Here is a 72,089-nt window from a genome sequence, read left to right as displayed (position 1 = left end):
GAATATGGGTGCAAAAATTCTCAATAAGATACTAGCAAATCGAATTCAACAGCATATAAAAATAATTATTCACCATGATCATGTGGGATTCATTCCTGGGATGCAGGGCTGGTTCAACATTTGCAAATCAACCAACGTGATACATCACATTAATAAAAGAAAAGATAAGAACCATATGATCCTGTCAATCGATGCAGAAAAAGCATTTGACAAAATTCAGCAAGGTTTCTTAATAAAAACCCTCGAGAAAGTCGGGATAGAAGGAACGTACTTAAAGATCATAAAAGCCATTTATGAAAAGCCCACAGCTTTTTAACATCATCCTCAATGGAGAAAAACTGAGAGCTTTTTCCCTGAGATCAGGAACATGACAGGGATGTCCACTCTCACCGCTGTTGTTTAACATAGTGTTGGAAGTTCTAGCATCAGCAATCAGACAACAAAAGGAAATCAAAGGCATCAAAATTGGCAAAGGTGAAGTTAAGCTTTCACTTTTTGCAGATGACATGATATTATACATGGAAAATCCGATAGACTCCACCAAAAGTCTGCTAGAACTGATACATGAATTCAGCAAAGTTGCAGGATACAAAATCAATGTACAGAAATCAGTTGCATTCTTATACACTAATAATGAAGCAACAAAAAGACAAATAAAGAAACTTATCCCATTCACAATTGCACCAAGAAGCATAAAATATCTAGGGATAAATCTAACCAAAGATGTACAAGATCTGTATGCTGAAAACTATAGAAAGCTTATGAAGGAAATTGAAGAAGATATAAAGAAATGGAAAAACATTCCGTGCTCATGGATGGGAAGAATAAATATTGTCAAAATGTCAATACTACCCAAAGCTATCTACACACTCAATGCAATCTCAATCAAAATTGCACGAGCATTCTTCTCGAAACTAGAACAAGCAATCCTAAAATTCATATGGAACCACAAAAGGCCCCGAATAGCCAAAGTTATTTTGAAGAAGAAGACCAAAGCAGGAGGCATCACAATCCCAGACTTTAGCCTCTACTACAAAGCTGTAATCATCAAGACAGCATGGTATTGGCACAAAAACAGACACATAGACCAATGGAATGGAATAGAAACCCCAGAACTAGACCCACAAACGTATGGCCCACTAATCTTTGACAAAGCAGGAAAGAACATCCAATGGAAAAAAGACAGTCTCTTTAACAAATGGTGCTGGGAGAACTGGACAGCAACATGCAGAAGATTGAAACTAGACCACTTTCTCACACCATTTACAAAAATAAACTCAAAATGGATAAAGGACCTGAATGTGAGACAGGAAATGATCAAAACCCTAGAGGAAAAAGCAGGAAAAGACCTCTCTGACCTCAGCCCCAGCAATTTCTTACTTGACACATCCCCAAAGGCAAGGGAATTAAAAGCAAAAATGAACTACTGGGACTTTATGAAGATAAAAAGCTTCTGCACAGCAAAGGAAACAACCAACAAAACTAAAAGGCAACCAATGGAATGGGAAAAGATATTTGTAAATGACATATCGGACAAAGGGCTAGTATCCAAAATCTATAAAGAGCTCACCAAACTCCACACCTGAAAAACAAATAACCCAGTGAAGAAATGGGCAGAAAACACGAATAGACACTTCTCTAAAGAAGACATCCAGATGGCCAACAGGCACATGAAAAGATGCTCAACGTTGCTCCTCATCAGGGAAATACAAATCAAAACCACACTGAGATATCACCTCACACCAGTCAGAGTGGCCAAAATGAACAAATCAGGAGACTATAGATGCTGGCGAGGATGTGGAGAAACAGGAACCCTCTTGCACTGTTGGTGGGAATGCACACTGGTACAGTCACTCTGGAAAACAGTGTGGAGGTTCCTCAAAAAATTAAAAATAGACCTACCCTATGACCCAGCAATAGCACTGCTAGGAATTTACCCAAGGGATACAGGAGTGCTGATGCATAGGGGCACTTGTACCCCAATGTTTATAGCAGCACTCTCAACAATAGCCAAGTTATGGAAAGAGCCTAAATGTCCATCAACTGATGAATGGATAAAGAAATTGTGGTTTATATACACAATGGAGTAGTACTACGTGGCAATGAGAGAGAATGAAATCTGGCCCTTTGTAGCAATGTGGATGGAACTGGAGAGTGTTATGCTAAGTGAAATAAGCCATACAGAGAAAGACAGATACCATATGTTTTCACTCTTATGTGGATCCTGAGAAACTTAACAGAAACCCATGGGGGAGGGGAAGGAAAAAAAAAAAGAGGTTAGAGTGGGAGAGAGCCAAAGCATAAGAGACTCTTAAAAACTGAGAACAAACTGAGGGTTGATGGGGGGTGGGAAGGAGGGGAGGGTGGGTGATGGGTATTGAGGAGGGCACCTTTTGGGATGAGCACTGGGTGTTGTATGGAAACCAATTTGACAATAAATTTCATATATTGAAAAAAAATTTTTAAATAAAAAAATAAATAAAAATAGCTAGTATTTATTAGGCATTTACTATACACCTGGCTAAGCCCTTTACATGGTTGAACTCACTTTATTCTTCACAACAATACCATTTAAGAGAGGAGCCAAGAGATACTAAATAATTTGTCCAAATATTCAAAATTATTTTGTGGCTGTATGGGATAAGAACGTACTTCATGGATGTCAGAGTTCATGCTTTTGGCCCAGAAGCTTGCTTTACTGCATCTCATATGGTGCAAGAAAAGGAGCTGAAGACACTCTCAAGTTGGGCTTACATGCCCCAGGCATTTCTCCAATGGCCACGCACTGAGCTTTGTCCCTCGTGTACATCCCTGGCTGGAGCTCGTTTCTGGAGGTGGCCTCATTGAGTAGACCTGTAGTCCCAGAACAGGTTGTCAGCAGATTGTCAGCAGAGTTGTTCAGATCAAATACTGATCGTTCTTGCTTGGGAGGTACAACACCTGGGGTCATCACGGGTCCTTGTGCAGGTCTCCCAGCATCCCATCATTGTGGGCAATTTGGGCATAACAAACAGTTGCTTTGGGGAAGTAGACAAAGGCAATTCTTTTCAGAAAGTTCATGTTTCCCTTTTTTTTTTTTTCCACTTTCCCACCAGGCCTTAAAAGGCGACACCAGACATTCATTGCACATGAAAATTCTTTCAATATCTGTCATTCCTGTTTCCAAGTATGACCTGCTTTTTCCCCTAAGATTTTAGCCTCTGCTAATAAACTCTGTGGACTTATGATATTTGGCAATTCATAGAACATCAAGTCAGTGTTATAAAAAATATAGCAAACTTGGTTTTGGTGTGAGGGCTTCTAGATGGGCTATTTCTCTGTTTTTCTGATTACCATCTAGAAACAGGAGCAGAACATCCCTGATGTCATTGTAACAACATCCCAGCAGCAGACGGGAACTCCTTGTAGGTTGCAATGCTCAAAAGCAGTGGAAATATCAAGAGTAGGGCATAGACACTTCCATCTTAAACACTTTTTTCAGCCTTTTTTCTTGGTCTATTTCTTTATGTTTCATTCAGGAATAAAGCTATTCAGTGATCATCTTTTATTGCAGTTTTCTTTAGAGTAGTGGTTCTCAAAGTTGGTTTGGGAACCCCTGAAGGACACTGAGACCCTTTTAGGGGTTCTGTGAGGTCAAAATTACTTAAAAATATGATTTGCTTTTTATCTATCATTCTCTCAGAAATGCAGAGTTTTCCAGAAGCTACATGATGCATTATATCACAACAGATTGAATGCAGATGAGAATTCAGCTATGTTCTTTTATTAAGCCAGGCATTAAAGAGATTTGCAACAATGCAAAACAATGCCACTCTTCTAAATATTTTCTGAAAATATAACTATTTTCCATCAAAATGTGTTATTTCTATTAATGTACAATGGGTTATACTGTTGTTATTTTTAAATGAATTAATAAGTAAATATTTATAAATGTCTTAGTTTTAATTTCTAGTATAGTAAGTATCAGTTATTCTAATCTGTATAAATAAAAGCTCTTTGAGGTTCTCTATAAATTGTCAGACTATAAAGGGGTCCTGAGACTAAACAGTTTGAGAATGGTGGTTGGAGAATTCACTGTAGACAATTTCTCAATGACTTTTTTAGAGGAGGATGCATGTCCTGATTGACTTGGCATCCCCCTCGTGCTAAAAGAAAGCAAGAGGCAGCAGAAATACACATGTTTACAGCTCCCTGGTCTCCTCGTGTCAAACATGCCATTCGGTACACTTGATCTGTTTCCTTGGTGACTAAACGGTAGCTGCCTTGTGTGGCCTATTAACAACCTCCCTCTGCTGGCTGGATTCCATAGGGTGATGCCTGTCTGGGAATAATTAGGGAACTTGGTAAGGAAGTTTCCTCAGGCAGGAAATTGGTTCCTCTGGAACTTGTTAGACCTGAACTCCACAGCCAAATCATGAAAACATTTACTGAAATTAGTGATAGCGTTCAGGTCCCCTGAGAACATTTACCAAGGGTGAATGGTGTCAGGAATTGGGGACTATGAGTTTATTCTTAAAGGTTTAGGTGTCAGTTTTAAGATGTGATGATGGAGCAATTATGTTAAAAATGATTCCTGCATTTCTAATGAAGCCACACTTTGAAGTCTCTTCCCAGAGTTAAACACTGGTCTAGGGGAGGGATGTGCGGTGTAATTAAAGTCCATTTCAATCCAGATTTCCCCTTCACTGAGCCCCTTTTGTTACCACTGGCAAGTAAAAGTAACAAATGCTTGTTGATCCTGGAGAAGTGGGCCACACTTCAGATAGTCTCAGTCAATCATGAATTTCTAACAACTTGATCAGTTTCAAGTCTGAGTAGAAACCAATAGAGTTTTCCCTAGCTAACTCTTCAAGGCATTAAGTCTTGTCTAACATAAGCATATGAACCTAAGGTAAAAGTGAAACAAATTGATAAGCAAAACACACCTATATTTTTCCTGAAAAAAAAATGCTGAGAATGCAACAGAAGTGAAAAAAAAAAAAAAAGAAAGAAAGAAAAGAAAAGACAAAGAGCAGAGCATAGAGGCCTCTGCCTCAGTGACATATCCTGTCACCCCCCAGAAGGTGTCCATGCTGGGGGCTGCAGCCTGGGGACCCCAGCTCTGAACCCCAGTTCTGGTAGTGCTATCATTTCCTCTTTCTGGGTGCCATTCAAATGCTTTATAGATGGCCTGAAATGGAAGAGTTTTAGGAGCACCTAAAAGATTATCCAATCACATTGAAAAAAGTATGAGTGGACAAGGTGAACATTTCAATCTGAAGATTTTGAACAGTAGAAGAAGAAAAGTAAAGAAGTATGAAAATAACAATAAATAACACTGCTGAGTGCCTACCAGGAGCTGAGCAGGTGCTGAGTGCTTTTGTGCTGTTGCATTTAATGCTCTTAATCAATCCTCTATCCCTACTGTGATGCTCATTTCACTCAGGAGGACACCTAGCTGTGGAGAGCTTACATATGTTGTCCAAGGCTAAGTGGCAAAAGTAGAAACAGAATATCTTTCCCTCTAATTCCAAGTTCCAAGTTTTTGACCACAGCCTCCACTCATCATTCCCTTTTACTTCTTCTACTAATATTTACTCAGGCATCTCTCCACGCCAGACTCTAAAATATGGGGCCAAAGTAGACAGTGTTCCTGCCCACATGGAGCTCATGGTAAATCACAAATGATATAAATCAAATAACCACACAAATTAGCACATCATTGCAAGTTCAAGGTAAGTGTCTGAAGGAATATATAATACAAACCAAGGACTTCACACACACACACACACACACACACACACACACACACACACCCATTTCACCTTGTCTAGAGAGGTCAAGAAAGATATCTCTAAGAAAGCGATACTGGCATTAATATCTGAAGTTTAAGTAGGAATTCACAAAAAATTTTGTGGAGGGTAGGTGGTAGAAAGAGTGTTGTGAGCAGAAACAACAAAGGGTCTGTGGCAGCAAGAAGCAAATCCCAGGAAAAGAACCCAAAGAGGTGCAGTGTGTGATTTATGATTGGAGAGGTAGCAGGAATTGGGCACGTAGGAACCTAATAGCTGTGTTAAAGAAGTTTTGAAAAAGTTCCGTTGCTATGTTTTCATTTGGAGTTTTGTTTGGTTTGAAATTTCTTTGGCTGTGTTTTCTTCTGTGAGAAATAGTTCATGTATGCAGGACAAAGAAGAATGTAAGGACTATTCATGTAACCAGTACCAAATTAAACAAAGCATTATACTTAGAGGATGCTTTTGAATAATATGGCCTCAATTATCATTGAAATCTCTTGTATACCCAATGACATTGAAAAATTTTAAGCCAACGGCACACATGAACAGATTGGCATTTTGAAAATGTCTGTGTGTAGTTGTGGAGAATGAATTAAAAGGGAACAAGCATGGATGTGGAGAGTCCAGCCAGCTGATGAATGAGGCTGTCCTAGTGAATGGGGTGCTGGTAGAAGGGACAGTAAGAACAGACAGCCTGGGGAGGGATCAAGATAAAACTGGTGAGGCTTCATTGATTGATTGGTGAAGAGGAGTAAGGTGGTAGAATGTGGCTGAAGAGAACTTCTGAAATACTCTCTCATGAAATAAAGTAATGTTTCTAGGGGGGAAAGTATCTATCCTTAATGATGATCACCAGAATTAAGAAAAAAAGTACAGCCAAATTAAAATAGAAACAGAACAAATAAAGTGGTTGTTGAAAGTGTACAGTTAGATTATGTGTATGTTCGATTTTTCTAGATTATGGTAAACTGTATTCTAGAATGGTTGTACTAATTTGCATCCCAAGGTAAATTGGTGTTAAGTTTTTTTTTTTTTTTTTAATTTTTTTTTCAACGTTTATTTATTTTTGGGACAGAGAGAGACAGAGCATGAACGGGGGAGGGGCAGAGAGAGAGGGAGACACAGAATCGGAAACAGGCTCCAGGCTCTGAGCCATCAGCCCAGAGCCCGACGCGGGGCTCGAACTCACGGACCGCAAGATCGTGACCTGGCTGAAGTCGGACGCTCAACTGACTGCGCCACCCAGGCGCCCCTGGTGTTAAGTTTTTGAATGAGTTCAATTCTGAAAAATTCCAACTTATATTTTAGATTAACACATTGTTCACAATATCTCTGTCTACTATATCCTTCTCCTTCAGTAAGATTAAAACCATAGAATACTCTTACTTCCTTCTTCCCCAAACCCACTCTCTTACCCTGCACTATTACCTGTCATGTGGAGATTGTTTCCAGCAGTGATCACTTGGATTTACTTATATGATTTACTTATTTTTTACTTCATCACGTTGGGGTGTGTGGGGATAGGGGAGAGAGAAAGAATGAGAGGGAGGGAGGGAGGGAGGAAGGGAGGGAAAGAGGGAGAAGGAGAGAGAGGGAGAGGGAGAGAGAGAGACATCTTCCCTTAATCTGATATACCTGGAGTATATCTTTGAGTAGTCCTTTCAGGAAGATTCTGAGAACAATAAATTTTCTAAGTTATGTTTGAAAATGCTTTATTTATATGCTAGTTTAGGTATAGGATTTTAGGTTCAAAATCAACTTTCCTCAGATTTTTGATGTACTACTTTGTCGCATTCTTGAAAAAAATGTGTTGCTGAAGAGAAACGTGGATTTTTTTTTTATTTCTTGAGAGTCAAATTATATTTTCTCTCAGGAAAAATTTATAGCATTCCCCTTTATTCTTGGTATTCTGAATTTTACTGGATTTGATCCTCTATGACATTTTTTGGATTTGATTCTCTGTGACATTCCTCAGGCTCACCATCCAATGGGACTTTTTAACCTGAAGACTTTGTTTCTTCAGCTTGTATGGAATTTTCTTAAAGTTTGACTATTTCATCTCTTCCATTTTCTTTATTTGCTTTTCTGGGAACTCCTCCCAAACAGGGCTTGAGTTTCTGGATATATCTTTCATATATCATCTTTTCTCTCTGTATTGCTTTTGAGGGAGAATAACTCAATTTACTTGTCTAGCCCACTCATCCTTTCCTCAACATTATTCATTTGCCTATTCAGCCCATTCTCCTTCCTGTCTAGTAAGTTCTCCAGTATTTTTTCAACGGTCATAAAGTATATCCCATGTAATGGAGGTATTGTTTTATAACACATGTGTGATTATATTAACTGAAATAATTTTTATGTCTTTTTGTTTTGTGATTTTATTAGGTATTATCTCTTCTGTTTATAAAATTGAGTTCCTCTTTTTTAAAAAAATGTTTATTTATTTTGAGAGAGACAGAGAGAGTGTTACACAAGAGCAGAGGAGGGGCAGGGGGAAAGGGAGAGAGAGAATCCCAAGCAGGCTCTGTGCTGTTAGCGCAGAGCCTGATGCAGGGCTCGATCCCACGACCGTGATCATGACCTAAGCCTAAATCAAGAGTGGGACGGTTAACCAACTGAGCCACCAAGGTGCTTCTGGGTTCCTCTTTTTCAAAGCAAAGGGTTTCCTCGAATGCTTGGCATTTTTTGATTTTCATTCACCTTTAGATTGAAATTACCAATTTATTTAGCTATGGCTCTGGTTTCTGATGAACCTCCTTTCATTGTTTGGAGGAACAGAACACGTTGCCATCTGGAGTATGTCAATGGTTTTAAAATTTGTTTTCTTAGTGCCTCCATCCATCATGGTTTCCCCATCCTACCTGGAAAACTATCCTGTGTCTCTGTTCCCACTATCTAGACTCACTGCTTTAGTTTCACAGAAAACGAGATTTTGGCCTGCTGCTCAGCATAAGCAGAGGAGAAGGGATTGAACAACCATTGGTAATTTCTCATTAATCATTCCAATAATTAGCTCTAATGTCTCTTCTTCCTGCTTGCATCTATGGATTCTGAACTTAGAATTCCCCTGGACAACTCCTAACTCTTCTGCTTCTGTTTTTTTCTCAGAGTGTTTCCATGTTTTTCTCCATCAATTTAAGTAGATAATAGTATGTGGAAAAAATGACAATTTTGGTCATTTTCTTTCCTTCTTTTGCCATTTTCTTCCTCTTCAGCTCCCTTTACCCTCACCTTGGCACATTGCATTGACTAGGACTTCTAGAATATAGTCTCCCACCAGCTGACCATAAATACAGATGTGCTGGGATGGCCAGAACAGATAATCAACTGTTTGTCTGTTGTGTCCAGGCACAGATAAAATCTCTTTTACAGCATTATGACACACACGTTATCATTTTTAAAATATGCTATAATGTGAAAAAGATTGGAAACTACTGCTCTAAAACAGTGTGGAAAATAATCCCCTTCATTTATATGTTTTTATTATGTCACAAAATAGCATCATATTGAACCTACCAAATTCTTTTTATCTGTGGTGATATATTTTTTCCTCATTCTAATTTTGTGTTCTCTTCTCTCTTTTCCTGTATCTCTTTCTTTTCTTTTTAAAAAAATCTTCCTCAGGCTGACTTGCCCAGGAGGTGCCAATAGGTCATTTCAAAGAAGGAGGTATTTTTCCCCTTTAAACCAAGAATACGCATTTCCTGAAATTTATCTAATTGGTACTTTTATATGTATCAGTTTGCTCTCTTAAAATTTTTTTAATGTTTACTTATTTTCAATAGAGAGAGAGAAAGACAGAGAGAGAGAGAGCATGAGTAGGGGAGGGGCAGAGAGAGAGAGGGAGACACAGAACCCAAAGCAGGCTCCAGGCTCTGAGCTGTCAGCACATACCCTGACATGGGGCTTGAACCCACGAACCGTGAGATCATGACCTGAGCCGAAGTCGGATGCTTCATCGACTGAGCCACCCAGACACCCCTGTTCTTTTTTACTATATTAGCACTAGTATTTTTCTCACACTGACTGAATATTTCTTTTTTTTCTTTTAAAATTTTTATTTAAATTCTAGTGAACATACAGTGCAATATTGGTTTCATAAGTAGAATTCAGTGATTCATCACTTATATACAACACACAGTGCTCATCACAAGTACCCTCCTTAGTACCCATCACCCATCTAGCCCATCTCCCACCCACCTCCCTCCGTCAACCCACAGTTTGTTCTCTAACATTAAGAATCTCCTGTGTCTTATTTCCCTCTCTATTTTTTCTTTTCTTTTTTTCTCCTTCTCATATGTTGATCTCTTTTATTTCTTAAATTCCATTTATGAGTGAAATCATATGGTATTTGTCTTTCTCTGACTGACTTATTTTGCTTAGCATAATACATTTAGTGAATGTTTCATTTTATACATAATTCTCATTTTTAAATAGTGCTAGGGCTACAAGTTATCTCCAGTGTACCATTTTGGACACACAGTGATATGCATTGCTTTCTTTTAATGACAATGGTTCATTTCTAATTATGCCATAAAATGGAAGCTGTTTAAAAACTCAAGTCATTTATAAGAGAGGCATTTATTTCCAAGGGCTTAGAAACCTTTTTTTTTCTATTTTCCACTATCAATTTTCAGCTTTCATTTATTTTGGTAAAACACTGTACCATATGATTTCTAGCTCTTGAGATTTATTTAGATCTTCTTTGCAGCCTCATATGTGATTAATTTATGTAAGTGTATTACTGGCATTTGAAAAGCATATGCGTTCGCATTGGGATCTCACGTTAAGTACACACATTCACACACATGCATTCACAGGTACATCTCATGTTTCCTGCTCCATCATCACCCATCAGTGCACTTGATCATTTGCCTGCAGCCACCTGCTGGCCGGGCAGGAGCTCAAATGCCTTTGTGCTGCTGCTGACCTCCAGGCAGCCTGGTAGTCTTAGCTGCCTGCAGTGCCTCATCCAGAGTCACTGCCATTGTAGAGACGTCTCAACTGCTGCTGGAACCTGGATAGTCTCGGAAGTCCAAAACAAAAATGGAGTCTGGTGGAGAGATTCAAGTAATGTTCACTGGAATCGCTAAAACCAGTATTTTATAGGTCATGAGACATTAGAAAGAGGGAAGAATCAATAATGATATATGATTTATGACCATTATGGAACCAGACAGCCAAATATGGGAAAAGCACCCCTACCCAAAAGCAGCTGGAGGGAAAGTGGAAAATTGGAAACAGCCACAGAGACTAAACTAAAAAGGGAGAAAGGAGAGGGTTTAAATTCCATTAAGACTGTAAAAAAGGGGAGCACAAAGGCTGCAACTCCACAGCTCGATACCTGGCGGTGCTCTGGTGAGAAGGGCAAATCCCCAGGAACAGAGTGGGGTCCGGGAGGTTCTCGGGCCACGTGGGGAAAATCAGTTCCACTGCTGGAAGGACATTTGGTAGAGACTACTGAAGCCACTTGGTCCCAGCAGACCCCAGAGGGTGGCCACATTCACTGGTACTGGGGCAAGGTCGTTAAGGGTAAAGCCTGGTGCTAGATGTGTGTTGTGATTTTCCATAATCCCTGAAGTGCTGCTGCTACACTGTCTCGCGAACACTTTCTGGGGTGGGCTAGCACCTGGCCACAGTCTCAGGGCACTGGCAACAACAGGGCCCAGCGGGCATTCCTGGATGCAGTCGATATTCAGCCATTGACCATTCAGCCATTGCTCGGTGAGACCCTCCTGCAGAGGGGAGGAACAGGTCAAAGCTGTAGTCCTTTGGAAGTAAGGGACCGGGGAAAACTTGGGACAAAACTTGAGACAAAACTTGGGAGAGAGGTACTGCCTGGGGCGTGGTCATGGAGAGTGAAGAAGTGGGGAGTGGACGAAAGCTGAAGACAGAGGATGGGTGTGCAATTGCTGATCCGGGAGAACAGACTGGGTAGCTGGGTGGTGCCATTTTCACCGCTCCCGCGCATGTGCACATGCACCTACGAGCCTGGCAACAATCCACCCCAGTAGGCTAGCAGCGCCATCTAGTGGAGAGTGGAGAGCGCCATCTAGTGGAGAACCCTGCCCAACTGGGCCAACCTCGCTCTTCAAGAACACAAGTCTCACCAATGGCTTAGTTTATGGACTATAAAGTGCTACATAGACTGACTTCTAGGGGAAATGAAGTAATTTCAGTCCTACTTCAATCTGTTAGCAGGTCCATCTATTCAATTTTCTTTCTTTTTTCTTTTTCTCTTTTACAATTCTCATCTTTTTCTAGAATACAGAGACAAAATTCATTTTTATTTTCAATTTTTATTAAAAATATCTTTCTTTAATTTTTATTACTATATTTTTTAATTTTGTATAATTTTTTTCAAATTCTACTTTACTTCCATAATTTATTTTAGCCTACTTCAGTGTATTCACCTTTTCAAATTTTCAAACAATTTCCTTTTTTTTCTTTTCTTTCTTTTTCTTTTTTTCTCTTTATCATTTTTTTCTTGAATGCAGAAAGAGAAAAACTTCATTTTTATTTTCAATTTCTATTAAAAATATTCTTATTTAATTTTCATTACTATATTTTTTGATTTTATGTAAATTTTTCAAATTCTATTTTACTTCCATCATTTTATTTTAGTCTACTACAGTGTATTAAATTTTTCAAATTTTCAAACAATTTACTTTTTAAAATTTTTTTAATCTTTTTTCTCTTTTTTGTTTCTTTTCTTTTTTCTTTAATACAGAAAAAGAAAAAATTCATTTTTATTTTTAATTTTTATTAAAAATATTTTTAATTTTTTTCTACTATATTCTTTACTTTTGGGTATATTTTTTCAAATTCTATTTTATCCCCATCATCTCATTTTAGTCTACTTCAGTGTATGCATTTTTTCAAATTCTCAAACGATTTCCTTTTTTTTCTTCCCCCCCTTTTCCTTTCTCCAATCTGTCAAACCACTTTCAACACCCAGACCAAAACACACCTAGGACCTAGGATAATTTATTCGATTTGTGTGTGTGTGTGTGTTTAATTTTTAATTTTAATATTTTTTTAATTTTAATTTTTTTTAATTTCAGTTTTTCTACCTCATTAATTCCTTTTCTCCCTTCAAAATGACAAAGCAAAGTAATTAACCCCAAAAGAAAGAGCACGAAGAAAGGACAGCCAGGGATTTAACCAACACAGATACAAGCAAGATGTCTGAACCGGAATTTAGAATCACGATAATAAGAATACTAGCTGGAGTTGAAAATAGATTAGAATCCCTTTCTGCAGAGATAAAAGAAGTAAAAAATAGCCAGAATGAAATTAAAAATGCTATAACTGAGCTGCAATCACGGATCAATGCAGTGGCGGCAAAGATGGACGAGGCAGAACAGAGAATCAGGGATATAGAGGACAAACTTATACAGAATAATGAAGCAGGAAAAATAGAGGGAGATTAAGGCAAAAGAGCACAATTTAAGAATTAGAAAATCAGTGAGTCATTAAAAAGGAACAACATCAGAATCATAGGGGTCCCAGAAGAGGAAGAGAGAGAAATAGGGATAGAAGGGTTATGGGAGCAAATTATAGCAGAGAACTTTCCTAACCTGGGGAAAGACACAGACATCAAAATCTAGGAAGCACAGAGGACTCCCATTTGATTCAACAAAAACTGACCATCAACAAGGCATATCATAGTCAAATTCACAAAATACTCAGGCAAGGAGAGAATCATGAAAGCAGCAAGGGAAAAAAAGTCCCTAACCTACAAGGGAAGACAGATCAGGTTTGCAGCAGACCTATCCACAGAAGTTTGGCAGGCCAGAAAGGAGTGGCAGGATATATTCAGTGTGCTGAATCAGAAAAATATGCAGCCAAGAATTCTTTATTCAGCAAGGCTGTCATTCAAAATAGAAGGAGAGATAAAAAGTTTCCCAGACAAATAAAAATTAAAGGAGTTTGTGACCACTATACCAGCCCTGCAAGAAATTTTAAGGGGGACTCTCTGAGGGGAGAAAAGACGAAAAAAATTACATATATATATTATATATAATATATATGTAATATATATGTAATATATATATGTATACAGATATATGTATATGTATATATGTAATATATATGTAATATATATATGCATACATATATATGTATATATGTAATATATATAAATATATATGTGTATATATGTAATATATATGTATGCATATATATGCATATGTATATATATGTAATATATATAAATATATATGTGTGTGTATATATATGTATGCACATACATATATATTACATATATATACACATATATATATTTATATAACCAAAAGCAACAAAGATTAGAAAAGACCAGCAAACATCACCAGAAACTCTAACTCTACAAGCATCATAATGGCAATAAATTCGTATCTTTCAGTACTCTCTAAATGCCAATGGATTCAATGCTCCAATCAAGAGACATAGGGTAATAGAATGGATAAGAAAACAAGATCCATCTATATGCTGTTTACAAGAGACCCACTTTAAACCTAAAGATACCTTCAGATTGAAAATAAGGGGATGGAGAACCATCTATCATGCTAATGGTCAACAAAAGAAATCTGGAGTAGCCATACTTACATCAGACAATCTAGACTTTAAAATAAAGACTGTATCAAGAGATGCAGAAGGGCATTATGTCATAATCAGGGGTCTATCCACCAAGAAGACCTAACAATTGTAAACATTTATGCACCAAATGTGAAGCACCCAAATATATTAATCAATTAATCACAAACATAAAGAAACTCATTGGTAGTAATACCATAATAGTAGGAGACTTCAATACCCCACTCACAACAATGGACAGATCATCTAATCAAAAAAATCAACAAGGAAACAATGGCTTTAAATGACACACTGGACCAGGTGGATTTAACAGATATATTCAGAACATTTCATCCTAAAGCAGCAGAATATACATTCTTCTCCAGTGCACATGGAACGTTCTTCAGAATAGACCATATACTGGGACACAAATCAGCCCTAAGTAAGTACAAAAAGATCGAGATCATACCGTGCATATTTTCAGACCACAATGCTATGAAACTCGAAATCAACCACAAGAAAAAATTTGGAAAGGTAACAAATACTTGGAGACTGAAGAACATCCTGCTAAAGAATGAATGGGCAAACCAAGCAGTTAAAGAGGAAATTAAAAAGTATATGGAAGTCAATGAAAATGATAACACCACAACCCAAAACCTCTGGGATGCAGCAAAGGCAGTCATAAGAGGAAAGTATATCCAGGCCTTCCTAAAGAAGGAAGAAAGTTCTCAGATACACAACCTAACCTTATGCCTTAAGGATCTGGAAAAAGAACAGCAAATAAAACCCAAAACCAGCAGAAGACAGGAAATAATAAAGATTAGAGCAGAAATTAATGCTATTGAAACCAAAAAAAAAAAAACAGTAGAACAGATCAATGAACCAGAAGCTGGTTCTTTGAAAGAATTAGCAAAATTTATAAACCACTAGCCAGTTTGATCAAGAAGAAAAAGGAAAGGACCCAAATAAATAAAATCAAGAATGAAAGAGGAGAGATCACAACCAACACAACAGAAATAAAAATAATAATAAGAGAACATTATGAGCAATTACATGCCAATAAAATGGGTAATCTGGAAGAATTGGACAAATTCCTAGAAACATATACACTACCAAAACTCAAACAGGAAGAAATAGAAAATTTGAACAGACCCATAACCAGTAAGGAAATTGAATTAGTAATCAAAAATCTGCCAAAAAACAAGAGTCCAGGGCCAGATGGCTTTCCAAGGGAATTCTACCAAACATTTAAGGAAGAGTTAACACTTATTCTCTTGAAACTGTTCCAAAAAATTGAAATAGAAGGAAAACTTCCAAACTCTTTCTATGAAGCCAACATTACCTTGATTCCAAAACCAGACAGAGACCACACTAAAAAGGAGAACTATAGACCAATTTCCCTGATGAACATGGATGCAAAAATCCTCAACAAGATATTAGCCAACCAGATCCAACAATACATTAAAAAAATTATTCACCACGCCCAAGCGGGATTTATACCTGGGATGCAGGGCTGGTTCAATATCCACAAAACAATTAACATGATTCGTCACATCAATAAAAGAAAGGACAAGAATCATATGATCCTCTCAATAGATGCAGAGAAAGCATTTGACAAAATACAGCATCCTTTCTTGATAAAAACCCTCAAGAAAGTAGGGATAGAAGGATCATACCTCGAGATCATAAAAGCCATGTATGAACGACCCAACACTAGTATCATCCTCAATGGGGAAAAACTGAGAGCTTTCCCCCTAAGGTCAGGAACAAGACAGTGATGTCCACTCTCGCCACTGTTATTCAACATAGTATTGGAAGTCTTAGCCTCTGCAATCAGACAACACAAAGAAACAAAAGGCATCCAAATCAGCCAGGAGGAGGTCAAAGTTTCACTCTTCGCAGATGACATGATACTGCATATGGAAAACCCCAAAGATTCCACCAAAAAACTGCTAGAATTGATTCATGAATTCAGCAAAGTTGCAGGATATAAAATCAATGCACAAAAATCAGTTCCATTCCTATACACCAACAATGAAGCGACAGAAAGAGAAATCAAGGAATCGATCCCATTTACAGTTGCACCAAAAACCATAAAATAACTAGGAGTAGATCTAACCAAAGAGGTGAAAAATCTATACGCTGAAAACTATAGAAAGCTTGTGAAAGAAATTGAAGAAGCCACAAAAAAATGGAAAAAGATTCCATGCTCCTGGTTAGGAAGAACAACTATTGTTAAAATGTCGATACTACCCAAAGCAATCTACATATTCAATGCAATCCCTATCCAAGTAACACCAGCATTCTTCACAGAGCTAGAACAAATAATCCTAAAATTTGTATGGAACCAGAAAAGACCCCGAATAGCCAAAGCAATCTTGAAAAAGAAAACCAAAGCAGGAGGCATCACAATCCCGGACGTCAATCTATACTACAAAGCTGTAATCATCAAGACAGTATGGTACTGGCACAAGAACAGACACTCAGATCAATGGAACAGAATAGAGAACCCAGAAATGGACCCACAAACATATGGCCAACTAATCTTTGACAAAGCAGGAAAGAATATCCAATGGAATAAAGACAGTCTCTGCAGCAAGTGGTGCTGGGAAAATTGGACAGCGACACGCAGAAGAACGAACCTGGACCACTTTCTTACACCATACACAAAAATAAACTCAAAATGGATGAAAGACCTCAATGTAAGACAGGAAGCCATCCAAATCCTCAAGGAGAAAGCAGGCAAAAACCTCTTTGATCTTGCCTGCAGCAATTTCTTACTCAACCTGTCTCTGGAGGCAAGGGAAACAAAAGCAAAAATGAACTACTGGGACCTCATCAAAATACAAAGCTTCTGCACAGCAAAGGAAACAATCAGCAAAACTAAAAGGCAGCTGGCAGAATGGGAGAAGATATTTGCAAAGACATATCAGATAAAGGGTTAGTATCCAAAATCTATAAAGAACTTATCAAACTCAACACCCAAAAAACAAATAATCCAGTGAAGAAATGGGCAAAAGACATGAATAGACACTTCTCCAAGGAAGACATCCAGATGGCCAACCGACACATGAAAAAATGCTCAACATCATTCATCATCAGGGAAATACAAATCAAAACCACAATGAGATACCACCTTACACCTGTCTGAACGGCTAACATTAACAACTCAGGCAACAACAGATGTTGGTGAGGATGCAGAGAAAGAGGATCTCTTTTGCATTGTTGGTGGGAATGCAAGCTGGTGCAGCCACTCTGGAAAACAGTATGGAGGTTCCTCAAAAAACTAAAAATAGAACTACCCTACGACCCAGCAATTGCACTACTAGGTGTTTATCCATGGGATACAGGTGTGCTGTTTCAAAGAGACACATGCACCCCCATGTTTATAGCAGCACTATCAACAATAGCCAAAGTATGGAAAGAGCCCAAATGTCCATCGATGGATGAATGGATAAAGAAGATGTATATCTTATACACACACACACACACACACACACACACACACACACACAATGGAGTATTACTCGGCAATCAAAAAGAATGAAATCTTGCCATTTGCAACTACGTGGATGGAAATGGCGGGTATTATGCCAAGTGAAATTAGTCAGAGAGAGACAAAAATCATATGAGTTCACTCATATGAGGACTTTAAGAGACAAAACAGATGAACATAAGGGAAGGGAAACAAAAATAACATAAAAGCAGGGAGGGGGACAAAACAGAAAAGACTCATAAATATGGAGAACAAACCGAGGGTTCCTGGAGGGGTTGTGGGAGGGGGGACGGGCTAAATGGGTAAGGGGTATTAAGGAATCTACTCCTGAAATCATTGTTTCACTATATGCTAACTAATTTGGATGTAAATTTAAAAAAATAAAAAATTAAATTAAAAAAATTCATGTTATTGACACACTGTAAGAAAAAATGGAAAGAATTATTCAATATTTGATATTATTACAATGCTCATTCTGGGCAGATGAGATTATAGGTCATTTATATCATTTAAAATACTTTCTGATATTTTCAAGTATTTTCCAGCAAACACAGGTAACTATTCCAATATGAAGTAGAACTTCAAGCAATACAGACAAGAAAGGGATGCAGAGTAACTGAGGGCCATGGGTGTGGTGAAGTCTGAGGCATTTCTAGAGCCCCACTGACCATACAGCTCTTTCCCTGTCACTTTTAGCTCCTCTCAGAATATGTTTGGGTCCATTTCTCCCCTTTCCTCTCTGTCTTGATATTTCCCTCTGGCTCTTTGATTTCCTTTTTCTTTGATTCTTTTTTCTTTTTGTTTTTCACTTACACCATTGTCCTTTCCTTCATGCCAGTCCCCCCGACCTTTCCTTTCATTTTCTTTTGTTTTAAAGCTTATTTGTTTGAGAGAGAGAGAAAGCATGAGCAGGGGAGGGGCAGAGAGAAGGAGGAGAAAGAATCTCAAGCAGACTCTGCACTATTAGTGCAGAGCCCAATGTAGGGCTCGAACCCACAAACTGCGAGATCATGACCTGAGCCAAAGTGGGACGCTTAACCAACCCACTGAGCGACCCAGTGGGTGATAAGGCAAGAAGGCTATGCATTAAGTAGCTTTATCTTGTGTTCTGTAATCTGCAAGACTACAGAGGCCAGCAGCCACCCTTCTGTGTAAAGTGGGCACTTACTGAGGGCTTACCATGTGCCAGGTTCTTCTGTGCTTTACACATGTTCTCTCATTTAATCCCCAGGACACCTATGCAGTTGGTACTATTGTTGGCCTCATTTTATGAAGCTGAAACACAGAGATTACATGACTGGTGGACCCCAAATTCAAACTCAGGCCGTCTGACTCTAGAACCTTTAACCACTACGTAATTCCAGTAATACCATCCCTAATTCCGGCCAATGGGCTGCTGACTCCTGGCCCCACGCCTGGCCAAATGTTGTGGCATTATTCCTCATTACGGAAAAGAATTCTACATTCTTACTTTTCTGGGTCCTCCATTCACGTAATAAAAAAATGTGCTCCAAGATTTAAAGGCATTTAGAGACTCCAGAAGTGTATTTACTATACATAAACCCTCTAAATGCTTTCTGAGGTTATTTGAAACATTCATATTCTATCAGTCTTGTAAAACCATTATTTGATCAATAAAAGTGAACCTCAAGGTTTCCTGGTATTTTCAGTGGCTCCCTATGTTTTCTTTAGTTAGTGCCTCCTCCTGATTGCCTTCTAATGAATCTTGTCCTATTCCTGGAGGGTGTTTATGGGAAACACACCTTTCTCCCAAAATGTAGATGGCTCCTCTCCTACACCCAGATAGAACGAATGGTTTTCTTTTGCTCCCATGGTGCCCATACAGTCTTCTACCATAGCACACAGGACATATTTCTTCCACTTTTCACTTGTGAGACTCTTGCGGTGTGGGATCATGTCCAATCCAGCCTATCCACTCAGCACTGAGCCTGGGGCTGAGGACATATGAGAGAGAATGGTTTTGGAGGTAGGCATGTTATCCAAAAGGGGCCAACTTGTGAATGCACTATCATCCTTGCATAGGAACTCTCCCTTTGTCCCAGAGTTGATCTGATTTGTGGATTCTGAGTCACTCTAATAAAGCTCACAAAAGGCTTATGGATATATGGTCAGATGCCACTTTACTTAATTACAAGAAGGAAAATTTGAAATCTAAGTTCAAGTAACCTGGAAACCTTCCTCTCCCCTAAGGCTGGAATCAGAGTAGGGGAGTTCTGCTATGATGTAGCCATTAAATGGCTAGAGGTCCTGGTGTCTTGATGCATCCATTCTCTAAATCAGGAGGACCAGATATTAGGGTTGGATCCACAGGGCTCCTCTCCCATAGATGTTTGATGTGTTGTTGTTGTTGTTGTTGTTGTTGTTGTTGTTTTGTTTTGTTTGTTTGGAGAGAGAGAAAGCAAGCAGGGGAGATGGGTAGAGGTGGGGGGAGAGAGGGGCAGGGGGAGGGGGAGAGGGAGAAGGAGAGGGAATTTCAAGCAGGGTCCACACTGATTCTGAGATCATGACCCAAGCCAAAATCAAGAGTCAGACACTCAACTGACTGGGCCATGGATAATTTTTAGATGGTACTACTATTGGTGGCTCTAAAAACCTTTTTTCTTCCTTTGCCGATACATTCTCCTTTTAAATGGCACACTGTTCTGAAGTATGAACAATCCTGTGTGCTATTCATTAAGGACCAGGACCATAGGATATGAATGGAGGATGATGTAAACATCAACAAAAATGAGAGAAACTGAGCATCCACATGAGATTATGATGCATTTCCTGTCCTCAAGGAGCTCACAGTCTGGTGGGAGCCACAGGCATGTCAATGACCATTGCAACGTAAGTGGTGGGTGCAGTGGGGGAAGCCTGTGGAGGAGAGAGTGGACAGTTTTCTTCTGGCCTGCTCAATCTTTTGTTTTTGTATTATCTCTACTGGGTTCTTTTAGACTGTTACTGCTTTTATAACTAAGAAAGGCATACAAATAAAACCAGTTACCAAAAGCAGAAATAACATGTGACTTGATGTAGAGTTTACAAAGGCTACAAAGACCAGGGGCGCCTGGGTGGCTCAGTTGGCTAAACAAAGGCTACAAAGACCAGCTCCTTTTCAAGAGGGTCCAAGTGCTGTAACTTTCCTAATAATATCCTCATAATTTTCTCAATAGCAGGATTAGTATTAAATCCCGGGGGAAAGTTGCAAGAACCCGTTTTCTCAAGTTATTTAAAACTCAGACTTGACAGATTCCCCCCATTTATACCACAGTATGAACCTGGAGACCAGACATTCAAGGTAGCAAGGACATGCATGTACATGGCTGCTAGCTGCAATGCCTCAGATCTTTTTTGAAAAGTGAATTTAAAATTATACAGCCCATAGGCATTATATCTGGCTTAAAGAAGATTAAAAAGTTAGATTTGAATTCATCAGAAGGAATGTGTAATATATCTGACAGTTAAGCTCAACTTGAATTTTAAATCAATATTTTAAAATATTTTTATTACAATATGCTTGAATTCTGCAAAGTTTTTAAGTTATCATAACTTGGAACATTTTTTAAACAATGCTTTAAAGGCTCTTAATTAAAATGTTTCTTCTTAGTTATGGGTTGTTTTTTTTTTTTTTTTTGCAGGGGCTTATGAATTATGTGTTGCTGCTCTACTAATCAAGCAAAGGTTTGTAAGGTTTTAGAGGCTGTTCCTTTCTTTTCTTTTATTCTTAGTCCAGAATGTTAGCAATTGTTAGGTGCTCATATATCACATCTCAAAATTTGATTTTCATTACAAAACTGGGAGGTTTAAATGGGATTTAAATTGTCAAAAAAATTGGGTCCACTTTCATGCTTTTTGAATCATGCCGGTAATTTGATCCTGTAGCTTAAGAATATTGAGAAAATGAGAGTATAAAGAAATATAGGGCTCAGACATCTCCTCTGAGGCCAATGATTTACCAGAATGGCCCATAAGAGGAGACCCACCTCTTACCATAAGGAGCCTGAAGTGAGTGTTCTTTGGAAGAGAGGAGGTAAAGCCTTCAAAAAGCCTGCAGAATATAATAACTCCTTATTATATTTTGGTCCCTGAGAACATTTGGGACAAAAGAACACTTCTGGAGCAGAGGGCGGACTGTGTATGGAAAGCTATGCTGTGCTAGGGTAACCACCAAGAACAGTCTCTGGCCAGGCCAGCCGGGCCTCAGCTTTCCTGTGTTCTCAGCACTAGGCTCTCCCACCTGAGCCATGGGGAAGCAGGTCAGTCCCACCAGGCAGGAACAATATGTCACAGCCCACTACCACGCTCCCGGAAAGCAGTATGGGGTCCAAAACCAGCACCACCCTTTACTTTTGGGTTATACCCAACCAGCATTCCAATAACATGCCTGCCATACTGCTAGATTTCTTCTCCCCACATTGGAATCTGACCTCCATCAAATGCATGCTCTGTGATCCAGGATGTGTCACTTAGCTTCTCTAAGTTCGCTTAAGTTACATCTGCCTTGTGATGATGAAGGGAGACAGACCCTTGCAAGCAGAGTGCTCAGCGCTGCCTGAGAGCCCAAAGCAAGGTAAGTGCAGGGGGTTAGACCCCTGAGAAGGGCCCACCTCTTTGAGGCTGATACCCTGGGCATTCTGAGCAGACTTCTTGGTGCATTCTATATGTTAGTTAAGTCCAGCACACAATAAGGAAATGAAATATGCCAGTGACAAGTCCAGATGAGAAGGGCAGAGATTTGTGCTTTCCTAGGCACCAGCTGAATTCTGACAACTAGACAAGTGAGAACAGGAGGACTGGACTTCCTTCTTTTTCTTGAACCTGGAAGTCAGGGAAGACCTCTCTGGAAAAGTGGCATTGCAGTCCCAGGGCAGAACCCCCAGACAGAAGAAAGGCTGAGGTGACTGGGTAAAAGAGATCCGATTCCGATTGCAATGTTTTCTTTATTGTTTTGAACTGCCTTGATCAGTCTCTTCTTGGAATCGCCAGAGAATATTGCCAATAGAGTACTGATACATCAAACTATAATAAGGATCATATGGAACCACGTTCATACATTAAAGAAACATTCAATCACCACTATGTTCAAGGTTCTGTGTTAAGTGTCTAAATACCCAGCATCTTCCAGCTAAACCATCTTCTCTTTTGGCCAAGGGCCTCCCTGTCAGACAGATCTGAAACTCCAGCATCATCTTTAACTCCTCCTTGTCTAATTTCCCCCTTTTCCTGCTATCCTTACTCACTATATATCTAGACTGCGGTAGCATCCTTTAACCTGGCTCCCTGACTCTGGGCTTGAAATTGGGTATTAGAAAGGTAATTTGGAGTTAAAAATGTAGGATAGAATCTTGGCTAAGGGTTTAAGACTATATCTGAATTCTTATTTTTTTTATTTCTAAACAGCCAGTAAAAAGAACCTGGAAATGACCAATACCAACCACTGCTAGCAATTTGTATATCTCTATATATTTCACATAATTTTTAAAAATAAATGACATCATGTGCATAAGTGTAAATCCTTTATACATAAACCATGAGCATTTTCATGAAAATAAACTATAGCCACATTTTTAATGGGTACATTATTATATATACTATTGTATCACTATTCCTTAATTTATTTAGCAAATCCTTCATTGATTTACCTTTATATTGCTACTGATGTTTTACTGTTATAAACATTATTATAGCAACTTACAAAATGCATAGATATTTGTACATTTCTTGGTGTATTTTCATCAAATAAAATCTCATATAGGAAGTTGCTGGATCAAAGAGGTATTTAAGGCTTTTGGTAAATAATGTCAAATGGCCCTCTGGAAATTTTATACCAATTTACACTCCCAAAAGTAGACTAGAAACATGGCTCTTTCCTATACTATCACCCAGTTATTAATATTCTTTAATATCTTTGCCAATCTGACAGGTGACAAGTGATCTCATTATTGTGTTAATTTTATATTTCCTTGAATACTAATGAGATTGAGCAATTTTTGCATATTTTAGGCTATTTATATTTCTTGTTTTTTGAGTTGTCTGCTCATATCCTCTCATTATGCTGTATTGATTTACCTGATTTGTCTATATTAATTCTGCTATGTATATATTAAATATTCTCCCACTTGATGTTTGTGTTTACCAATTATTGGAATAGAAATTTAAAATTTTGATTTCACCAAAACTGTCACACCTTTTATTTACAATTTGTGACCTTAGTTTTTTTTTTTTTTTTAGAAAGGCTTTTCCTATTTCCAGACTAGCAAATATTCATCTATTGTTTTATTCCAGTATTTTCAAAGTTACATTTACTACATTAAAATCATATTGATATTGGATTTATTTTGATATAAGGCATAAGACAAAAAAGTATATGTATGGCATCATTTGTTCTAATTTATTGATAAATCCATCATTTCCCCGCTGGTCTGAAATGCTGATATTATCACTGACTATACTCACGCATCTGTGAATCTGCTGAGGATCTTTGAGGTGGGCAATTAGAAGCAAAGACACAGGGAGGTTCAGATATGAAGTTATGATAAGGGCGGTAATAGGAATGAAAGAATGGGGATTATGAATGAAAGGATAGATTAATAATGGATAAATCTTATCTTCTCTTTGAAATGTGAAGATAATAAGGAGAGCTAAAGAGTAACAATAGCTTTTTTTGAACCAGGAAAGTGTCATGCATAAAACTGTGAAAAGCAGGAGTTGGTTGTGAAATAGAAGATGATGATTATTTGATCATTAAGATTTTGAGCTTGTGGACTCCATGGAGCATCTATGTGATGATGATGATGATGATGATGATGAGAGAGAGAGAGAGAGAGAGGAGAGGGCCAGGGAGAGAGTGAGGGAGAGAAAGTAAATTAAACTAAGATTCAGATGAATTTTATTGAGCATCTCCTGTATTTCATAGGTAGTGCTGCAATTTCCTGGATGGTTCATTGGCACTTGAAAGATTTTGCTTTCTTCCTCAGAGAAGTAAAGCAATAGCCAGGGGCACCATGGAGTCTGAGAAATGGCACATCAGCTACTCCCTAGTCCTCCCTCATCCTCCTCCCTCCCCTCCTGCCCAGCCTTAGAGCCTCACATCTCATGTCCCTAGTCACCCTCCTCCTGGTGTGAGAGGAGGTGGAAATCCCATCCTGGAAGCCCACATGGAAGGTAGAAAACACTGGAGAGGAGATGGGAGGGGAAGAGGACTGGCACTCTGGGGTTATCTCCCCTAAACTTCCTCCAAGTCTACGGCCAGGGCAAGCAGGGGTTGAGGAAAAGGAGCAGGAGAAAATGAGCGAGAGCCCCAACACTGCTCCACCACACAGTCTGGCCTCCACCCCACAGCTCACTCTTAGTTGCTCTTTCACAGGCTGGGGTGCAGCCAGAGAAGCTCAGGGCAGCCACATTCGTGGGCATGAGAACGCTGCCTTCCACAACAGTAGGTGTAACAAGTAGAAGTGGAGTTCCCAGTGGCCTGATTTGGAACGTCAGACCTTTGTTCTATGGGAACATGTGAGCTGAGTCGTTCAGGGTCAAAGAAATGTCTGTGGAGATTTATATGAATGAAGAAGACTTTCATGGTCTGCTCCCACACGCAACTGTGTTTCCATGGACAGTGTGTCCATGTTCCAAGTCACTGACTTGTGAACAGACATTAGGACTGAGGCTCCTGGAAGTTGGAAATGGGCTGTACTAAGTTTCCCAAACAAGCAGATGAAATATAGAAAATCAATGATTGGAGACATACGCAAACTTCCATACTTCATAGAAACATTACAGGCAAGGATTTTCCAAATTCTTGCTTCAAATCAGAGATCCTTGAAGTTGAACACTAGTCAGAAGTAGTAGAATCTGGTTATTAAAAATAAATGCTTTATACTTTTAAAATGTTTTTATTTTTATTTTTGAGACACAGAGAGACAGAGAATGAGCAGCAGAGGGGCAGAGAGAGAGGGAGACACAGCATCCAAAGCAGGCTCCAGGCTCTATGCTGCCGACGTGGGGCTCGAACTCACAGACTGTGAGATCATGACCTGAGCTGAAGTCGGATGCTTAACCGTCTGAGCCACCCAGGTGCCCCTAAATGCTTTATACTTTTAAACATTTCAAATATACTTTAGCATACCTCTACTATTTTAACCCATGATGACCCTGCAAGAGATGATTTCCCCATTTTCTAGATGAAAGCTGAGACTAGGATGGACCAACGCACTTGACTGATACCATGGTTCAGAGCAGAACTAGGACTCATGAGGACCTTGTGTTCTATCCCCACTCTCTATTACCCCACCAACAAGCTGCCATCCTTGAAACTCTGCCTTTTGAGGCCACTTTTTTTTTTCAATAGCAAATCTTCACCTCCCAGACCATACATTTTTTTCAGGCCTCAGCATGGTTTATTTTGCTTGTTTGGCATGCAGGCATCCGTTACATATCCCAAATGTGAATTTACAGATATGATCCGAAGTCTGTTATAAATTTAGCGAAGTGGTCACACAGACAGAGCCTCCTTTTGATAAATGTAACAATTTAATGTCCTGGGAACATGAATAGGCCAGGATATAAAAGCTTAGCAGATCATGTTTTACTACCTAATCAATGAAAGCAAAGAACGTTGTACTCTTAGATAAATGCGTATAGTGTTCTTCTGTGCCTATGGACACTTTAGGACATACTTGTGATTTGTGGTAAATATAAGAAGGAAAGATAGCCCAACGTTTGTGAAAGATACTTTAACATTTTTTGTAAAAATCACTCCTCTCAATATAAATAGCATTAATCAGAATTTCTTTTCAAGTTGCTCCTCTATGGCTATATTAATTTTACCATTAATTTAAACTCCACTTACGAAAGACTTTTTAGGCAGGCTTCTCCCTAGTTTTGGTGAGCAGATGATAAGGAAAACATACTATTTATGATATCAGCCTTCAGATGAAATAGGAAATGATATGATAAGGAGAGTTAAAAATGAGTCTACTAGGAAAGACACTAAGAATGGAATAAAAACCTATGGGAAATCCAGAGATTAATGTAGGAGTCCTCCCTAGTCTTGCCCAAGTATGAGAAGCCTGTGTTCATGCAGAGTTGAGTCAGACATGGGCTGGAGAGTGCAAGCCTGGCTGGCCCCTTGCCCTATCCCTTCTCCTCATACCATGTCCCATGTGGTCAGAAACAGGACTTCCTGTAAAGAGGGGAAGATGCCGCAAGTTGTTAGGTGTCCAGGTGCCAGAGTGGTCAACACACCCAAGCAAAGAAAGTGATCTTGTAAGCATAAAACATTCTCTTTCAGGACACAGAATAAAACCATCTGGGAAGTGTCTGTTAGGACAGGTAAGCTGTTGCAATGGTGAAAGAGATAATTATTTGACTTTTATTTAATTTTTAAAAGTTTACTTATTTATTTATGCGAGAGAGAACATAAGAATGAGCAGGGGAGGAGCAGAGAGAGAGAGAGAGACAGACAGACAGACAGACAGAGAGAATCCCAAGCAGCCTCTGTGCTGTCAGTGCAGAGCCCAACGCGGGGCTGGAACTCACTAACTGTGAGATCATGACCTGAGCGGAAACCGAGAGTCAGAGGCTTAACTGGTTGAGCCACCCAGGTGCCCTGAGATAATTATTCGATTTTTAAAACAAACGATTATCATTTCCTCACTGCAATTTGCATTGTATCACCAGAGATGGAAGTTCTAGTTATTTTTAGAACATTTGTATTTTTACAGCAAGAAAAGAGCTTGGAGGAATAGGCTAAATCTGTCACCTTCCCAGGAGCCTAAAGTCCCCAAGTTCTGACATTAGTGGTTCCCTATCTCTCTGGTGGATGTGCCACTTAATTGTAGGCAGAAGCCACTCTGAAGCACTGAATTAACATTTTCCTGTCTCACCTTGCTCTCCAAAGAATGCTGGAATTGCACATCCAGGGCAGAGTTGAAGATTTGGGGGCACACATTTGAGATTTTAAAATTCTAAGTTTTTGAAATACTTACTATACATCAAATAATACAAAAGAAAATGAATAGTATTTGCCTTCTCCTATTTCCTCTTTCATGATCAACATCATAAAAACATCCTCTTGGTATGTTTCTAAGTATGACACATTACTAGTGTAGTAAATGAGGATAAATAAGACATCTAAAATTAAGCTGATTAAAAATTCAGCATTCATATGCGAATCAGTATAAATTTATAGACACATATGTAGGTGTCCAATGTTTCGGTAACATATTACAATTATTAATGGAAGTTGTCTATATGGTAAACGTTGGCAACCAATACGTTTTTAGGATTACCATGAGGAAAACAGATTTCCATTTTATTTGTGTGTGAGAGAAGTTTTATTTTCGCTTTTAATGAAATGTTGGACTCTGAAAATCCAATGAAGATAAAACATTTTTATTTTGGCAACATTACATATTGAGTTATTTATTTTGGGCTGAAAAATTAGTAAAATTATTATGAGTATTGATTGAAATAGGTTCACTTTATAAGTGAAAAGATCGTATTGGTTTCCTATATGGCTTAAATATTGTCATGTTAATACTACACATGTGTATAATGTGCTATATATATTTTTTAATGTCACTAATTGATTAGAGAATTCTGCATCTGAGACTTTTCTTACCATAAGGCCCAAATCAGGGAGATAAACTTTTAAGAGTAAGGAGCCCCAATGAGAAAGGAAATAGAAAATAGTATCTCAAATTCAGCTGACTCAGACCCTTCTTCATAATCAACTCTTTGCTTTATAGGTCTTCAGGAAATTTGTGAAAACATAGATTCATATCCTTCATAACTTATGAATATATTATTATTAAAATTTTTTTTAATGTTTACTTTTGAGAGACAGACAGACAGACAGACTGTGAGCAGGGGAGGGGCAGAAAGAGAGGGAGACACAGGATCCAAAGCAGGCTCCAGGGTCTAAGCTGTCAGCACAGAGCCTGATGCAGGGCTCAAACTCACAAACTGCAAGATCACGACTTGAGCCAAAGTTGGATGCTTAACTGAACGAGCCACCTAGGTGCCCCACTATGAATATATTATTATTAATTTTCTACTTTGTTTTACAGAAAATCAAGGAAGCACTTTGAACAAAGTCCAGAAATTCAACAGCTGGGAAGGCATTATGGAGAAAGCAATTTTGATGGGTTTTCTTCAATTTTCTCTAAAAAGAGCCAAAGAACTGATGAAATTTACTCTTAGACCAAATATTCCTTTAAAAACATGAGTACAATACATTCCCCAAGAGACATGTGTTAAAACATGATATCAACTTACTATTTTTTTGGTTTCTAAACTAAACTGACATGAAACTAGTTCTAAAAATATTTAAGAAATGGGTATGATTTTTTATAGGAAACATAATTTTCTCATTTGAGTGTTGGTACCTGCTCATTTTCTTTACCTAAAAGCAACCTCTTCCTATTGTAACGGTCCCTTGCCTGTCACTGTCCATTGTCAGCTCTAGCTATTGCCATCTTCCCAACAGACCAACTTCCTGGATGCATCTTTTTCACTGGCCACGATGTGTTGCATTCACACATCTTTCTGCCTTAAAGATGTAGCCTCCTTGGGGGGACATTAAAAAACAGTGTTCCTGTCATGACTGCTGTAACTTCCTTTTCTCTGTTGCTTCCCAACCACAGGGCCATTACTGGGCACCATGTCCTCCCATCCACCAGAATCAGGAATAAGTATGGAAGAGTTCATTTCAGTAGAGCAAACAGATATGGTGTTTCTGTTCTGCGCCAGGAACTGTGGTAGGTGTTGGGGTGCAAAGTGAAGAAATAATGTTTAGTCTCAAGGAGCTTATGGTTCAATAATCTGTCTCAAATTGTCCTTCAGTGTGATCCTATCCACTTTGCTTGCTCCTTTCTTGTTCATTACCTGTGCAAGCTCTCCTGGGCTTGTTTCATATCTTTCCTCCCTTTGTTCTTTAATCCTGTAATATCTTTCTTTTTAACCCCATTCCCAAGTGTTCAGGAATACAGCTTGCAATGGAGGTCTCAGAAAGGCTTTCTGAGCTAAATAAAAGAAGCTATAAACATTTAACTGTTTTTTTTTTCTCTAAATTACCAGATCAAAAGCAGCAATAAAGCAAAAGATCACATCACATTATCTGAAGTGTTAATCTGGGGACAATGGGAACCTCTTAGTTTCTTGATTAATTTAAAATTTCTATGTAACTGATTGACAATATATGATCTTAGCTACTTAAAAAAATTTTTTTAATGTTTATTTTTATTTTTGATATAGAGACAGAGCACGAGCAGGGGAGGGGCAGAAAGAGAGGGAGACACAGAATCTGAATCCGAAACAGTCTCCAGACTCTGAGCTGACAGCACAGAGTCCAACGTGGGGCTAGATGTGGGGCTGGATGCAGGGCTCGACACAGGGCTCAAACCCACAAACTCAGATCATGACCTGAGCCAAAGTCGAACGCTTAACCAACTGAGCCACCCAGGCGCCCCTGGTCTTAGCTACTTTTTAAAAAATCAAAACAATAATCACATTTGAAAACAATTTAGGGAGAAAATCTAATGCTTTATGGAAGATTTGTACATCTTAAGAATTATTTTGAATGAAATATTAAAACTGAGACTTGAGGGGCGCCTGGGTGGCGCAGTCGGTTAAGCGTCCGACTTCAGCCAGGTCACGATCTCGCGGTCCGTGAGTTCGAGCCCCGCGTCAGGCTCTGGGCTGATGGCTCAGAGCCTGGAGCCTGCTTCTGATTCTGTGTCTCCCTCTCTCTCTGTCCCTCCCCCGTTCATGCTCTGTCTCTCTCTGTCCCAAAAATAAATAAACGTTGAAAAAAAAATTAAAAAAAAAATAAAACTGAGACTTGGAAAAACCAGAGAATGCTCATATCCTTGCTTAAATTAAAAAAAAAAAAATTAAAAGAGATTTTTCTTGTGCCTATCCCCAACAACAGCAAGAACCTGTAGATTTATAGTTTCAACTCTAAGGAACTAAGGAAATTGGACTGTCAGATCTGCAAAAACAGAAATAAAGAACATGGAAAATGTTGCAAAACTAAAGTATTTCTCTAGATTATTCAAAATATTTAAGACTATAATTTTATTTCTCAGAAACATGCATACTCTGGCCTGGTACCTTAGGAGACTCTCTCTCTTTCCCTTTCTTGAACTCAGGTAGGACTCCCTCCTCTGCCCTGTAAAATCACTGTAGCTGTGGTTTCCAGAGACTAGAAAAATTAAGCCCTAGATGTTGAATAAATGACCACTTATAGCATCTCTGAAAGTAGCCTAAACCTTATCTCTTCTTTTTTTTTTTTCCAAGTTTATCTATCTTTGAGAGAGAGAGAGAGTGTGTAAGTGCACATATTCTAGCATAAGCGGCAGGGGGTCGGGTGGGGGGTGGGCAGACAGAGAAGGAGACAGAGGATCCATAGTAGGCTCTGGGAAGTCAGCACAGAGCCTGATGCAGGGCTCTAACTCACACACCATGAGATCATGACCTGAGCTGAAGCCTGACGCTTAATGACTGAGCCACCCAGATGCCCCAAACCTTATCTCTTCTAATTAAACAATTTCACTGATTTCCCCATATTCCCCCAGTTCCCCCATATTTCACTGATTCATGGTTTTTCTGTTCTCCTCTCCACTTATTCTTACTATAATACTATTATTTCTATTGTTCATTGTAAGCATGTAGTATTTCAACTACATTTAGAATAAATAAGCTTCTTGCAACCTGGTCTTGAAACTTAACCACGATCTATAGTAATACATTATGAAGAAACATATTTAAGACCAACAAGTGATTTGCTACAAAACAGTGTTTTCAGCTGGAAAATATTTCTAACACTATAGTATTCATGTATGGATTTTGTACTTAGGTTCATTAATTTATAGTTTTACCCAGAATATTGCTTCTTAGGATCCTTTAAATTTTAGAACTCATATTATTATGTAATTGGTAATAAGTCACTTCACATTCAACATACAAAAGAAGTAGCTGTTAACAGTATAGCTTGTAAATCAATTCTGATTAGTCCATGATAATTGGTTGGATTCAATATTACTACATCAAGCAAGTGGCCCAGTACATTTGCTCTTAAAAACATGCAAATTGGATTGACCGAATGGGAATGGGCTGCTAAATTTCCATCATGTTGGTTATACTATGTCAGAGTATCACACTTGCCCAATGCTACCTTATGACAACTCACTCACTATGGCTCTTTGCCTTCTAGCATCTTTTTCAGGGTGTCCTTTACTTCTGTGTTCCTCAGGGTATAGATCAGGGGGTTGAGCAGGGGAATGACAAGACTATAAAACACAGAGACCACTTTGTTGTACTTCCATGAATTCCCTGCTTTGGGTTGCTGCATGTACATGAAAAACAGCGTTCCATAGAAGACGATGACCACAGTGAGGTGGGAGGCACAGGTGGAAAAGGCTTTGCACTTGCCTTCAGAAGACTGAATTTTTATAATGGAAAGGAGGATGCAAATGTAGGAGATGAGGACAGTCAGGAAGGATCCACTGAGATTCACTGCAGAGAAGATCAAGAGCTGCTTCTCTTTGGTGCGGGTGTCAGAGCAGGAGAGGGCAAGGAGAGGAGGGTCAGCGCAGTAGAAATGGTGGATGATATTGGAGTCGCAGAAAGACAACTGAAAAGTCAGAACTGTTTGTATTACAGAGTTTAGGAAGCCGTAGGTATAGACGCCTATCACCAACTCCTTGCAGACCCGCTGAGTCATAACGGCTGGGTAAATCAGGGGGTTGCAGATAGCCATGTAGCGGTCATAGGCCATTGTGGCCAAGAGGAAGCATTCAGTAGTGGCAAAAGCACTGGAGAAGTACAGCTGGGCAAAACAGCCTGAAAAGGAGATGGTTTTTTTCTTTGCCAATAAATTTTGCAGCATCTTGGGCCCAATGGAAGATGAGTAGCAAACATCGATGAAAGCCAGGTGGCTGAGGAAATAGTACATGGGGGTGTGGAGCCTTGGATCCACCTTGATGAGTAGGATCATGCCAAGGTTTCCTACTAGGGTGATGAGATAAATTACCAGGAATACCACAAAAAGGGGAAGCTGCAGCTCAGGACACTCTGTGAATCCCATAAGGACAAATTCTGTCACTGTGGTACGGTTGCCTCTTGCCATTTTGTTCTCTCTCTTGTTGGAAACAAAAAAAAAAAGAAATATGGCTTCAAAATGATTAGACTAAACAAAAAGGTTCTTACCTCTTTGTTCCAGTACCAGATGACAAAAATTTGGCTTCACAATTCCAGTGGCTAAAGGCTGTCATTAGTCATGGGGCTTTACTCTGCTCACTCAGAGGGTTGGAATTCATTCACTTTCTTTTTTGATGGAAATTGACCAATTGACCTCCACATAAGTTGCACCAAGTTACACTCCCAAAAATGTTGTACAAGAATGCCGATTTTCCCACCAACCCAAAATCTTATCAAATTTTAAACCTTTGCCCCCATGATGGTGAATACTGGGCAACTCAGGTCCTCTTGATTTTTAAAAATGATGAGTAGGGATTAGCATTTTCTCAAACAATTATTTGCATGCGTATTTCTTTTTCATGACCGGTCAGTTCAGTTCCTTTGCTAATTTTACAATTAGGTTCTAGATCATCTAAGCATTTTATTTACAGGGCCTCTTTGTTTATTAAGGAGATTAGCCATTTGTTTGCTACATGTATTGCAAATTAATTCTTAGTTTGTCACTTAACATTGGTATGGTATTTTTTTTTCTTTCTGCTATGCAGTAAATTTTAAAGGGTTTTTGTCAACTTTATCGATCTGCTTTTTGAATTCTGATCTTTGTGACATAGTTAGATACATTTTTCTCTATTTAAACTTATTTTAAAAAATGATCTCTTGCTCTATTCTAGGGCTTTACGGATTTCATTTTTACATCATTATCTTTGCTTTATCCAGAGTTTAAGTTTGATATAAAGAATGAGGTAGTCAACTCATTTTACTTATTTCCCCAAATAGCTGGCTGGGTGTCTGTCCTAAGGCCGTTCGTTAGTGAAACAATTTTCTGGTTGATTCTGCTTATTTAAAACTCCAGCCTTAATGTACAGTAAAACATTCATAAGTACTTGGGTCAATTTCTGATTCTTTTTCTTTGTCCTCTCTTCTAGAACAAGGACCAAACATTTAAATCCGAAGCTATAAATTTAATTTTAATATCTGGTAATACAATTTCTGGCTATTTTCACACGTATATTTTCAAGATGAGCTTTGGCATTATTTTATCAAGTTCCAAAAAAAAAAAAAATCCTGTTTTCACTTAGAGTGCTATTGCATTGAATCGATATGTTAATTTGCTGAGAATTGACAGCTTTACAATCAAAACTTCTATAACTAAGGAATGTATGTATTTATTAATGATGTCCCTAAATAGTCTTTCCTTAGAGTTTTCTTTAAACTTTCCAGATAAATATCTTATATTGTTCTTTAAAGTCTATTCACGAATGTTTTATTTTATTAACTATTGTAAATGAAGCTTTTTTTTTCATTTTGTGGTTTATTTAAGTACTGTTTACATATGGAAAAACTACCAATTTTTGAAAAATTGATTTTATAACTATCTTCTTTACCATAGTTTCCTATCATTTAAAAATAGTTCTTAGTTGATTCTTTTGGGTTTTCAAATATAGATTCATATAATATGAAAAGGATATGAACTTCTTCCCTCATTTCTGTAGAGCATCTCTCATTTTTTTCACTTTTCAACTTGTATTGGGTAGTACTTCCAGAGTATTACCTTTCAACCTTTTAAAGCATGCTCTAAAAGTGCAAGGAGACCCTCAGGTATATAGACATACAGCATAGCCTATGTAATATAACTGATGTTTGAGAAAGACAAGGCTTTAAAGAACTGCGCATATTTGGTGTGGTTAAAAAACTGACTCCCCAGGAGCAAGCCCACCTTTGACACTGGCAGAGCCCAGGGCAAGAATAACAAATGGGGGCTCACATATCTACGACTTAATAAGAAAAAGTTAAAAATGAAAATAGCAAATTAATAAGATATGTTCTAGATTTCCTCCTCAACAAATATACCCTCATAATAACCTGGATGATGGAATCCTCAGAATTCCATGCTGGAATGAGGTGGTGGGAGAACTTGTCTCCAGCTCACATGTGCACAGCCACACGTGTGTGCATCTGTTCACACCCCTGCAAATAGCCATCCCTTGGTTACCCCTAAGGCCTAAGCATGTGAATATCAGCACTGTGGTTTACCCTTACAAGGGTGATCTTGGAAAGTGACTCTTGTAGACTCCGGAAATAAGTTGAGGGCCATCTGGGCAAGGAATTTTAGGGTCCTGTTACCTGGAAGATGGTCTAGAAGGGGTGGATAGGATGAATGCTGTGTGGGCACATCCCTTTGGCCTTGTCCACTGGAGTGTAGTACAGTAGGAAGAGGCCCAGAATTTCCCTAAAGAATGTGACCAAGGCAGTGTCTCTTTTCTTTGGCTCTAAGGGTAACCAAACTGATAGGTTTGCCTATAAGTAAACGCATGTCTGGGCTAGATAATTGAGGGTCTCACTCATTTTAAGGAGTTTGGTCTGTATCCTATAGGGAGTGGGAAGCCTTGAAATGAACTGAGATGGTGACTGGAAAATGGAAAGAACCTCAAAAGATGAAAGATAGATTCAAGGAGAGCATTTTAGGAGGGGGGTTGAGTCAGAGCAGCTCAGAGCATGTTTGGGAGACTGCGCATCCCTTCTGTTAAGAAAAGTACATCTGAAAGAGAGTAGTGAGAAACAAACTGGAGGGGGGTAGGGGGTGCCATATTGTTCAGAGCTTCCCATGTCAGGGAGATTTTAATGACGAGATCAGTAGTGAATGTGGACACAGTGAACATCTGAGCAGTAGAATGACTTGGCCAGTGTTCAACTTTTAGGGAGTTACTGTGGGAGCATGTGCAGGATGGGTTGAAGGGAGAGAATAGTCAGAGGGATACCAGCTAGGATGTTAGGAAGGAGAGATAGCCCAAAGGCAGAGTCTGTGTCACTTGGCAATTAACTGGGATTCAAGTTTTAAGTCTGAAAGACCAGGATAATGGTAACCTGATAATTGGTAGTTTAATTAAATTTTATCTTTTATCTAAGGTGATCTGACACAATTTAAATACACACACACACACACATGCACCAATAATATTGAGAACATATTAAGGGAAGATAAAAAGATTTCCCACTGTATTTATAACAAGTCACTGTGAGGTGGTGCTTTTAGTAGGAACAGAAAGTCTGGGCTAGGAGTGGAGTAGGAGGGAAGGAGGTTGAATTCAAATTGAGAGGATTGTGGATGGCTATCACACAGACACAGCTGGTGACATTGATTTGGGAGTCATCAATGGACAGAGGATGGTAAAAGCTAGGGAATCAACGAGATGGTTCAGGGATAGGGAAAAAGGTAACAGAAGGTTCAAAGACAGACCTTTGGGAAAATTGTATCTTTAAGGTTTGGGGAAAGGAGCAGCAGTCTTAGATGCCTGAAGATGTTCAGGTTAGCTCATATCAGGAAATAGTAAGGGGTCTTTTAATATGGCCTTTCTAGCACTCCTGGTGTATTTATGGTAGACAGGGCCTGTTTGGTTGTGGTTTTGCTTCTCTCATTAAGAGCTTAAAGCAAAACCAGACATGGAGATCTTCAGGAGTTACACATAAGCAATTTTTAAAAAATATGATTTATTGTCAAGTTAGCTAAAATACAGTGTATACAGTGTGTCCTTGGTTTCAGGGGTAGATTCCTGTGATTCATTGCTTACATACAATACCCAGCACTCATCCCAACAAGTGCCCTCCTCAATGCCCATTACTCTTTCCCCCCCTCCCCATCAACCCTCAGTTTGTTCTCTGTATTTAAGAGTTTCTTATGGGTTTGCCTCCCTCTCTGTTTCAAACTGTTTTTTCCCCTTCCCTTGTAGTCTTCTGTCAAGTTTCTCAAGTTCCACATATGAGTGAAAACATGATATCTGTCTTTCTCTGACTGACTTATTTCACTTAGCATTATACCCTCCAGTTCCATCCACGTTGTTGCCCATAAGCAATCTTGCTCAGTAAAATGTTTGTTCTTCTGGATTCCGTGCCATCTAAAGGCAGGAAGACATTCTTGCAGATTTCTAGAATCAGTCAAGACTTTCCGCCTCCATTTAAAGTGTGACCGTTCTCACTTCAGCTGTGATGCAAAGCAGTTTAGTAAGTCTGGAAGAACCCAAAGAGCCAGTAGATCGACTCTGGCTTTATTTAACAGCTCTTGTGTGATAGAATATTTTTCCCATGTTAGCTATCATTGATATAATTGCACATTTGCCTATGAAGTTTCTAAAACATGGTTCATGCATTCTAATTTCTAGATTTAAAAATTTTTCTTTTTGAATAGCCATATATTTATTCATCATTTATCCTATGGAAATTTTTTTTTTTGCATCCAAAAGACCTCTAATTGAATGCTTTTTTTTTTTTTTTTTTTTTTTTTTTTTTTTTTTAACAGTTTTCAACCCAGTACATACTCTGACTTTGTTCCTGGACAATTAAGTTTGAGGCTTGCTGATAACATCATTGTTTAGCCTATTAGTTCTTATAATATAACTAGACCTTATGATAAATTCAGGGAAAAACAAAATAATAAATTTCTCATAAAAAATATTTGACCTGTAATTTTCTACCTAAGAGAAAACGTATGGTCCCTTTAAGAAATAAAATACTAATGGAGCACCTGGGTGGCTCAGTCCGTTAAGCGTCTGACATGGGCTCAGGTCATAATCTCATGGTTCATGAGTTCAAGCTCTGTGTTGGGCTCTGTGCTGATGGCTCAGAACCTGTAGCCTGCTTCGGATTCTATGTCTCCCTCTCTCTCTACCCCTCCCCCACTCATACTCTGTCTCTCTCAAAAATAAAACATCAAAATCAAAAAATAAATATAGGGGCGCCTGGGTGGCGCAGTCGGTTAAGCGTCCGACTTCAGCCAGGTCATGATCTCGCGGTCTGTGAGTTCGAGCCCCGCGTCGGGCTCTGGGCTGATGGCTCAGAGCCTGGAGCCTGTTTCCCATTCTGTGTCTCCCTCTCTCTCTGCCCCTCCCCCGTTCATGCTCTGTCTCTCTCTGTCCCAAAAATATAAAAAACGTTGAAAAAAAATTAAAAAAAAATATAATAAAATACTGAGGATTCTGATTTAACTGCTCTCAAATTTGGTGAAAATAACCAGTGATTAAATACTTTTTCATGTGCCAAGAATCATTCAATTTTACACATTATTTTATTAAATATGTCATTATCATTTCCCCATTTTCCTAATGAGGAAACTGAGACACAGAAATATTCATTAGTTTTTTCCAAATTCACAAAGTAGAGAAAGTAGATGAGTCAGGATTTGAAACCAGGTAGGCTGATTCTAGAGCCCTCAGCCTAAACTATACTGCGTCCCCATTTATGATTCCCTTATGATATATGTATATATAACATTTATTGTGTTTAATATACTCAATGTCTGATGATTCAAAGTATTGGTTTGTGTTTTACCACTCATTATTTGAGTAATTCAAGTAACTTTGTTGAATGACCTAAGAAATCTTCTTAGCCCCTGGGAAGGGAGGGGCACATGAACTACTTTGAGAATCTGGTAAAAAACTAAGTATCTGATCCTAGGAAAGTTTCACTCAGGCAACATCCTGCATGCAATTTCAGAGGTTTCATGAGTTTATCAGGTCTATCCTATGGTTTCCTCATAGAATGATACACTGACAAAAAATCCCAGCTTTCCTAAGAGTCAACCAATCCTCTCCCATCGGCTTCTCCGACAGAAGGAAAGCATACCTGTCCTAAAGCCCTGTACTCTTCACAATCCCAGAACTAAAACCCTTCTCTTCACTGCCTTGCTTTTACTATAGCAGCCTTGGAAATGAATACAACGTACCGAGCACCTATCCGGCAGTCAGTCAGGGTTTCCAACCTTCTGGAAGCATCCACCTCGAGTATTTCCAGTGAGACAAACAGACTTCTTCATGTCTGACTGGAAGACTTGGTTTCTATGTTCTGCACCGGCAAACCTATGAGTATTTATAAAATGTAATGAGTCTGTTATGTCTTGTTATTCCAGAGCTTCCTGGGTACCAAGGGAACAGTATATACAGAGTTTCTATGAGATATTTTACATTTGATTGAAACCACCCTTGGGAATTAAATCCCTGAATCATCCTGGTAACAGAATGATGGCCTGGGTTATGATGCTTTGGTGCATGTACTCAGGATGACTCTCAAGTCCAGAACCTTCGGTGTGATACTTGGAGACAGCCTTTCTGCCCTTGGCAGGGCATATGCAGTGGGGTGGCCTTGAAACTGTGGCTGGGGTGGGTGCCCAGGGAATGTGTTTTAGGGGACAAGGTAAGATTATGCAGATTGTAGGACCAGGTTGCACATATGAGACATTTTTTGCTTGCAAAGAAAAGGTGGCCTTGGCTAGCATATTTATCACAACAGACAATGAAAGAGAAAAGCAGTCTTCATTTTCCCTATGGCTATATCTTTCCTGTTGAACCAAATTAAGGAATAAAATCATATGCAAAGCCAGGTCAGCAACTAAATGTTCTAATGCCTCCATAGACCTCCCTCCCTTTCTCTCTCCCTTCCCCATTCCCCTCTGGATTGAAATTGGGGCAATCAGCACACCTGATATGGCCAGAGGCAGTTTTCCGGTTTTTGGATCCTGGCCCTCTAGGTCATTAATTGTAGTGATTTGGTACATTCTGTAAACTATTGCTGCAAAGAACATTGCCCTCAATGTTGGCACTCAAAGCAAGATAGAGCTAACGTGAGAGTGTTCTCCAACTGGAAAGTGCATTTGCTGTCTCCGGGCATTTCCCAAGTTCATTAACTCACCACACAAGAGGAGGAAGCTGGAAGAGAAATGTGTTTGTGTCAGACCTAGAGACATGGTTCTAGTGGCCATTCCTAGTCAATTTTTGCCATTTTAAGTAACTTACAGCAGGTAAATATATGGCTTTTTATTCTAGTTAGAGGAGAAAATTTCTAGGCTATAGAGGGCATAGACTGAAACAGAAGTTTGATTTGGTAATTGAAGTAGTCCATGATTTTGCAAATGCCATATCTGATCACAAGCAGGTTACCCTGACACTAAGAAACCGGACTTCTATTTTGAGATTCCCTAGGACTGCTCCCCTATGTAGTGACCAAGAGGGCTGGAGAAAGGAACAAAGCAAGAGTCAGCTGAACTACTTCCTGTTCTGTCACATCTCATGTTTGGTTCCAGTTCAAATTATAATCAGTGTCCTTTTTATCAAGAATTGTTTTTTTCTAAGGATTTCTCATTCCCAAATGAGCCAATTACAGGAATTAAATATCTGGATGTGGGAAAAGCTAGGCCTCCTAAAGGCTGTTCTTGCAGAAATGCAGGTGACATTGTACATCTTGTCCGAGCAAATGCCTAGCAGGGGGAAGGTGAGGAGAGAAGCCAATACTGACAGAGCTGAGGAAAAGTGGGCCATGGCACTTTTGAGCCAGAACTTACACTGTGCCCCATTCCTCAGCCCAACTGGAAAAGAAGTTCTAGATCTAAGACTAGCGGATAGTCTCCAGTGAGATTCTGAAGGGGAAGGCATCTTGAAGAATCTGAGTCATGATGGGGCGCCTGGGTGGCGCAGTCGGTTAAGCATCTGACTTCAGCCAGGTCACGATCTCATGGTCCGTGAGTTCGAGCCCCGCGTCGGGCTCTGGGCTGATGGCTCAGAGCCTGGAGCCTGTTTTCGATTCTGTGTCTCCCTCTCTCTCTGCCCCTCCCCTGTTCATGCTCTGTCTCTCTCTGTCCCAAAAATAAATAAACGTTGAAAAAAAAAATAAAAAAAAAAAAAGAATCTGAGTCATGAGATTTCATTGCAGTTTTTTTTTTTTAATTTTTTTTAACGTTTATTTATTTTTGAGACAGAGAGAGACAGAGCATGAACAGGGGAGGGACAGAGAGAGAGGGAGACACAGAATCTGAAGCAGGCTCCAGGCTCTGAGCCGCCAGCCCAGAGCCCGACGCGGGGCTTGAACTCATGGGCCGTGAGATCATGACCTGAGTCGAAGTCGGACGCTTAACCGACCAAGCCACCCAGGCGCCCCTCATTGCAGTTTTTAGGAAGGACTCGTATTAAAGGAAGGTGCACATATGATTCATGCATTCAGCTGGGGACAAACTTTAAGAAAGAGCATTGTCTGGGTGGGCAAGAATCTTGGTAACATTTGGATCTAAGGGTGGTGACTAGTAAGGGCATCAGAGGCATAACTCAAAACCGTTCATATTTTTTGTTCTACCACAACCAGGAATCATACAGGTTTGTCGATTCTTTCACTGAACTGTGAGTCAGTGGGTGCTCTGACTTACTTACCATGTTTGCCTCGGAGTAGCCGTTGCACTTGGTTTGAGGCTTAAGTATACATTTAGATTTTCCTTGGTGGAAAGTCCCCATGTTAATAGGGTGGAGTAAGTTAAGCAACTGGGAGCATTCACTTATAATTCTGTCCTACTGTTACCAAAAATTTAAATAGGCCTGGAAGAAATGTGGGTGTTATCATCTGAGTGGAAAAAGCTCAGCTTTCAGAGTAAAGAAAGGCTTCTTCACTCGTATATTTACTATCTTTGTGAGTCATGCTCGTGCTGCGACTTCCCATCAGTTTGGCTTGTTTGGCCTTTTTACGATCTGAGGAAAGAGACACGGTGGCCAGTGATTCTACTGGGGGTATTGCAATTCAGGTGCCTGACTGATTACATCTGCCTGTGGCCAATTTGAGTAATATCAACATATTGACCTATAGGATTTGTTCAATAATGTGCTATCAAATAATTTTGCAATAAAATGAGAACCCTTGGAAATGACAATTTGATATGTATTTTCCTTCAGATAGAAAAGCCTGCAGATGAGAGTAACTCAGGATTTTCGCTTGTTTACTTTCTAAGCTCAAAATAAACAAGGTATGTTCCACAATATGAGAAATGAACCCCTTCTGTATTTACTACCCACAGACCCCACAGTGTGCAACAGAGAAAAAAGGAGTGGTATAAAGAAAATTTTTATTTGAGAAAATAATAAATAAACAACCGCTAACCAAAATTTCTAATATGGACTGTTACTCTTGTTTTGTGCGCAACATTTTGGTTTTCTGCATTTGATAGATTCTGTAATTCAAACATTGTATCCCAGTTTCCAAGGCCACTGACACAGGTTCAGCTTAATTATTAGCGGCAAGAACTGCTTTCCTTTGAAGTACACTTAACAATCTTTCTCTTTGGTGCTGTCCCTGAGAAATTCCTTCCCTAAGAAAGCCTTGAGGTGTGTGACAGGGGAGCCAGAATACTTAGGGCCAGAGTTACCTGGTCCAAGTCAGGACAAGATTTGAGCCAGTTTGTTTTGGAATCTCAAAGAAGAAAGTTGGATAGACCCAGGAATGAGAAGTGGAAGATGTAGCTAAAAAAAAGTTTCAGATGGGAGAATTGTTGGGACTAAAGCCAGGATGGATACCTGAGAGATGAAGACAGTCTTAATAGCACTAGGGATCTTTACAGAGACATAATAAAAAAGTAGGTTTTCTGTTGAGTAAAATTCCCAACATCCAAGAGCTAGAGTCTGTGGGACTATATAAGACAAGAGGTGGATGATGGTCCAGTCAGCAAGCAGCAGTAAAAAAGGCTATGATTGCATGTGCCCTTGAACTCAAGTGAGCCCTGGCCAGCAAGTTATTTTGGATTTCTTTAGACACCATGATTGCATAGTTCATAAGGTGACCGATGGACATGCATTTCCCATAGGATACTCTGGCCAGGAGACAATCATCCCTGGTGAGTGGAGCACGTAAGAAATGACATCTGTGTGAAGGTGCTCATAGTAACAATGGTTGTTCTCTGTAACAGGAGACTGTGCAGTAACCTGAGGGAAAGGCAGCGCCCCCTGCAGACTAAAATGTGCATAAGACAAGAGAAATTCCAACCAAAGGGGTTTATCAGGATTGTCTCCTGTTTCCTTGCAAGGATGATGACATTCAATGCTAAGAAAAACACAAAGAGGGACCTTTGATGTTCTTGATTTTTCTGGGAACTAATGGGGGAAGTGTTTGGGTCTGGTACACTGAATTTCTTCAGTCATTTTGTTTGTTCTTGAATTTTTTTCTTCTGGAGGGGAGAATGAGAAAATAACAGACATTAAGGGAAACAATGAGTGATTAGAAGGATTGAGATTAGATGTCAACAGCGATCCTTCACCACCCCTCCCGTATCGTTAGTGTGGATAAAGAACATTGAACATAAACTTTTAAAAAATGACATTTGCTTCTATGGATCTTCTCAGTCATATTTTCTTCACTCCTTCCTTGAATTAAGCACTACAGGCTTGCATTCAGATAACACCCCACTTACATTACAGACCAATTGTAGCAATTGATTTCTGAAGAATAAAAATGTCCGGGTAAAGAGATGATCTAAAAATCTTCAATGGAAGGAATTCTGATGATAGATCATGGTTTGATCTTTACCTAAGAAGATATTAAAATAACAGCTACCCAGCATAGTAAGTGCAAAAAAGTCACACACCAAGTTATACCACCATAAAATTTCAAACCCTAAAAACTTTTCAGAGAGAGAGATTTTTAAAAAGGTGTTAGAAAAGCATCAACACACCTCACAACAGCTATGCTGAAAACTGGAAGACAATACATTGGTTCAAAATGCTAATGTAAAAGTATTTCTTTCCAGCCAAGAATTCAGTAACTAGCCAAATTGTTGCTCAGTTGTGAAAGATAGAATGTATTTTCAACCTCGAAAAAACCAGGATATTAAGATATAACTGGAATGGGTACTGTTGACATCTTCATATGGTTTAAAGAGTGATGGTAAGATAAATAAAGATTGAATGAATCAGATAATAAGATGTTGGTATTTGGTACTCCATTTGTGTCCTCCTCCCCTACGGATAGATACTCAAAGAGCTCACAGTAGAGTTCATTGCTGGACTAAACCATCACATCCGTTTCTTTCTGCTCTTTGCAATACCAATTTATGTGAAAAATGCCCCATATTGACCAATTGAATTCCTAGAACTACAACATTAAATAGCTAATTCATGTTTCAAAGCTATTGTTGCATACTCAGCTCTATTGTCTCCAGCCATTCTTTTTTTCAGAATTATTCTAGCTTATTCACAAGCACATGGAGTTAAATAAGAGAAACGTTTTGCTCCAGTCCATGTACTTACTTGTGCCCAATATGAAATTTCAAATTCCTTTTTTGTGCATCTCATATTGCTTTTGCATTTGTTATTGTACTATTACTATATGTTTGGATATTCTTCCCCCAAGTACTTAAAGTTAAGTAAATGGACAAGCTTAAAAATACACTTTGCATGTAATTTGAAAAGAAAAAAAAATTCAAGTATTCATCTCCTTAATTGTGAGAGAACCCAGCTGAGAAAGGCAATTTGATAAAACAGGGCAGAATATGACATCTGTGATGACAGAATATGAAGATGTCAGTAATTCTTTTAAGCGTTTTATGGTGCAACAAAATGGTGAAAGATTCAGTATCTTTTTGGCCATGGGTTATTTCTACAAAGGCTTTTTTTTTTTTTTTTTTTGAGAGAGAGAGAGAGAGAGAGAGAGAGAGAGAGAGAATGAGAGCATGCTAGTGGGAAAGAGGGGCAGAGGAAGGGAGGGAGGAAAGAGAGAGAGGGAGAGAGAGAGTCTTAAGCAGGCTCCATGCTCAGCGCAGAGCCCAATGCAGGGCTTCATTCCACACCCTGGGATCATGACCTGAGACGACATCAAGAGTTGGACGCTCAACTGACTGAGCCATTCAGGCGCCCCCAAAGGTAATATTTTTTTTTTTAATTTTTTTTTTCAACGTTTATTTATTTTTGGGACAGAGAGAGACAGAGCATGAACGGGGGAGGGGCAGAGAGAGAGGGAGACACAGAATCGGAAACAGGCTCCAGGCTCTGAGCCATCAGCCCAGAGCCCGACGCGGGGCTCGAACTCAAGGACCACGAGATCGTGACCTGGCTGAAGTCGGACGCTTAACCGACTGCGCCACCCAGGCGCCCCCCAAAGGTAATATTTTTATGTGAGTTTTCAAATGCCTTCGTTAGCCTCATTTATGCTCTTCTAGCTTCACTGTAAGTCAGATTGTATTTGCTTGAAACCTAGATCCTACCATACCTAGAATCTTTCTCATCTCTTGTTTAGTCAGCATGCACACATTTGCCCAGAACGTGGCTGATGTAGGAGAGGATTTTCAAGCCTGTGTTGATTCCTGAATGAAACCCAACCGGGTGTCCCCTCTCAGTGGTGGGGCAAGCTTCAGATTCAGATGGTACTTACCAGTCATCCATAAAGTCGTTAACAGAGATTTTAGAGATTTTACTAGAAATGCTAGTTTTGGGGGCACCTGGGTGGCTCAGTTGTTTAAGTGTCCAACTCTGGATTTCGGCTCAGGTCATGATTTTACGGTTTGTGAGTTCGAGCCCCATATCTGTTTCTGGTATTCTGTCTCCCTCTCTCTACCCCTGCCCCACTTGCTCTCTCTAGCTCTATCTGAAAAAAAAAAAAAAAGGCCAGTTTTGTTTAATTCCAAAGAGCCAGGTACTTTCAGGCCTCAAGAGAAGATGAATTTCTCTAGTATTTGTAATTTCTGTTTGAATACATACACATATATATGTCTCTTTCTATGTGTGTGTGTGTGTGTGTGTATGTGTGTGTGTGTGTGTGTGTGTGTGTGTGTGTGTGTGTATATATATATATATATATATATATATATATATGGAGAGAGAGAGAGAGTTAAGAATTAATGACATCCCCTGTTGGTCTAATGCCTCTGTTATCTGGGTAAGTGCTATGATTTGCAGATGTGTTACCTTGAACTGCTGGGGAGACAGAGATAGGCAGAGACTGTGTCTCACCTATGAGGCCTCTGGGACCAGTCTTCAGTTCTGTACCTCAACTTCAGTTCCGAATATAGGAGATGTGAATCCCTGAACTAATCCTCAGACACAGCGTGTTTTCTAAAATTGACTATGAGCAAGGGCTGCCCTGCTCCCTGAGGAGTCATTAAAGCCATCTACTCTGAGCCATCTAATCCAAACCCAAAGTCTAGCTTCAGGAAAACAGCTTCCTCATCAAAGGCAAGTTGTTGTTCTAATGAGCTTGAAAACTTATTTGCTTATAATTGCAATAAGTAGGCCTTGGTTTCAGATCAGAGCCAGCATCCTTGTAGGACTGAATAATAATGCTAATAAAAAATAAGAGTAGCATCATAGGTAGTAGTAGTAGCAATAAATTAATTCTAGTGCAAACATTCTTTCTTCCTTTGAGAGTGGAAACCAGTGAGTGACAGGCATCTGTTACAGCTGGAGCAGTGAGGGGGCCAGGGTCCTAGAAGCAGAACAATGCCCATTATAAACTGGGTTACTTCTGGCACGCCTGGCTGGTTCAGTAGGTAGAGCATGCAACCCTTGATCTCAGGGTTATAAGTCTGAGCTTCACACGGGGTGTAGATGTTACTTAAAAATAAAATCGTAAGGGGTGCTTGGGTGGCTCAGTCGGTTAAGTGTCCGACTTTGGCTCAGGTCATGATCTCGCAGCTAGTGAGTTCGAGCCCCGCGTCGGGCTCTGTGCTGACGACTCAGAGCCTGGAGCCTGCTTTGGATTCTGTCTCCCTCGCTCTCTGCCCCTCCCCAACTTGCTCAAGCACGCGCTCTCTTCTCTCTCTCTCAAAAATAAACATTAAAAAAATAAAATCTTGAAGAAATTGAGCTATTTGTATAAAATTGTAAGTGTTCTTTATAATTTGATACAAGGCCCTAATCAGATGTATGACATGCAAATATTTTCTCCTCTTCTGTGTGTTGTTTCTTCACTGATTGATAGACTCCTTTTAAGCACAAAAGTTTTAACTTCAACGAAGCAAATTTACCTATTTTTTCTTTTGTTGCTCATGTTTTTGATATCATCCCTACGTGTCCATTACTAAATCCAAGATCATGAAAGATGGAAGGAGTGGACGATATAGGAGCGTGTATGTGTATTAACGTCAATGGCAGAGGTGTTCAGAATGTCAGTTGATGACTATATAAAAACTTTGGCCCAATTAAAAAAATGGCATAAGCTATAGAAATACAAATTTTAACCTCCAAGCTATTTAATTTAGCCTTGACTAAAGTTAGAGTTACAGTCAGAGGGCTCATATCACTAGCTGCAAACTTGAAAGATTAAGAAACTGAAGTTTTAAGTAACACAGACTTTGAGACGAAAATGAACTGAACTAGCCATTACATCTTGCTGTATAGATATGAGTAAAATGTTGGAAAAATACTTTTTACATATACATAATTAAAGAAACTAAAGACCCATTTTGAGGGAGTAAGATTTGTATTTCTTAGCTAGAATAAAGTTGAGATGCTTATAAGATAGGGAAAGATAGGATATAATAGCCAAGGAGGGAGGCTGCCTGGGTGTTGAGTGTCTGACTTTGGCTCAGGTCATGATCTCAGGGTTCGTGTTTGAGCCTGCATCGGGCTTGCTGCTGTCCCCCTGTCAGCACAGAGCCCACTTCGGATCTTCTGTCCCCGCCCCTCCCACACTCACTCTTTCTCACAAAAAATTTAAAAAAATAGGCAGAGAAGGAAAGGTTAGAAGTTGAGGTCTCTGGGTGGGCAAAAACACATATTTTGAAACAATGCTGGGAGCATCTGACCACAGTAAGCTTAAGGTTCCTCTTTAGAATGTAACAGTCACTCCTTGGAGGATGGAAAAGAATGAAATCTTGCCATTTGCAACAATGTGGATGGAACTGGAGGGTATTAGGCTAAGCAAAATAAGTCAGAGAAAGATAGATATCATATGACTTCACTCAGGTAGAATTTGAGAAACACAACAGATAACATAGTGGAAGGGAAAGAAAAATAAGATAAAAAGAGAGAGGGAGGCAACTCATGAGAGACTCTTAAATACAGAGAACAAACTGAGGGTTGCTGGAGGGGAGATGGATGGGGGGATGGGCTAAATGGGTGATGGGCAATAAGGAGGGCACTTGTTGGGATGAGAACTGGGTATTACATGTAAGAGATGAATCACTGGGTTCTACTCCTGAAGCCAAGACTACACTGTATATTAACTAACTTAAATTCAAATTAAAAAATACTAAAAAAGAAAAAAAAAAGAATGTACAGAGAGCACCTACTCTCCCTCCCCCCCTCAGGTTCCCCTCAGAAGTTTGACAATCAAAATATCTAACCAAAATAACTAAACCATGAAACTCATGTTATACAAGGGACAGTATGACCACAGTCTGACTCCTCACACAGCAGAGTCAGGCCAATCAAGAATGGACAACCCAGCACCTAGAGTTATCAAGCCAATAAGGGTAGAACCTGAGAAGGAACAAGGGGGAAGGGAAGTGGGGGGCAGGGGGTAGCCCAGAACCTTATAAAGCAAAGACCCTTGCCTATAGTTGGGGGTATTCAGCTTCGAAAGCCCCCCTCTCTGCAAAGAGAGCTTTCATACTATTCTTACTTTCTAATTTTATACTCTAATAAACTTTTGCCTGCTGCCATTTTGTTCTGTGTCCACCTCTTTGTGGGACCCAAGGAATTTAACAAAAATCCCCTACCCCTGGACAAACAGAGCAAGACTAACTCCATTTTATGTTACACCCACCATCTCATGTATAACCCCCACATTTCCTACTTATTGCTTAAGACACTCCCCCACCCTAGTCAAGCCGCTGAGCACACCCTTACTGGAAACTGGCTCATATAGGAATGCGGAACCCCTAACCACCAAAGAATGTAAACCCCGCCTTTTGTCTGCCAAACTTGCACGCCAATTCTTAAACCCCACCTTTTGCCCGCCAAACTTTCAGGCCAATTCTTTTTTTTTTTTTTTTAAACATTTATTTATTTTTGAGACAGAGAGAGACAGAGCATGAACGGGGGAGGGGCAGAGAGAGAGGGAGACACAGAATCGGAAGCACGGACTTTTTCGCGCCAATTCTGACCAGAGTGATAGGCTAGTTCAAACAGTTACTATAGGGTAAATTGTAATTCAATTGGCCACCTGCGTGTGGACTAACATGACTGTGCAACTTTCTGTGTTACAATCCCATTGGCCACTGGCCCCTATAAAACTGCTATGCCTCTTAACCTAGGGGTCCAAGTCCCTGCTCCGCTGTGTCAGGTATACTTGGGCCCAAGCTCGAGCTTGCAAATAAACCCTCCTGCGTTTGCATCGGTATCGGCTCCTTGGTGGTCTCTCGGATTCGAAATCGGAGGCATTACACTCTTCATTCTTTGAAGTGGTGAGACAATGAAACCCGGGTATTGAGGTAAAGGATCCTGCAACACTTGCTTTTAATAAACTTGCCTGTGAGATTCATTTTACCTCTACTTATTGATTGCTATGTATCTTTCAAACTTGACACCACCCCATTCTAATGCTTGTCAGCTGTGAGAAATTATTTTTGTGTTTTATCTTTGAAAAATATTGAACTAAATGTATTCTTTCTTGATATCCAATCCTTGATTACTCTGGTCTGACCTAGTTTTAATAAACTTAATGTTAATAATATCTGTAATAATTCTTAGACTTGGAAAAACCACTGTTTTTCTTCTTGTAACAATTATGTTCAAATTAAATAAGTAGGGAAAATAGCAGTAAAGGTTCTGGTCCTGAATTCCAATGTAGTGGGTGGGGAGCCCCCATAACCACCAAGTAATTCTCTGGACGTTGACTGAGTGTCATACAATTCAACTCAATTCTGACACTATCTACCTGGAGGTAACATCAGATCCTACAGTTTAAGGGCTCAGTCACACAAAACTACTGCCCTATTATCCAACTTCAGCTGCCAATACCAAGCACAGGTTATCATCTGTGCTTCTGACCCACCCGCTATAGATTAGAGGTTCCTACAACCTCTGCTTGGACTTCAGACACCAGTCACAAGTTCAGGTTATTACCTGTACTTTTGTCTGACTGGCTCTAAATTAGAGGTTCCCACACCCCCATCTTGGGTTTGATCACTTTGCTATAGCACATCACAGAACTCAGAGGAACATTTTACTTATGAGATTACTGATGTATTATATAAGGATACAACTCAGGAACAGCCAGATGAAAGAGATGCATAGGGCAAGGGATGGGGAAAGGGTGCAGACCTTCCATGCTCTCTGAGCAGGCCAATCTCCCCAAATCTCCATGAGTTCACCAACCCGGAAGCTCTCCCAACCCCCTCCCTTTGGGGTTTTATGGAAGCTTCATTTCATAGGCATAATTGTTTATGGTGGCTGATTCAATATCTCGCCCTCTCTCCTCCCCAGAAGTCAGGGGGTAGAACTGAAAATTTCAGTTCCATTCCTCCGTCTAATCACAGGGTTCGTTCTGAGGGCAATGAGCGCTAATCCCCACTCAATCCAAAAGTCGCCTCATTAACATAACAAAAGGCACTTGGTTGCTCTCACCATTTAGGAAATTCTGAAGGTTTTAGGAGCTCTGTGCTAGAAACCAAAACTAAGAAATATATATATATTTCTTATTATTCATCACAATATCACAAACAAAACACAGAAATCCTAATTATTCTTTAGGAAAGCTCTGATTTACAGACACTGACGAATGTCAACCATGAAGTAGTTTAAAGAGTCCAAAGTGGTTTCCTACTGGGAGTGGGAATTTGGATTTGTAAAGAACTGGTCAGTGGGCCATTGTTTTCTTTATGAGCCATTTTTTTAAAATTTTTTTTTTCAATGTTTTTATTTATTTTTGGGACAGAGAGAGACAGAGCATGAACGGGGGAGGGGCAGAGAGAGAGGGAGACACAGAATGGGAAACAGGCTCCAGGCTCTGAGCCATCAGCCCAGAGCCTGATGCGGGGCTCGAACTCACGGACCGCGAGATCGTGGCCTGGCTGAAGTCGGACGCTTAACCGACTGCGCCACCCAGGCGCCCCTCTTTATGAGCCATTTTAACTAAGCGCATGTAATTATGTGAAAGTACAAAAAAATGAATATTAAATTCTTTTAATAAATAACTCCCTCTGGCTGCTGTGTGGAAGGCCAGATGTACATGTAGGAAAATCAATAAGGACAGCTAGTGTAGTGTTGAGATCCAAAGGGAGTGGACACATTCGATAGGAATTTAGGAGGTAAAATCAACAGGAGGTGCCCACTAATGAACACAGGACAGGAAATGAGGGACCTTAGTTCTGGCCTGTAGGTCCTGCGAGTTTTAGGGAATTGGACAGAGTGTCAAGGGTAGAGAGAAAAATGTAAATCGAGGACTAGCTGGGAACCAGTGGTCATTATTGAGCCACTCAAGTCTTGAAGTTCACTAGATGACAGTCCTATTAAGAGTGCACATTTTAGCATTTAGTCTGACCTGGATTTTGAACCTGGGTTTAGTTTTACCATTTGAGCGCATTTGGACAAGTGGCTTAATTTAAACCTCAGTTCTCTCTTGGTGAAGTTGAAATAATGCAAATACTTGGTTTACTAAATTATCATGAGGATTAAATGAGAAGAGGTAAGTAAAACGTCAAGCACAGCGCTTGGCAAGGAGTTAAGTCTGGATGAAAGTTGGTTAGTATTATTACTGGAAACCCATCAAGGTGCATCAGGAGAGCGAGATAGGACTTTCTCCAGTTAGGATTAGCAAGAGAATTAGAACGAGTCTCAGGTTGAAGACAGCTGTTTCTACCATTATTCTTCTAGTCAGATAAGCCACTAGCCAGCTCATTGAGGCATGCAGGCTAAATCCAATCTGGAAGTCATCCCAAACATCATCTTACTTCACAGCTCCCTGTGTATACAATTTTAAAAGATACTCATTTCATACTTTTTGCTAGAAAAAAATGTATACATGTCTTTAAAATTGTGTTATTTAAAATTCAACTTTATATGGCATTCCATCCCAAATTACCCTGGGTAGCTAATGGAGTGCCTTACCTACATCACTATAAAATGCTTACAAAATGAACACATGTTGAATGAATGGAGCTAAAGTTATATTTTATATTTTTTAGTATTCCTTAACCTGAAATATCAAAGTAAACTTAGAGCCAATATTTGGCCAGGAGATTATTTATTATATTACACTCCCAGTAATTATCAAATGAAAGTGCACCAATACCTAGATAAAAAGAAAAAAAATAAAGAGATCATTTGAGAACTGACAGAACCTTTAAAGATTAGCTGTGTCTGTGTGAAGGGAACTGCTCAATATTCACTGGAGAATGTGATAATGACCCTGGTGCTTGTGAATTCACATTTGAAACTTCAGAATCTTCTGAGAGATTTATCCCCAAAGACAAACAACAATATAAGATAGCATGGCTGCTAAATAACAATGACTTTGAATTTATTGCTTTAGGATGAATGAATTCTTATTTCAAGAGGTGAGGTTTTGGCTTTTACAGCTTAATACTATTTTCTAAAATTGTATCATTGTGGAGAAACAGGGCAGATGTAACCCAGCAGTCAGCTAACAAGTGACCTGAGCTGAATTAACCTAAATTTCTGCGGTCTATTTAGTGCATATAAACAGGCATACTTCAAGGTACCGGGATTCGTCATTTATCCACTCATAAGACCAGAAAGTCTCAAGGTCTTTTTACGCTATCCAAACTTGGAACTCAGCCATAATGCTAATAAATTCACTAGCTTTGTGATGTTTTGTGGACTTACTGTTTGTAAATATCTCATGGAAAGATTTCCTTTGTTTATTGTTCTGAATGCTTTAGCTTACAGGAAAACAGATACTTTGGACAAAGTCTAGAATATAAAACCAGAAAGCAACGGAGATGAGGTTCAACCTGACCACCGGCTGGGCAGACCTGGGTAAACTTCTTAACTTTTCAGGCTGGAACTTTATTCAGGTGTACACTATGTCAAAAATAAAATTATTTCATTCTATAATTCTCCAGTGAGAAAACATTGCTACATCAGGAAACGATTTGATTTGTTTGAATAAATGTAGTTTAATTATGTCCTAGATATTAATCATCTATATTGCATAGTAATTAGGTTGATATATCAATCTACTTGGTAAAACAATATTTTAATGGTGAATATTACATGTACATAACAAATTTACAATAGGTGACTTCATTTATAACCTTAAATTGAAATTCCCTTCTATTTCCTATTTGTGCTATCAAGAAAATTGTATTTCTCCTTTTAAAAAATGGTCTTGTTTGGGGGTGCCTAAGTAGCTCAGTCGGTTAAGTGTCTGACTCTTGATTTCAGCTCAGGTCATGATCTCACAGTTTGGTTCATGAGTTCAAGCCCTTATTGGGCTCTGTGCTGACAGTGCTTGGATTCTCTCTCCCTCTCTCTCTCTGCCCCTCCCCCGCTTACTCGCACGCGTGCGTGCATTCTCACCCTCTCAAAATAAATAAATGTTTAAAAAAATGGTCTTGTTTTACTGGCACTGTAAACTTTGTGATTTACTAGTACCTTTTTATATGATAAATAAATAGGCCTATATCTACATATTATTATCGTTTCTGTTATGCTTACCATTCCTTTTGTTCTTTTCATAAATCTTAACTTTTTTTTGTCTTTAGCTTTAAAGCTACTTTAAATACATTTTATAAATATATAATATAAAGACAAAAGAGTGTACCCTGTTTGAAGTTTCCCTAGTATTTCTGCTGAAAACTATTCTTAAGATATAGAATACGCATATAAATATATAAACTTTTGACTCTAAAGTCATATATAAAGTGTATACGTTTTGTACTATAAAATAAAAAAAAGTCCAAACTTAGCTTCAATATTAACTTTGTTATTGAATTTTTTAAATGTTTATTTATGTATTTGGGATAAAGAGGCATGAGAGAATGTAAGCATGAGTGGAGGCAGCGAGAAAGAGAGAGAGAGCGAGAATCCCAAGCAGGCTCTGAGATGTCAGCACAGAGCCTGGTGCTGGGCTCAAACCCATGAACTGTGAAAACATAACCTGAGTGGAAATCAAAAGTTGGACGCTTGGAGTGCCTGCGTGGCTCAGTCGGTTAAACGATGGACTTCGGCTCAGGTCATGATCTCACAGTTCGTGAGTTTGAGCCCCGCGTCAGGCTCTGTGCTGACAGCTCAGAGCCTGGAGCCTGCTTCGGATTTTGTGTCTCTCTCCTTTTCTGCCCCTTCCCTGCTCATGCTCTCTCTCTGTCTCAAAAATAAATAAAAACATTAAAAAAAATTAAAAAAAAAAAAAGTTGGACGCTTAACCAACTGAGCCACCCAGGCGCCCTGAATATTTACCTGTTTATAATAACCTCTTGGTGTCTTAACAAAAATGAAACCATCAAATTTGTAACTTCTGTAATGTTTTCATCAGAGCTTCAGTTTGGTAGCAGCTCTGTGGCCTCGTGGATTCCCTGGGGGATGGGAACCACACTGCAATGACAGGGTTCATTTCATTGGGCCTAACTGATAACCTGTCTTCTGAGCCATCCTCTTCATAACCATCCTTTGCATCTACCTGGCGACCATATCTGGCAACCTCAGTACAATCATTCTTATCAGACTCGCCTCTCAGCTCCACCACCTTAGGTAGTTTTTTCTGAGCTGCCTGCCCTTGGCTGATATAGGCTCTTCATCTTCTGTCACACCTCATATGCTTGTAAACTTCCTGATGGAGAGACATACAATCTCCTGTCTTGGACGTGCTGTCCAGGTGAGTTCAGCTGTTTTCTTTGGGTCAAGTGAGTGCCTCCTTCTGGCTGCCATGACGTCTGATCGCTTCATGGCCATCTGTGACCCGCTGCTTTATTCAACCAAAATGTCCACACAGGTGTGTGTTCGCTTACTCACGGTGGCTTGTGTAGGCAGTTTTCTCAATGCTTCTCTTCTACTATTTGCTTCTCTTTTTTTACTCTTCTGCGGAACAAATCAAGTCCATCACTTTCTCTGTGATTTTGCTCTTTTAGTTAAACTCTCCCACTCTGGTATCAGCACCTCTGCAAGTGTCCCCTCATAGATGGCTGGCTCCATTGTTGTGGTCACGGTGTGTCAGAGCTGCCTCCTACATCTGTATCCTCATCACCGTCCTGAAGATGTGCTCCACCAAGGGACGCCACAAGGCCTTTTCCACTTGTACATCCCACCTCACAGCGGTCACTCTGTGCTATAGGACAAACACGCTCATTTATGTGATGCCCAAGTCCAGCTACTCAACGGACCAGAACAAGGTGGTGGTGTCTGTGTTCTACATGGTGGTGATCCCCATATTGAACCCCCTCATCTACAGCCTCAGGAAGAGTGAGATGAAGGCGGCTCTGAAGAGAGAGCTTGGCAAAGCTTATTTTATGATACTTGATATAATAATATGCTGTAAATATAATAATAAAAAGGATAGAGAGTGTGGTCTAAATATATCAGTCCGTATGTCAGCCAGCATGGAGCTTTTTAGTCAAGTAAAATTTGTCAATCAGAGGCTTATAGTCTGTTACCTTTAACAAAATTAATTTAAATCTAAGTTATAAACACAAATTGGTTCACATGAAAACATAATCAACTGAAAATCCTTCATAACTTGTATTCATATTTCTTCAAAAGTTGTTCTCTGCATTAGTTAAGGTTATTGTACCTCTGAACCTTTAAGACTATGTCCATTTCAATCACAGCTTATCTTGAAATGAGCATGATAATTACTAGGACTGAGTATGTTCTGAGGGGAAATGACTAAGGGGAACCAGACAGTAAAACAACTGGAAACATTTTTGCAGTAAGGTTATCTGCTGGGGACGGCTCTGTGGACCCATAAATGCTGGCCTGTTTGTGGACCCTGGCTCCAGCCTAGCTGCAGAGGGCCTCATAAAAGAACAGGATGAGATGCCCTGGCCTAACCTGTGAATGCCTCTGTCAGGTCAGACAGGTGACTTCTCTGTGGGAGTGAGTGTGACTCCTGAACTCCTCAGAGACTGAGTAAACAAACAACTCTTAGAGTGACTTGTTCATGGAGAGACTCACATCCTGTGAAGGAAGCTGGAGGGGACTGGGTTGTGTTTCCCCCCCCATAAAGCTTAACTTTCCTTTATGTGCTGACCACTATCATGCTTATTTCTCTTTCCTAGTCCTCTCTTTAATGTTTTAGACAAAAATATTTTTGTCTAATAAAAGCCGAGCACAGCTTATCTCAAACTAAAGTATTATTTCCCACCCCAAATTGCTCCCTCCGATATTCTGTAACCCAGTAAGAGGTACCTCATTCAATCAGCTTATGGATTCCAAACCCCAAAAAGAAATTGAATTCTTTCCCCGCCTTCACATTCCTACATCCGATCACAAAGTGTGATACATTCAGAGTCCAATATTTACTTCCTACGTCTTTTCATTTCTGTTGTCAGCAATTCTATTTCAAACTACTACCTCATACATTTATTGTACAGTAGAACTACTGTGATAGCTTACTTTTACTCGGCTATGGCGATCAGTTGTTTGGTCAAATGCCAGTCTATGTGTGGCTGTGAAGGTATTTTTAGATGTTAGTAATATTTAATCAGTAGAATTTGAGTAAAGTACATTACCCTCCAAGGGTAATTCAATTAGTTGTCCAATTGGGGTTGTTCAATTAGTTGAAAGCCTGAAGAGAAAAAAACTGAGGTCCTCTGAAAAAGAAGGATAATACCTTTGGACTCAAGACTGCAACATCAACTCTTACGGAATTTCCAGTCTGCTGGACTGCCCTGTGGATTTTTTTTTTTTTTTTAATTTTTTTTTTTCAACGTTTATTTATTTTTGGGACAGAGAGAGACAGAGCATGAATGGGGGAGGGGCAGAGAGAGAGGGAGACACAGAATCGGAAACAGGCTCCAGGCTCTGAGCCATCAGCCCAGAGCCTGATGCGGGGCTCGAACTCACGCACCGCAAGATCGTGACCTGGCTGAAGTCGGACGCTTAACCGACTGCGCCACCCAGGCGCCCCTGCCCTGTGGATTTTGAAACTGCTGATTGTAACAACTGTGTGAACCACTTCCTTAAAATCTTTCTCTCTCTCTGTATATGTACTTACATACTCATATATATTTTTTTACTTGTTCTGTATCTTTGGTGAATCCTGACTAATACAACCCTAACTAGCTTTCCTCTACCATCTTTTACTCTCTTCCAATTCATTCTCCATACACCAACAATGACCATAAACCTAAAGAGATTACTTCTTTAATTAATATCCCCCAGAGAGCTTAGAAAAGAGGCAAAATTTATCCGTTTAATTTTAATTCCAGTTTGGTTAACATACAGTGTTATATTAGTTTCAGGTGTTCAATATGGTGGTTGAATACTTCCATCCATCACCCAGTGCTCATCATGACAAATACACCCCTTAATCCCCCTCACCTATTTCACCCATCCCCCCCCATCTTCCTTCTTGTAACCATTAGATTGTTCTCTATAACTGAGGCTGTTTCTTGCTTTGTCTCTATTTTTTCCTTTGCTCCTTTGTTTTGTTTCTTAAATTCCACATATGAGTGAAATCATATGGTAGTTGTCTTTCTCTGATTGACTTATTTCACTTAGCATTATACTCTCTAGCTCTATACATTTTGCAAATGGCAAGATTTCATTCTTCTTTATGGCTGAAAAATATTCCACTGTATATATATACCACCTCGTCTTTGTCCATTCATCTATCCATGGACACTTGGGCTGCTTCCATAATTTGGCTACTGTAAATAATACTACTGTAAACATAGGGTTGCATGTATCCCTTTGAATTAGTGTATATCTTTTGGGTAAATATTCAGTAGTGCAATTACTGGATCATAGGGTAGTTCTATTTTTAACGTTTTGAGGAACCTCCAAACTGTTCTCCAGAGTGGCTGCACCAGTTTGCATTCCCACCAACAGTGCAAGAGGGTTGTCCTTTCTCCACATCCTCACTACTACCTGTTGTTTCTTTGTGTTTTTGATTTTAGCCATCCTGACAGGTATGAGGTGATATCTCACTGTGGTTTTAATTTGCATTTACCTGATGATGAGTGATGTTGAGCATCTTTGCATGTGTCTATTGGTCCTCTGGATGTCTTCTTTGGAGAAATATCTGTTCATGTCTTCTTCCCATTTTTAAATTGGATTATTTGTTCTTTGGGTGTTGAGTGTTATAAATTCTTTATATATTTTGGATACTAACCCTTTACCAGATATGTTATTTGCAAATATATTCTCACATTCAGTAGGTTGCCTTTAAGTTTTATTGATTGTTTCCTTCATTGTGCAGAAGCTTTTTATTTTGATGAAGTCCCAATAATTTATTTTTGCTTTTGTTTCTCTTGCCTTAGGAGACATATCTAGAAAAATGCTGCTACGGCTAATGTTAGAGACATTTCTGCCTGTGCTCTCTTCTAGGATTTTGATGGTTTCCTGTCTTGCATTTAGGTCTTTAATCCATTTTGAATTTATTTTTGTGTATGGTGTAAGTGGTCCAGTTTCATTCTTTTGCATGCAGCTGATCAGTTTTCTCAACACCATTTGTTAAAGAGACTATCTTTTTTCCATTGCATATTCTTTCCTGCTTTATCAAAAGATTAATTGACCATATAAGTGTGGGTTTATTTCTGGGTTTTCTATTCTGTTCTATTGATCTATGTGTCTATTTTTGTGCCAGTACCATACTGTTTTGATTACTGCAGCTTTGTACTATAACCCAAAGCCTGGAATTATGATGCCTCTGGCCTTGCTTTGCTTTTTCAAGATTGCTTTGGATATTTGGGGTAGCCAAATTTTTGTGGTTCCATATAAATTTTAGGATTTTTTTGTTCTAGTTCTGTGAAAAATGCTGCTGGTATTTTGATAGGGATTGCATTAAATGTGTAGATTGCTTTGGGTAGTGTAGACATTTTAACAGTATTTGTTCTTCCAACTCATGAGCATGGAATGTCTATTTGTGTTGTCTTCAGTTTCTTTCATCAGTGTTTTATAGTTTTCAGGGTACAGGTCTTTCACCTCTTTGGTTAGGTTTATTCTTAAGGTATCTTATTATTTTGGGTGCAATCATAAATAATACTGTTTTCTTAATTTCTTTCTGCTGCTTCATTATTAGTGTATAGAAATGCAACAGATTTCTGAATATTGATTTTGTATCCTGTGACTTTACTGAATTCATTTATCAGTTCTAATAGTTTTTTGGTGGAATCTTTAGGGTTTTTCATATAAAGCATCATGTCATCTGCAGATAGTGAAAGTTTTATTTCTTCCTTACCAATTTGGATGCCTTTTATTTCCTTTTGTTGTCTGATTGCTGCAGCTAGGACTTCCAGTACTATGTTGAATGAAAGTGGTGAGAGTGGACATCTTTGTCTTGTTTCTGACCTTAAGGGAAAAGCTCTCATCCCCCCCCCCCCCACTGAGTATGATGTTCTCTATGGGTTTTTCATATATGACCCTTATTTTGTTGAGATATGTTTCCTCTACACCTACTTTGTTGAGGGCTATTATTCTAAATGAAGGCTGTACTTCATCAAATGCTTTTTCTTCATCTATTGAGATGATCATATGGTTTTTATCCTTTCTCTTATTGACGTGATCACACTGATTGATTTGCAAATACTGAACCACCCTTGCATCCCGGGAATGAATCCTACTTGACCCCTCGGTCTTCTTTTAAATCCTTAAACATGTGCATATTCTTTTTTCCTTTTAATGTTTATTTTATTTTTGAGAGAAAGAAAGAGACAGAGCATGAGCGAGAGAGGAGCAGAGAGAGAAGGAGACACAGAATTTGAAGCAGGCTCTGAACTGTCAGCACAGAGCCTGACATGGGGCTTGAAACCATGAGATCATGACCTGAGCCGAAGTTGGACGCTTAACCGTCTGAGCCATCTAGGTGCCTCAAATATGTCTATATTCTTTGCTGCCGCAGGACCCTCTTACATGCAGTGCCTCTACCTGAATTCATTTTTCCCCTCACCTTGGTAACACCTACTTATGCTATAGATACCAACTTGAATGTTGTTTCTTATCCTCTGAGAAGCCTCGTTGAGGCTCCAGAACAAATTAACTATACCTGCAGAACTCTGTATATTTTCTTCAGAATACTCAGTGCACTTACAGTTACAGATTTAATATTTGCTTTCTCCACAACGCTGGAAGCTTTCCACAGATACTACAGTGTCTTTGCTCTTCCTCCATGCATCTAGTTTATACACAGCCAGCCTAAATGCGTATTTGAAATGAGTGAATGAAAAATTAATAAGTGAATGGATGACTGAATGAGCTTTTGCTCTGGCATGAACCGCTGACTCCACTGCCTTACAGTCTTGGCCACTGAGCTGCTGAATGCGTCACACCGGCTCAAGCAAGTGAACGTCTGGGTCAGATCCTGCTACGGTCATGAGAGGCTTTTACACAAATTCATGCTCACCACAATTATGCCACTGCCTCCGCATTGTTTCACAGACTGGCAACTAGAATCTCATCCTAGTTTAGTAAAAGTTTTGTAATCGCCCTCCTCAGTCAAATGATGTCTCCCTCATGTATGTGCATGGCTGCAGAGTTACAAGATCTAGAAATCAAATGTTAGCAAAAGAAGTAACACCAGCTACGGCGGTATTTGCAACAGGAGCTAACACGATGGGATTGTTTACTACACTCCAGGTACTGTTCGTGATTTACACGTATTCACCCAATTAATCCTCAGAATAACCTTATGAAGTCTTTTTTCTAACCTGTTTTTGTTTTTGTTTTTGTTTTTGTTTTTTTACAGAGGCTGTAACTGAGGTGCATAAAGGTTAAGCAAAAGCTCAAGGTCACAAATATCCTCTAAATATTTTGTCTTCTTTTAAGGCATATACTCTCTGGAGGGCTGGAGTGAGGGGCTCCTTGAAACATCTTCACCGCTAGAGGACTTTTTCATCTGTCCCAGGTACATTCCTTTCCAGCCAACTCTTTCTGTTCAAAGTTTAGGGTAGACATTTCTGTGTTAGATATGTCAGGCTAGCTTGTATTAGACCAGCTTGTCATCACAACATAAATAAGAAGGTGGATAAATATCTTTAAATGTTTGAAAGCATAGACTTCTGGTTCTATTAAAGATGAAGTAGCTCCATTCTTCTCAGGGCCTCCCTCTTGTTGGCAAAAACAAAAACAAAAACAAACAAAAACCCCCCAAAAACAAAAACAGAAAAATCCCCCTAAACACTTACAGATAAAACAAATAAGCAAAGGAACTCAGTAACAAACAGCAGTGAGTCCCTGGGTTTCCTTCTATCCTGGACAGGATGCTACAGAAGCCTCCAGTCCAGAACCACCAAGAGACTCAGACAAAAAGGATGCTATGAAAACCCAGGTTCTCCTAGCCAAAGTGGAAAAGAATGGCCTTAACAGAACAGAAAACGTTTTGGCAATACCTGCCCTACTCCAGACAAATACCTGTGGAAAATCATACCTGCTACCCATCTCCAGGTTTCGGTGGGGCCAAGCAGGTTGCTGATGTTCACCCCACCCACCCTCTGAATCCCTGGCCAGGGTAATGTCAGCGGAGTCCAGGGGAAAAAATGAGCCTCCACTGTCACCTGGCAGCATGAGACTTAATGAGGGAGTGTGAGGTGACTGGTAATGGTATCTGCTCCTTGTGCCTCCAGCCCTACTTGGGAGTGCACCAGTGGGGAGCTGAGCCTTCCCCCATACCCTGCAACAATAAGGCAGAGTGAACCAGCTCTCTGCTCCCTTGCTTAGTAGCAGTGGAGCCCAAAAAAGAGCTGAGCTTACCTGGAGGCAAGGAGGCATGCACCAGTGTCATACTCTCTGAGAAAGAGCCATCAGGGCTGAAGATGGCTTCATCATCAGGGATGAAGATCAGGGGTGAGATGGATCTCAGCCACGTGTAGGCAGGCAGAGTGAGTTGGCACTCCATTTTGCTAGAGTTGTGTCAGTAGTGCCCAGTAGGAAGCTGAACACACACACCCACATGGTGCTTGCAGCTACACTTCAACAGGGCTGAAAACGCGTTTCATATGCCTAACTGCTGGAAGCCGAGCTATCCAACCAGCCTGATGGCAGAGCCCGGGCAGTGGACGGATCGGGACTGCATGGCGGCCCACTGACAGTGAAGCTTCTTGTACTCCTGCTTTTATGTAATGTGGCCTTAGCGTTGGTCAGGGCAGCCGCCCTACCAATGAAAGTACCTGCGGATCTGTCGGTTGGGGAATTGCCCACGACAGACCCCCCAGGAAAAGAACCATCGGGGAAAGAAGAAGATTACGCAGGGAAATTATGCAGCCCTACATCCAGCCCTTGCCACTCTCCTCTACCTAAAGGAAGGATAGCCCCATATATTTCCCAGCCAAGGAGGGGGACAAATGGGTTCAAAATCCCCACTCAGCAACAAAGGAATGTATCTATGGATACAAGTTACTCCAACCCCTAGGCCCACTTGGCCCCCAGGAGGCATTCCAGATGATAACTGGACCTGGTGGGTTAAGGTACAGAATGATTCATTAGTTCCTAGGTATACATTGTCTCTCTGGGAGCGCATAAGGCGTGGGTTCCCAGGACCCTCCTGGCTCCCTCCCGGCACCCCAAAGTGAATACTTTTGTCCCTTGTACTGCAAATGGTACAAAGGAACAATTAAGAAGTCATGTCCTTGTAAAACATTCCACTTGAGGTGTTGAGAGCTAGATGACCTTGAAAGGGCAGGAGGGAATGTTACAAGAAAATAACTATGTTGTTCCCTAATGGGTGACTACACAAAGGAACATTTTTAGAATTAGGTAATGACGAGAAACATAGATAACACACGCTACAAGGATTTTGCTAACAAATATAATGCCACGCTTGCCACAATAAAGCGGCCAGTCTAACACACTGCTGTTGTCTGTATCCATTTATTTTATTTTATTTTCGCCAATGCTGTTCATCATTCGGGAACCCCTGGACCTGCTAGGGCTGGACCCCGGCACCTAACCTACAGAACACCTAGCCCAGCCTTCCTTACACATGCTCAGAACACTAGCATTAGCCTACAGTTGGGCAAAACCATTTGACACAATCCTATTTTATAATAAAGTAGTGAGTATCTCATGTAATTTATTGAATGCTGTACTGAAAGTGAAAAACAGAATGGTTGTGTGAGTACAGAATGGTTTTGAGTGTTATCGGTTGTGTGTTCTCCTGTTGTAACTCCATGCCGCCACCCAGTATCACAAGTGCCAGGAAAAGGTCAAAATTCAAAACTGAAGTATGGGTTCTGTTGAATGAAAATTGCCTTTACACCGATGTAAAGTTAAAAAAAAATTACAAGCCAAAACTGTTGTAAGTTAGGGACCATCTGTACTAAAAGCAAAGAATTGGCAAATGTATTTACAACTGGCAAGATATAGCCTTCAGAAATGAAGGAGTAATAAAGACATTTCAGATGAAGGAAAGCTATGAAAATTTGCTCTGTTTAACAAAACTACCTTTGAGTGATTGCTAAAGTAAGTTCTCCAAACAGAAAATAAATGATAAAAAAAAAAGACCTGGGACCTCAGTATTTAAAAAATAACATACAACAGAATGAAAATAAAAAGGCAAGTATCAATACATGTGAGACTCAGCTAAAGCAGTACTAAGAGGAAAATTCACAGCACTAAATGCTAAGCACTAAAAAAGAAAGGTCCTAGAATATATAAAATAATTTTTAAAGAGAAGAATAAAGTGGAGGATACTGATGGAAGTGTGGTACTGATGAAAGAATAGATGTATAAACCACTGAGGCTGAAGAGAACCCAGAGAAAGACTTATACAAGTGTGTTCAGCTGATTTTTTAAAAAGGTACAAAGGAATCCAGTGAAAGGAAGGGCTTTCAACAAATGGCTCTGGAGGAATGAGACATCCATGGAGGGCAGAAGCACCTCAACATAAAACCTCACAATTTATATAAGTATTAACTCAAAACACAATAAGGACCTAGATGTAAAATGTATAACGATAAACCTTAAGAATAGGAGAAAAGAGGAGAACATATTCAAAATGTACTAGTCAAAAAGTTCTTAGAAATGACACCAAAACAATAATCCATTAACAGATTCATTCAGCTCCTACTGTGAAAATACTGTGTCACAAAACATGTTTTGATTCACTGATGCATTCTTATATGTATATATGCATACACACATATTTACACATATTTTAAAAGTATATATAGTTTGTACTAGAAAAAATGCTGGTGCCAGGATATATTAGGTAATTAGTTAATACTTCAAATGTTTTGTACACAAAGGGTTGATTTGATTAGAAATACTCCACTTTTTCCACTTTTATTTATCAACAGTCTGTACATTTTTAATGTCCGGTATTCTTCTACTCCCCATCTAAGGGATGAACCTATTTGTCTTGCCTAATACCTTCCTTAGGGCTGTCTGCATGTCTTTGTTTCTGAGACTGTAAACGATGGGGTTAAGCAGAGGTGTCAGCACTGTGTATGTGACCGCCATCAGCATGTCTTCACGGAATGAGTCCCTGTCCTTGGGCCTCAAGTAGACAAAGCCAGCAAATCCATAGTGTATGCACACCACAGTGAGGTGGGAGGAGCAAGTGGAGAAGGCCTTATACTTCCCCTTGGCAGAAGGCATCTTCACAACTCTGGACACAATGAAGACATAGGACATCATAATGAAAACAAAGCTGCCCACCAACACGAAGGCAGAGAGCACAAAAATGGCCATTTCGTGATGGGCGGTGTAATCACAGGCAAGGCAGACCACAGGTGAGATGTCACAGAAGTAGTGCTCGATGATGTTGGAGTCGCAGAAAGACAAGTTGAATACAGTGATGACGATGCACAGAGAAACCAGGAACCCAGCCATCCAAGAGGCCATCATGAACTGAAAGCAGATCTTATGGGTCATCAAGACCTTATAGCGCAGTGGGCTGTGAATGGCAGTGTAACGGTCGTAAGACATGGCAGCCATGATGAAGCAGTTATTGGCTCCCAAGCCAAAGAAGAAAAACATCTGTGTGGCACACTCAGGAAGAGAGATGGCCTTGCTATCTGACAGCAAGTCCACTAGCATGCGGGGGATGATTGCCATAGTGGTACAAGTTTCTGAAAAGGACAGGCCACAGAGGAAAAAATACATGGGGGTGTGAAGGTTGTGACTCAGCTTGATGGCCACCATTATGCACACATTTGCAGCTAGGATGGTCACATGGGAGAAGAAAATCATCACAAAGAGGAGACCCTGCAAGTCTGGGAAACTGGAAAACCCCCACAGAAGGAATGTGCTCGCTGTGGTATGATTGCCCATCATCCTAATGCAGGCAGCAACTTTCTTCCAAAGATGCAGAGCTTCTTGAGGTTAAGACTCTGAGATGGTTATAAAAACCTGCCACTGCACAGATCTCACCTAGACTTTAATCAGGGGAACTGGAGGAAGTTTCAGGCAACTCTTCAGGGGAGAGTCTGAGAAAGGGATGCTAAATACACTGGGTTGATGTCAAGTTCAGGAGTTAGAGTGATCAGAATGATTCTAGTCTGAGAATCTGTATGAATAACTGAGGGCGGGCGCAAATATCTTCTTGGATCCTACTCACGAAAGCACTCTTATCTCTCTCTTTTCCAATCAGGATCTGAATGTAATCAGGAAAATAGGAATAAAATTGCTTTGTTCTCACCGACTGGATTTTGTGATGACACATTTTCAAATACTTTTTGAGATCTACTGGTAACTTGGTAGTTTGGTGTGCTTAGTAAACTATTGATTCAATGAGCAATATAATTCAAAAATTTAAATTGTTTAAAATGAATATGTCATTTAAAAAATGTAAGGAGGTTAATGCAATACTTTTTCATCAGTACATCACCATGAACCAGCTCCAAAGGTGATAACTGTAGCAATGACTAGACCATAGAAATGAAGATAACATGTTGTAACTTCTGCTAGATTTCTATCCATAGCAGTATTCAGTTCACAAAGATTAAAAACAAAGAGATATACAATATTATTTGCTTTTTAATACATATCAATAATTTTAAAGTTCTTAAAAACTTCTCATTGAAGTTTTTTTCCATTGTGTATATACAATATAATGGAGTAGTTTGAACTTAACGCGATTTTGAAAGTACTGTCTCATTCTAGAATGGCATATTCTGGTCATAACATTCTAGTCAACTTTTGAGTTTTTAGCAAAACATCCAGGATATTTTCTAGCAGGTATAGTTGTTATGTGGTTTGCTCTGAACTGCAGATCTGAATAGAATCAGCTCAAATTTCTCAGATCAATTTGGGAAATCATATTTCTATTTAGATTTTTCATTAAACATCTGGTCTTATAACAGGTGAGGACAGAGAAGTGATAGGAAGGCACTTGATAGAATTTTAATTAAAAAATTTTGTATTATTATGTTTATTTGTTTTGAAAGGGTGGGGGGAGAGACAGACAGAAAGACAGACAGAGTACAAGCAGGGAGGGGGCAGAGAGAGAGGGAGACACAGAATTAGAAGCAGGCTCCAGGCTCTGAGCTATCAGCGCAGAACCTGATGCAAGGCTCAAATCCACAAGCTGTGAGATCATGGCCTGAGCGGAAGTTAGACGCTTCACCCAGATGCTCCAAGAGAATTTTAATTTTAACTTCAGTCACTGTTAAAGGTGAAGGGAAAGAAAAATAGTAAAGTATCAGCAGTGGAAAATGAAGGAGTGTACAAGAGAAAGAAATAAACACTGTCTGGAAATTATTCCATCGGGTTCACAAAGATTAAAAACAAAAGAAGACAAGAAGAAAACAAATATATTGTGAGTTGAAGAGTTGCTGTTTTCTATTTGCATTGTTGTTTGTAGGCAAAGAATACAAGAGGAGTCAGGCCAGGTAACCAGTACCTGCTTAATACTTATAATGTGCTGGGGTTAGATAGAGCTGTCTCACATAATCCTCACCAGTCTATATGGAATTCTCATTTTGATTTCTAAAAGATGAAACCAAAGCACAGAGTGGTTAAATGAATATAGAAGTCATGAATTCATTCAATACATATTGACTAAATGCATATGATGTGCCAAGCATTTTTCTACATGGGAAACAACATGGAACCAGACCCATAGGATCTCTGTGATGTGAGAGTGAATGACTGCTTTTGTCTGTGGAGTCAGGGAAGCTCCCTCTCTGAGAGGGTGACATGCTTAAATGAAAACTAGAATGGCAATATGCCACCAACAGGTGAAGATCAGGGGAGAGAACATTATGGGTACGGTTCAGAGCCAACACAAAGATCTATGTGGCAAACTCATCCACCCAAGCGATCTTTAACCTAGACCCATATGGCTTGTCTTTGAGACCACACCATGCTCCGTTTCCTTGGAAGGTTCCCTGTCTATTCACCTCTAAAGGAAATGTTTTTCCATTCTCATTGCTTCAGCTACCACTTACCTTGTGTGATTCTCCAATTTCTGCCCCCACCAAAAAAGAATCCCCAATGTCCTCTGGCACATTTCCAGTGTCAGTGTGCCCTCTAAGTATTGAATGCAGAATTTTCATATTTCCCCCATCAGACCCAATTTTGACTCTTTCCTCACCTTTATTTACCGTTAAGCCACTTCCAAAATTCCAGATGTCTGATTGCCCTCATCTTTTTTTTTTAATTCCCCCTGCTATTGTTCTGGAACTTTCCCACAGGGTGGATATGGTGCCTGCATAGTTGTTATTAGGCGTAAATCTGTTGCATCTTTATTTCATTCACCACCCTGTAACCAGATGTTAGATTCCTAAACACAGGATATGTTAAGTCACTGATAGCATCAAAAATAGTGAATAGCTATGTATAGGAGGAAATCAATATACCCCAGCATGATGGCCAATCCTCATCACAGCTGATCCCCAAATACTGCTCCTGCCTCAGTTTCTATCATATCCTTGCATCTACCCAATCAGGCAAAGTACCCTCCATTTTCCATGCACCTCACGATCCTCATGCTGCTGTGCCTTTTCTCTTTTTCAAATTTTCTTTTTAGGTTTATTTATTTATTTTTGAGAGAGAGAGAGAGAGAGAGAGAGAGAGAGAGAGAGACAGTGCACGTGCATGGGAGAGGCAGAGAGAGAGGATCCCAAGTAGGCTTCGCACAGTTAGCACACAGTCCCACCTGCCAGTTGAACCCACCCACGAACTATGAGCCAAAATCGAGAGTCGGACGCCAAACCCACTGAGCCACCCAGGGGCTCCTGCTCTGCCTTTTTTACATGGTGTGCTCTCTGCCTCCATTTTCCCTGCACCATTTTATTTCCTATCAGACTTTTGCTCATTTTCCAGGCCCTAGTTTAGATTAATTTGACTCCTCATTCTCTCTTGTTGTCCAAATTTTCTAGGTTCTACGATCCTAACTAAAAAGTGTCTCCTGCATTCTACTCTACCTCTCATTTGGATTTTTATAACAGCCTCACGTTTTCCTCTCCCAGTTCTATTCTTCGTCTACCGCCAGCTGTTCTATGTTCTACCTACAATCATGCTACATCTCTTTAGTGTAGACTTTAGATCTCCTTTGCTTACACACCAGATAATTCTAATAACTTCTCATCTTTATTGCATGAGTCAGTTACACAACCTCCCACAGCCTCATAGCTATCCTAAGAGATAAGTACTATTACTATGATCATGTTTGCAGTAATAAAACTATGGTTTAGCAAGGTACGTAATTTGCCAAAGGTGATAAGGCTGTAAGTGTGCACGTACAGTGTGTTTACAGCAAGGCAGTGAGTCTGGAGACCTATTTGCTTGATAATAGGGCTAGTTGATAATAAAGCCTCCTTCACGAAAAGTGCCCTGGCATGGCATTCAAGGTCTTACCTGTCCAGCCTCATTTCCTGCTGCTAACCTTCTCCATATGGGGAACATCCCACTGTTTCCAAAAATAGTATGTCCCTCAAGGCTCTCCTACTTTGCATATGTTTTTTATAACCTGTAATGTTCTTCCTTCCCTTCTCTGCCTGCTAAAACTTAGCTCTCATGAGCAAATGATTCAATGTCTCCTCCCTCTTGAAGCCTCCTCAGGCCTCCCTGGTTGTGTTGGTCATATCTTCTTTCAGATTCACATCTCATTTTATTGTGATGAGATGAGGCTTTTTTAAATTTTAAATTAAAAAAAAGTTTTAGCTTGACTCCTATATTTGATAGGGCAGAGATTTATTTTAAAATTTTGTCTCTCCCAAGTTACAGGCTAAGCCTCATGAATGCAGTTTTTGCTAAGATTTGTTCACAATCTGAAGGAACAAATGGGATAGCATATTCTCCAGAAAGCCTCCATGGTTACCACTTCAATGTACTCATCAATACACTACTTGGTCGACTCAGTATTTATTTTATTCAGACATGTACTGAAGATAATTAGTTGCTCTCTAAATAGATTTTAAGAGTAATGTTACCTAGTAGTGTGAGTGCATATTTAGATGCTTTATACATTCTTATTTTAATTTACAAGAGGTGAACAAAAAATTTCTCAAAATTCTAGCAGTGATTGTGGAAAGTCCAGGAGAAACCACCATTTGTGAACTCTGGACATAACCCCTATTTACTGTAGTATTGAATCACATTTGACTCACATAAGTGATCATCTACTAAGGGGCATCCCAGTATTGCTAGAGGAGCTTTCTGAAAACAACACATCTCCACTCATATCCACAAGTTTTTTGCAAGCTTCTCTGAGAAACGTCCAGGGTGTGAGGGTATATGTACTCTGCACAATCTTTCTCGTGGTTTTTGGTTGAAAAGTTTTGACTTTCATGATACATTATTTTCATATATGTTGATGGTAAATTCTGTTTTTAAAATACTATTCTAGTACATTAGTGGTAGAAAATTATGTCAATATGACATTATTTCCATTCTTCCCGATGACTTTGTTAGGTGCTGGAGAGCAAGACGCCTATCCAATTTCTCAGCCCTTCTGTTTGTTTTCCTCAAGCCCTGCCCTCTTTATTAACCTGGCTTTTGCCTTGAGTTTACTATCCTATTCTCTGTTTTCAGTTCTCCAAATCTTCCCTTGTGGGGTTTTTGGATTCCCTCTCTACCCAGAAGTAGGGAGTTGACATTTTTGATTTCTAGCTTCTCTGAGGCCACAGTTTCTTTAATACCTCCTAACATGCTATTAACCCCATGGGTACTTAATTATTAAAGAATATAGAAAAATGTTCATTATAGGGAGTAAAACAACTGTAAAATTCCTACCTTCCACAGAAAGATCACCTCCAGTCCTTTAAAATCACAAGGTATTAAGCTACAAGAACGTACAGTCTTGCAACTCAGGTGATTTTCTACAGTTCTTGCTGTGAGTTCATGTGTCTCCTAATTCAGGAATAAGTTTTAAGGCTATTTTTCCCTTTGAATGCCTGTGATGAGTCCCCTCTGACACTAGAGTCTCCTATAACATAAAAGGTTGAGTTTTCTCCATTCCTTAAGAATGGAAGTCAGTACCATGAAGATTTTAATGAGAGTTCTTGGGCCACTGGAGACCATTATCTTGAGACCACTGTTTTCGACACCAGGAGTCTCGTGCTCTATGTATCTAGTACCCAGTGTGATGTCCTAAAAAATATTTTTAAATCTTGACATACCATAGAGACTTTCCAGTGATGTGTACTTCTTCTGAATAACAATCAGAATGATGGAAATCCAACATGTTGAAAATATACCTTGGGATATAGATATTCCCTCAGGGATGTTTTACTCCCTGTCAAATATCACTTATTTTGTAATTCTGAAAATTTGCCAAGTCCCTCAGATCTCCTCTGCCCTATACACAGGGCAATGGAAGGACAGGTCTGGAGAAGCTATTGCCTGGGGAAATGTTCAGAGGAAGGGGAGTAGGAAGAAAATGAACACACAGCAGGAGCACTGTGATTTCTCTCTCATGAGGCAACTCTGCTGGGGAAAAACTTGCTAAAAAAGAAACTCCCAAGCACTAACTGCTATTCATGATATTCACAACAGCTCCTAACTGCCTCTCTCATCAGCTTGGACTTCCAAGTCTTCTTCCACCATCGGTGCCATTGTCCACCTAATGTGCAATCAAGTCTTTTCTCCAATATCTGCTATCATAACCCTCAATAATTGTGGCAAGCCAGTCACTACCCTGTCTCTTGATTACATTCTGTGCTTTCCTCATTCTGAAGTCTATTCTGTCTGGAAATTCCTTTTCCTGACTTCACTTATCCAAACTCTTGCCCATTCTTAAAGGTTCAGAACAAATACCTATCCAAGAAGCCCTTTATTTGTATAAAGTTAAAAAAACAAGAGAAAAACTAAGGTCATTAAGAAGGAATTCTATTAGGAGAGATATTTTTATTTTCAAATTTTTATTTAAATTCTAGTTGCTTAGCATATAGTGCAATATTGGTTTCAGGAGTAGAATTCAATGATTCATCTATTACATACAACACCCAGGGCTCATTATAACAAGTGCCCTCCTTATTACCCATCACCCAGTTAGCCCATCCACCTCCCTCCATCAACCCTCACTTTGTTCTCTATCTTTAAGAGTCCCTCATAGTTTGTCTCCTCTCTCTTTTCCCCCCTCCCAATATGTTCATTATCTGTTTTGTTTTTTATATTTCACTTATGATGAAATCATATGGTATTTGTCTTTCTCTGAATGACTTATTTCTCTTAGCATAATACATTCTAGCTCCATTCACGTCACTGCTGATGGCAAGATTTCATTCTTTTTGATGGCTAAGTAATATTCCTGTGTGTGTGTGTGTGTGTGTGTGTGTGTGTGTGTGTGTACACACATACATACCACCTATTCTTTATCCACTCATCAGTTGATGGACATTTGGACTTTCTCCATAGTGTGGCTATTATTGATTGTGCTGCTATAAGCATCAGGGTGCATATACACTTTTGAATCTGTATTTTTGTACCCTTTGGGTATATATCTAGCAGTGTAATTGCTGGATCACAGGGTAGTTCTGTTTTTAACTTTTTGAGGAACCTCCATACTGTTCTCCAGAGTGGCTGCCCCAGTTTGCATTTCCACTAATAGTGCAAGAGGGTTCCCCTTTCTCTGCATCCTCAATCTTGTGTTGTTAATTTTAGCCATTCTGACAGGTGTGAGGTAGTATCTCATGGTTTTGATTTGTATTTCCCTGATGAGGAGTGATGTTGAATATCTTTTCATGTGTTTCTTGGCCATCTGGATGTCTTCTTTGGAAAAGTGTCTATTCATGTCTTTGAGAGGCACTTTTTTTTTAATTTGTTTTATTAAAATTTTTTTAATGTTTATTTATTTTTGAGAAGGAGAGACAGACAGAGCACAAGCAGGGGAGG

General features: G+C 39.5%; 2 protein-coding genes and 1 pseudogene across 2 annotated transcripts; 1 reads left to right on the top strand and 2 right to left on the bottom strand.

Annotated features, from left to right (window-relative positions):
- Window positions 1-32,020: 32,020 nt before the first annotated feature.
- LOC115526322 (olfactory receptor 1030-like) lies at window positions 32,021-32,956 on the bottom strand. The gene has a single exon (XM_030333761.1). The coding sequence runs from the start codon at window positions 32,954-32,956 to the stop codon at window positions 32,021-32,023; it is 936 nt and encodes a 311-aa protein (XP_030189621.1).
- Window positions 32,957-40,191: 7,235 nt separating this feature from the next.
- On the top strand, window positions 40,192-62,111 carry LOC115526321 (annotated as a pseudogene).
- Window positions 62,112-64,148: 2,037 nt separating this feature from the next.
- On the bottom strand, window positions 64,149-65,084 carry LOC115526319 (olfactory receptor 10T2-like). Its single transcript, XM_030333760.1, has one exon. The coding sequence runs from the start codon at window positions 65,082-65,084 to the stop codon at window positions 64,149-64,151; it is 936 nt and encodes a 311-aa protein (XP_030189620.1).
- Between the last annotated feature and the right edge of the window lie 7,005 nt (window positions 65,085-72,089).

This window comes from Lynx canadensis, chromosome D1 (genome assembly GCF_007474595.2).
Source record: "Lynx canadensis isolate LIC74 chromosome D1, mLynCan4.pri.v2, whole genome shotgun sequence".
NCBI classification, from domain to species: Eukaryota; Metazoa; Chordata; class Mammalia; order Carnivora; family Felidae; genus Lynx; species Lynx canadensis.
The sequence above is the reverse complement of the archived record's forward strand: the minus strand, read 5'-3'. Positions and strand labels throughout refer to the sequence as shown.

What these genes read in the sequence shown, in the direction of transcription:
- LOC115526319 (XM_030333760.1), bottom strand. Translation starts at nt 65,084, where the DNA reads ATGGGCAATCATACCACAGCGAGCACATTCCTTCTGTGGGGGTTTTCC.
- LOC115526322 (XM_030333761.1), bottom strand. Translation starts at nt 32,956, where the DNA reads ATGGCAAGAGGCAACCGTACCACAGTGACAGAATTTGTCCTTATGGGA.